The 72,089-nt window shown below is 33.0% G+C and overlaps 4 protein-coding genes across 4 annotated transcripts in view; 2 read left to right on the top strand and 2 right to left on the bottom strand.

Moving 5' to 3' along the window:
• LOC132721087 (katanin p80 WD40 repeat-containing subunit B1-like) overlaps positions 1 to 13,399 on the bottom strand; it is a 19,570-nt gene extending 6,171 nt beyond the window's left edge. The window contains exons 1-5 of the mRNA XM_060705336.1: positions 13,238 to 13,399; positions 9,916 to 10,046; positions 7,925 to 7,963; positions 5,569 to 5,686; positions 540 to 640 (exon numbers count right to left, since the gene is read on the bottom strand). Coding sequence (XP_060561319.1) covers positions 540 to 640; positions 5,569 to 5,686; positions 7,925 to 7,963; positions 9,916 to 10,046; positions 13,238 to 13,268 — 420 coding nt within the window. The 5' untranslated portion in view covers positions 13,269 to 13,399. The remainder of the gene's footprint in view (positions 1 to 539; positions 641 to 5,568; positions 5,687 to 7,924; positions 7,964 to 9,915; positions 10,047 to 13,237) is intronic.
• A 94-nt stretch (positions 13,400 to 13,493) lies between these two features.
• On the top strand, positions 13,494 to 18,113 carry LOC132721082 (UPF0598 protein CG30010-like). The gene is made up of 3 exons (XM_060705330.1): positions 13,494 to 13,687; positions 16,457 to 16,505; positions 16,808 to 18,113. The coding sequence occupies exons 1-3, from the start codon at positions 13,562 to 13,564 to the stop codon at positions 17,290 to 17,292; spliced, it is 660 nt and encodes a 219-aa protein (XP_060561313.1). The 5' UTR covers positions 13,494 to 13,561; the 3' UTR covers positions 17,293 to 18,113.
• A 14,452-nt stretch (positions 18,114 to 32,565) lies between these two features.
• Positions 32,566 to 35,747, top strand: LOC132721084 (E3 ubiquitin-protein ligase TRIM71-like). Its single transcript, XM_060705333.1, has one exon. The coding sequence runs from the start codon at positions 33,166 to 33,168 to the stop codon at positions 35,473 to 35,475; it is 2,310 nt and encodes a 769-aa protein (XP_060561316.1). The 5' UTR covers positions 32,566 to 33,165; the 3' UTR covers positions 35,476 to 35,747.
• Positions 35,748 to 52,283: 16,536 nt separating this feature from the next.
• LOC132721086 (CCR4-NOT transcription complex subunit 10-like) lies at positions 52,284 to 67,851 on the bottom strand (the record flags this gene model as incomplete). Its single annotated transcript, XM_060705335.1, has 15 exons — positions 52,284 to 52,971; positions 53,381 to 53,453; positions 54,413 to 54,534; positions 57,235 to 57,291; positions 59,980 to 60,110; positions 60,588 to 60,701; positions 61,250 to 61,327; positions 62,107 to 62,238; positions 62,864 to 62,979; positions 63,547 to 63,752; positions 64,580 to 64,744; positions 65,121 to 65,226; positions 65,797 to 65,880; positions 67,354 to 67,515; positions 67,780 to 67,851. Coding segments are annotated over 15 exons (1,755 nt in total), but the record flags the coding sequence as incomplete, so codon positions are not given.
• Positions 67,852 to 72,089: the final 4,238 nt, after the last annotated feature.

Here is a 72,089-nt window from a genome sequence, read left to right as displayed (position 1 = left end):
CATGATAGTAAAATAAGAGCCTGGATAATCATAAATGTAGACTTTTGTAAGTTCAAACAGTTCCAAAAGGGGCATAACTTTGTCAAGTTAGAGTTATGGGCAGTTCCAACAAATTCCCTTCAATAGTTTTGAAGATATCAATTTGCTTGCTAAAACATTATCAAATTGTAATGCAATGCCTCGGTGAGTACTATGCTCCTACTATTCTTTGAATAGTCAACCTAAAAATATAATTTTCCTAGAATCATCTTTCGATTGAATTTCAAATATAGTACACTGGTATCGTCATAAGGCATTTTGTAGTCCAGCTCCTGGCCCCTTGTTTATGTAACAAACAACATTATACAGATCCATTGATCCCGTTTTTTCTTCATCGTTCTCCTCTTTTTTTTACAAAGCCGACTCGATGATTATAAATATTGAAATTATAAACTTTAACAGCCAGCAGTGTAAATTTTGGTCAGTTTGAACATATCTGCAAGCTGGTCTGACTAAGGTTATCAAAATGGCAACTAATGTTACTATGGATTAATGAATACCTTGATAGTACTGTCTTGTGATCCAGATGCAGCATAATCACCATATGGATGAAAATCTAAACTTTTTATACTTGATTTATGCCCTGTTAATGTCCGCAATACTGAAATATTCAAAAGTTGATCGTTGACACATAAAATAATTACTTACACAAAAAAATGAACCCTAAAATTTATGAAAATTTTTACCATACCCTGCTGACTTTTGAGATATGGACTCATTTAGCTTTTAACCGGTTTGTTGTCATTTGCAGGTCTATAAATTGTAACATAATAAAACTGAGCAGCTGATGGTATAGATTCAGGTATGTGCTATATGGAACAGAATTAGTGCATTTATTCCATCTTGCTTTATGATATCGGGAATTACATTTTGCTTGCTTCTATACTTCTTTATGACAATGAAAACCTGCGTTTTGCTGAATTCAATCATGCTTTGTGATTACTGAATGCACTTTCATGTAATTGCAACCTTATGTGTTCCCTACTAAACCATCAAACTCACATATTTTAATATGCTATATGTTTAATTGCATCTTTTATTAAGGAAACAACGTATTATGTTTGGTGTTTAAGATAACATTCTTTGCTTGTTCTTGATATAACTATATGTAACATGGTAATTAAGTTTCTGTCAGTATCTTTAATTTGCTATAAATCTGCCACTTATATTGTCGACATTATGTCACAATAAATTATTAATTTTGATCAATAATTGGCGAATTTGATGTGTCTTAGCATTCATATGCTTCAATATATTCACTGATTACAAATAATGCAATACGTGATCACTGCGCATCGACAACGAAGATGACAACGATAGCGATATTATAGTCGCATGTGACAGTACGCACTAAGCAGTTGGCAGTAAGCATAATGCGAGTTGCAATAATTTGTGTTCATATTATGACAGCAGGTGTCGCTTTGTCGGTACATCCCGTTATTTTTCCGGATGATCCCGTATTTCGGCACGTGGAGAACAAAGTTACGTCCCCTTTATACAGGGGCGTATACAGAACAGTGTTATTTGGGGACTGACATGTAAAGGGAAAATTTACTGAAAAACAAGAGAACACGATGCGACGACGAAAAGTGCGTGTTTTTGAAGATTCCGCCAGCATGTGGAAATAAAATGTTATAGATGTCTCTAATAACTCATCCTACAAGTGGCAACTCACCTCTATACAATTGTTTACACTTCTTTTTGAGCGTGTGTGAAAGTCGTATGAGCAATAGTGAAATTGAATTTTAAGATATACTATGCTCAAACTTACGGTGGCACATAGGTGACATGTGTGTGTTTTTATTTATCTCGTGCGCACGAGATACTGTGTCGTGGCCACGGGTTACTAAGTCGTGGCCACGAGATAGTTAAGTCATGGGAACAAGATATACTATGTTGTGGCCACGAGTTACTAAGTCGTGGCCACGAGATAATCAAGTCGTGGGAACGAGATGACTAAGTCGTGGCCACGAGAAAGTTTAGTCGTGGCCAAGAGAAAGTTTAGTCGTGCGAACGAGATAAATAACCAATCAAATTACACTATTTATATGAATTTTCCTAACAAGGATGCCCCTACTTCTCCTGTCCGTAAAAGTGCCATTTATAAAAGTTATTGATTGGTCAAAGATTTAGCGTCATTGTGACCCTGATTTCTGACCAAATTGCCTAAAATTTATTAGGTGTCATCTACTGATCTTTTTGAGGCTATATAAACCACGGCTTATTCTTTCTAAATCATTCATCAGACAAGGAATTTACATGAAGTGTCATGTTTATCTGACCCGTGACCTCAAACATCGTTATAGGATATCTACTGTCCGTGGGCAATATCCCTACCCAATAAAATAAACCAGGACTAAGTCCCTCTCAAGTTATGGTATAAACAATGTTGTATCATAGTTTGGGGACCTTTCTGTTGAAAAAGTGTCAGTGTTAAATCGTATACATATACATGCACAGTGCGGTAACTGGAGTGCAGGTATCAGTTACCCGCACTCCAAATAATGCCCGTTGATTGGTTCATTTTTGCTGGGGTTTACTTATTGTGACGGCAGAGAAAGGGAAACGGGCAGAAATATCATATTCAAATGCTCGTTCATTGGTTCATTTTTTCTGGGGTTTCGTATTATGACAACAGGGAACGTGCTGTCATGTTTGACTATGATACAAAAGAGAAAGAACACCAAAACACTCGGCAATCTGATTTATACTCGGGGGCTACGCCCCCTCGTACAAATCAGATAGCCTCGTGTTTCGATGCTCTTTCTATTACTTGACAGGCCGTTGTACGTACAAAATGACCAATTCTATCATAGAATTGTCCCAACAAAGGGCTATAACTTAGTCAAAATTAATGTCTGATTTATGGGCCTTATGATCCTAAAGACATGTATCAAGTTCAAAGTGAACACTTTAGTATTTTCAAAGATTAATGTTGCACGTAAATCTTTAAACAGTAATTTTTTAAGTTTAAAAAATCATGGTGTAATCTGATTTAATTATCTAGTCTACACGACTTAGTTATCTCGTTCCCACGACTTAAACGGCTTAGTAGCTCGTGGCCGTGACATAGTATCTCGTGGCTACGATATAGTATCTCGTTCCCACGACTTAACTATCTCGTGGCCACGAATAAGTAACTCGTGGCCACGACTTAGTACAGTACAAATTTGATTTTTTTTCTGTAAAATAAAATAAATATAATTTGGCTTCACAAAAATATGTGTGCTTTAAATCCTTTACACTGTAAGTGGGCAGTATGAATATACATGTATAGTAATTATTACAAAAAAAAAATATGGAAGTTTCTTTTAAAGACAGGCACAACTTTACTTGACCCGTAATAAGAAAAAGCAGACTCCTATACATTATGTGTATGTGTTTTTTATTTAAAAAAAATATATTTTAGTAAGAATGTTATAGATTTTCAATAAATTTCTGTGATAAAAATATCTTACTGAAAGATGTGCATAGTATATCATTAAGCCCAAAATGTATGCGAATGTGGTGGTGTGTGCGGGATGTTCTGATCTATAATCAGACACACATATGCCCAACATTTGAGCCGCGTCACGACAAAACCAACATAATGGGTTTGCGACCAGCATGGATCCAGACCAGCCTGCGCGTCGTCGCGCAGTCTGATCAGGATCCATGCTGTTCGCTTTCCAACTCTTTTACAAGTAGAGAACCTGATAGCGAACAGCATGAATCCTGATCAGACCGCGCGGACGCGCAGGCTGGTCTGGATTCATGCTGGTCGCAAACCCATTATGTTGGTTTTGTCGTGACGCGGCTCATTTGTAATTGACTATGCACATGTTACAAAAAAAAACAACTTCCTTCTTTCCTTATTTATACATGTTTATTTTAATGTGTTACATACCTATTCGACTTAAGTTAAAAGGCCAATAATTTTTGCTTTTTAATGTCCAAGTCATTAGATAAAGACCTTCGCAGTACCTAGGCCGGTGCTTAACAACTGGATGACAGCATAATATGTTTTGGTAAGGGAGTACACTAAGAAGACTATTGCATGAAACTGACACGTATATATTCCATCCCAGCTCATGAACGTATATTTGGGGGTAGGTGCAGCCCTTAAACCAGGGCCTGAATCCGCCACTGTACGTATAACTGCACCCCATTGAATAACAGTTTACGAGCATATTTTTTCTATTAGACTGTATACATAATTATATAAAATTATATTGCATAATCCTTTACTACTTGTATTTAATTTCTTTCAACTGCAATTTATGTATTAAGCGCTTACTACGTATTTTATTTAAATATACATGTACGCAGTATCTATACGGAAAATTCCGATGATAGGCGAATCGTGGAAAAATTCCGTTGATATCGATAACAGAGTTCTCGCCCCTTAACAGTTCACAAATCGCGACATAGTTTTTTTGTTTATCATAATGTAAGGTGATCAAACATAATCCACAAAGCCTCGGACACCGAGCTTTATTAAGCATAAACACTGAATAATGGATATAAGCGAATCCATCAGGGAACAAAAAATAGTCAATTTTAAATTACTTTTACATTTAAAAGTAATACAAAAAAACTAAACCGTAAATGGTTTGTATAGAGCATGAAGAAAGGTAACTTATACATAAAGGTATATGACGTTAACATTTTAGTATTCCAAATGGCTTCTTCCAGTTTCATAGTTATCACTCAATGAAAGAATTGGTCACTACGAAATGTTTGAATGCAATAATGAAAAATGGAATCCAGCATAATGCAAAGTTTAAATATCATAAAGCAAGATGGACTTAAGCATAATGCAAGTTCTAATATCATGTAGCAAGATAGAATTAAGCATAATGCAAGTTCCAATGTCATCAAGCAAGATGGAATCAAGCATAATGCAAGTTCCAATGTCATCAAGCAAGATGGAATTAAGCATAATGCAAGTTCCAATGTCATTAAGCAAGATATAATAAATGCATTAATTCTGTTCCATAGTGCTACACTGTTTGTAAAGTCCCATCAACAGGTAAGGGACAATAAATTGTTAATATTGCAAAGATGGTTTTACAGCCTTTATAGAAAAGTGATTTTTTTCAAGAATTTTCTTTAAGATATCATCCCAGTGAGTAATAGTCGGGGAAAAAACAGCAGCATGACTGTCATAGTGTGATACTCAAAACTGAATGCAAAGGAACATGTTTCAAGTGAGCAAATCTCATACTCTTGTCAAAGATGTCAATTATTCAACAAGATAACTAATTCCGAAATTGTGAGGGGAATATTACCAAACTATATAGCACAATTTGGTCAAACTTTATCACTAATTCAGAATGTGGGGAAAGAAAGTTACTAAAACGTACAAATATGTATAGCAAAAATGGTCAAACTATATCATTCAAATTCTATTCATTTTTTGTGTGGTTATTCACAAATGTTAGATATATTTGTTAGTCATGTTCCATGCCCTTTTTGTTCCTTATTAAATGTAAATAACAAGAAACAAAATGCTTTCAAAGGTACACTTTAAAGGTTTAATTAACTTACTTTTGGCCTCCTCTAGATTCCATATTTTTAATGCCCCTGACATTGACCCTGCAACAACCATTTCCTCATTCTGTCCGAACCTCACAGAATCCACTGGTGTTGTATGACCTGCCAGACTCTGTAATATACAAATTTACATCATGATTTACAGTTTTCTACTATCCCTATGAACAGAACAAGAAATACTGTAACAAACTATTGCTTAACCAGGGCACATGCTGTCAGTTGCCATGGTTGCCATTTATGATTATTTTATAAAGTTGGCAAGTATTTTTTATTTTATTTTTTTTTAAATTTTGTCTTTGTTTTTCATTATTTTATAATCACCCGCTATAAACCAACTGTGTTTGTTGTCAATCATGGAACCATGAAAAGACTGATGAAGTTTTGGCTATCAAAATTTTCTAAATTTCTAATTTCTAAATTTTTTATTTTTTAAAATGTTGGCTATCAATTATTGTAACAAAGTCAGTGTGAGCCCTGCTTAACTCAAGCATGCGTATATAGTGATACATATGTACAATGACTACATAATATTACACTTTTTTTTTTACATAATTTTTATTACCTTTGCTTGGCATATATCAGATAACATTTCACAGTGAAGTACAAATCAATCAAATTTTGTAATTACATTAACAATCTGTATGAGTAATATAAGCACTGTTATATGTAGTATGTCCACTGACCAGATGCTGTTAAAATTACATATTGGTATATCTCATGATAAGTTATGTCCCCTAACCAATAAAGAGAGAAATTATTCATCACAAATGATGCAGAATAAAAGGAAAAGTAAGCACATTAAAAAGTAATATTTACAACCAGTACAACTGGCTCAATTCCTGCTCACGCAGCTGAGCCTAGTTAGATGTACAGGCTGGCCTGGCTCGACATATGTAGTAAAGGCATTTCATGAGTGATGCTTGTATTTTTACCATGTTGAATATCTTACATGGAAATGTCAAATATTTCAATGGGGACAAAAACATTCATCATTTTAGGGACAATTTTAAATGAATAGCGAACAATGCAGACCCTGATCAGACAGCACATACATGCCAACTGCCCACAGTCAGCACTTGTTTTCATGGGTTGATTCTAAAACCATAAGCAGACCAAGGCTGCAATTTCATATAATTTTGCTGTTCTTAATGCTTCCAAGGGATCACTTTTTCCCAGATATTAATATAAGATTCCATCACATTACATGCATTATAGAAGCATTGTTCATTAATAATCCTTAAAGTTTACATAACTTAATTAAATTTAAAGCTGTGCAACTGTATATCATTATTATTACTAAAGCCTGTGTGTGGCCTATGAATTTATATATTAAATATTATTATAAGCATAAAATATTATCATTCCATCAAACTTTATATCAACTTAATTATCTACATTGGGTAATAAAACTGTTAGATATAAACCTATGGTAAATGATATAATTACGATAAATTCAGTTCATATAAACTATCCATTGAAAGATTAATTGTGAAGAAAGTTATGAGCTTTTTTTTAAAAACCCACTGAAAACATGACAATGAATTATGGCCCCTGAAATAACAATGAAACACAACAATGATCCTTAAAATGACATGTTTATATGGCAATAAAAACAACTAAATGGCCATAACCCCTAAAAGAGCAAGGAAATATGGCCATGACCCATCAATGAGCAAGGAAATATGTTCATGACACCTAAAAGAGCAAGAAAATATGCCCATGACACCTAAACTGGCAATGTTATAACCTCTAAAATGACAAGGAAACACAGCAATGACTCCTAGAAACTAAAGAAGCTCACTCCAGCCATTCTAAATTGCACTTTCATGTTTAACTCAATGAACTGTATTTTCCTGAGAGTATATCATAATGAATGACTTACCAAGTTTATCAAAGCCAGGATACTTTTTATGGACAATAACCTATCAATTTTGGAATGTGACCCAATATATCAGCTATCAAATTGCCAATTTTCTGAGCCAATATTTTTAATCATATTCCAAAGAGAAACTAGAATCTTTTTTCCAAAATGTTGGCAAAAAATTCTTATTAATCCATATAATTGTACCATGTTATGATTATTTTGTATGTGTGAGCAGTTTCACGGCATGTACAGAGAGACATTTGTTTTCAAACTTCTTACTAACCTAGGCTTAAACATTTTATCAACCTAACCTAGCAACACATCAGAGCAAGCAAAACAAAGATCCCAGAAGTAACTGAATCGCTCCTTGAAAGTTATTGACACCCATGCAATTAGTATGATTTTAGCTAAATGATCATTATACATGTATTTGAATCAAAAAATGTTTAAAAGATGAGAGATACATAAGCGTGTTCCCAATCTTACCACAATCAAGGTAAATTCCCCAACACTTTCTTCCAGTTGCTACAATGGATTTGTATGTTGTTCATTATATGGTATTTTGCCTTCAGAACAAAAATGATGATATAAAATTAATTTACAAGTAAAAATATATGCTGGCTGATCTTGGTCTGCACTGGTTGCATGGGTAGATTTTGTAGCAGTTCCAGGGGTTAACATGTTTTGAATGGGACCCAAGTTAATTAAAACAAGAAACATGGCAATGCCATGAAACCAGGTTTTCAATTATCACCATTGTAGATAAATATGTTGTAGTTGAAATACAAATACAAGCAACAAACAATGTTACTATGTGCAATGTAAATCATGAATAATGTAGGAGGTAATTTGGGCACAGAAGAAATTGTTCACTATATATTCTGTATAAGAAAAAAAAACAAAGAGCCATAATTAGGTCAAATATTGTACAATCACAAAACCCCGACAATGTGAGCCGGGGCACTTGATGACAAAGCTTCTGTGAAAGTTTGGTCAAAATCCGTTGAGAAATGTAGGAGAAGTTGAGCACAGAAGAAATTGTTCACTATTTATTCTGTATAAGGAAAAAAAACAAAGGGCCATAATTAAGTCAAATATTATCCAATCACAAAACTCTGACAATATGCGCCAGGGCACTTGATGACAAAGCTTCTGTGAAAGTTTGGTCAAAATCCGTTGAGAAATGTAGGAGGAGTTGCGCACAGAAGGAGCTGTTCACTATATATTCTATATAAAGGAAAAAAACAAAGGGCCATAATTAAGTCAAAAATTATCCAATCACAAAAGCCCCACAATATGTGCCAGGGCACTTAATGACACAGCTTCTGTGAAAGTTTGGTCAAAATCTGTTGAGAAATGTAGGAGGAGTTGCGCACAGAAGAAATTGTTCACTATATATTCTATATAAGGAAAAAAAAACAAAGGGCCATAATTAGGTCAAATTTTATCCAATCACAAAACCCCGACAATATGCGCCAGGGCACTTGATGACAAACATTCTGTGAAAGTTTGGTCAAAATCCGTTGAGAAATGTAGGAGGAGTTGCGCACAGAAGAAATTGTTTACGCCTGCCCGCCCGCCGACATACCTCAATCTAATAACCAGTTTTTTCCTTTGGAAAACCTGGTTAAAAATATTAAAATGTCTGTAATGAAGTTTTGATTGTTAAATACATAAAAGAAATTTTATTTGGGTTCTATGAAACTTGAATTCATTACCTAAAATTTTCCCTTAGGAAATAACTGCTGCAATGAAACTCACGGACCTTTCAAGTATCTACTAAATGAAAAAGCAGGCTTTACCAAGCCATAAGGTTTCAGAACTGCTATATAAAGTACTCTATCAAGATTGAAAGGCTTAACAATGCATTTTTTTTTCAATATTTACCTTTATTTTTTGTGAGTAAATCAGAACTGTGCACCAATTAAACATTGAAACATGTTATGCATTATTATTTATGCTATTATCTGCTTTAACCACTAACAACTATCATTAGCTTTTTCTACTGGATAATACATTGGATATAAAAAACATTTAGTAATGTGAATTTTATTATGTACATGGCAAAATTATATTTCAAACATGTACTTAAATTGGCACCATGCCCAACACCACTTGTTTTATATCACTTTACTATAACCTGTACTTTTTTGTATTTATTTTAAGTCACATCTACACTCTTAAGATCATTTGGAGATTTCCAGCTTTACTGGTGGAGGAAGATTTGTGCATTATTTCAGACACAAGCTGGCACCTGAATAGAACTACTGACATTCTGTAAGCTAGCCAGAGTAGCTTACCCGCACGAAAGTATCCGAAGTCTTTTGTGGGATTTGCACACACAGTGATGAGGAGGCAATGGTTCGAAGTAAATGACTGTGACCACTTGGCCACAGACGTACCTTAAAGCTTTTTCAGTTCAGCTAACCTATTATAATATATCAAATAAAAATTCAGCCAAAAGGATATTTTCTTACCATTATACAATTTGGTTTTCCAGCTGTCCATAGGTTGACTTTCCTGTCCTCCCCACCAGTCACCATTACTCTGCCAGTCTTGTGACCCATTGCTAAACAATTCACATTGGCCCCATGAGCTACAAACTCCTCTGAAAAAAACATTAAACAATCCTTTTTATCACTAACAAGGTTAAGGTAAAACTTTCCTACTGCATTACCCTGTTTAAAAAGCGTCTCTTTAGTAAATGCATGTCTCCCTGACCATTTTTCATAATGAAAGGCAAGGCTAGGGTCAAACTATCCTACTGTATATTAAACCTGTTCACATACTTCTCTAACAAATTCAAGTTTCCTTGACTTTTTTTTTGTTAAGAATTAATCAAGGGGTTCCAGTTTTCAATACTTAAAATGCTTAGATTTAGTTTGACCATATTTGGTAACACCAGTAGGTAGTAATGATACATCACATACATACAATGATACATATATGACAGTTACTCACTGTGATTCCTTTTTAAAATATAGAGGCAGTCATAACTAGTTGTTTTTTTATTAATTTGGAAAGTCAGCAGTTTAAAAGAGTACTGTAAAATATTCAGACTTAATCTTTGGCAAAGGGCAAAAGTAAAATACATTGTAAAACCAACAAAGAAATAAATTTGTTATGCTGGCAAGGCAAAATTTCTCTGCAACATGGAGTCAACTGATCATTCTTCTCTCAAAAATCATGTTGGACTGGAAGTTGGTCACTTGCAGAGAAATTGGCAATTACTGGTTTGTTATACATTACAAGAAAGCAGGTTAAGTGGATTGCCTGCCGAGATATATTAAACAAAAATATAATGTGTTTATTGGTATAAAAACCAAACAAACTATATCCACCTGGTGGCTTTTTTTTAGTTTTGCAGCTTTCTTTAGGTTTTGTAAAGTGCCATATGTGGGTACAAATGACAAATATCTGAGTGATGTTACAAACCAGTGCCAGAAGTTTAACCTATTACCGCATGAGCATTTTGTGAAAAATGGCTGTTTTCATTGAAAAGTCTCCCGTTACAAGTTCAAGTTGCTATAAAACTATAAAAACTGCTTCAATACTAATCAAACTTGGTGCAAATGTTGACTGGACCATTGCCTTTGTAACAAAATGCTCAGTCTTAAATTTCCTGTTACCATGGCAACTAGGGGATATCTCAAAATTGCCAAAAATCACTATTTTCCGTTGATTTTTTCCATCAAAATTGATTTCAAAGTGCTGCCACTTCTCAATGGATTGAGATAGAGTCAAAGGCTTTTCAGCGTTGGTTACATGTTACCTTATGAACGACTTGGGGTCATTTTTAGCCTCTTACAAGTCCAAAAATTTTTGCGATGAGGGGGACTGCCGCCCCCCTTCAAACACCCCAAACAGAAGGGGGCACATCACCCTTCTGGCAACCCCCTGATGTACCTTTTAGATGGGGGACGGCGTCGAAAAAGTGGTCACTTTTTTAATCAATATTTCTCAAACAAAAACAAGTGTTGGGGGCCTAAATTAGACATTTTTTCACCATTTGAGAAAGCAAAAAGTAGGGGGGGGGGGGGGGGGTGAAAAAGGCGAAGGCGTATATATATCTGGTAATGGGTTAATAAGAATTATGATAATTGACAATGTAATGATAACTTTTATAGAATTTGTGTTGAAGGTTATTATTGTTCATGTGCCATTTGTTTTTTTAAAACTTCAAAAATTTGACAAATTAACAATGCTGTGCAAAGGCATAATTATGTAATGCTTGAATAATCACTATTGGCCTCAGAGTCATCTCGACCCTAAACCAACTCAGCACGGGTCAACTTGTCCCATAATTACATATTACTGGTATTAATTAATTTACGTTCAAAACTTTTTACATATTTTCATTTTTACTTTCATAGGTTTATACTAATATGATACTTAGTTTACAAGTTTTATTGGTGAAAGAATTTAAATTTGTTTAGAAAGGAAGAATTTACAATTTAGATGTATCAGGGTGTTCATTAGCCATGAAATCCTGAGGGTCATTTTAACTAAGTTTTACTGACTACAAGGTCAAATCCCCATGATTTTAACAAAATTTGACCCTCCAGTTAAAATCCTGAGGGTCAAATCAGGCTTTTTGGAAATTTGAAGGGTCAAAGTCATTTCAAGGGTCAAACGGACACCCTGTATGTTTGCCTACTTCCGATATCTTTGAAGAAATGTTGTTCAATCAGCATTTGGTGTTATAAAGAACAAAAAGTGTTGAATATAATTACATTAATTGTTACAAATTTCAATCAAAAATTCCTATTTATGGATCAATCATTAAAATATATTGTCTTCATACAGTACAGATTAAGCGATTTTTGCACATTCAGCTTTGCGGACACTTTTAATGGTTAGGGAAAAATAACAGGGGACATACCATGGTCAGTCACAGTAACAAATCACCGCAGACTGGTAAAAAATCCTCACAATCCAAGGTGAAAAGTCACAGAGATTCGTGGTGATCAATATTGCATATACATGTTCACATACATGTTTACTGTAGTCTTGGTAGAAAAAATCAATTTTACACTTAACAATAACACTATCCAGTAATTAAAACTTTTTCCTGAAACAACCAAACACTAATCAATCCCATATGATTTATAAATCAACAGTGAGACTGACAGCTTAAGGTGTGTGTGATGTATATGAGTTTATTTAAACTCGCCACCGGTTGCCCATATGGGCGAGTCCTCCAGAAGAGTATTAGTCATTTCATATTTTTGGAGGATAGTGCAAGAGTCAGATACAGAAAGATACCCCAATTCCAGAAGCTTCCTCTGGTTCTTTAAAGTGCCAAGTGTTTCAGCACTCATACACAGGACCTCGATTTAAAGTCTCATCGGCAAGACTGATTAGTAATTTTGGTTGGCCAGCCCGGGAATCGAACCCACAATGTCGAGATTACAAGTCTCGCACTCTAACCGATTGAGCTATGGTGACTGGTTACAGCTTAAGGTCTTCAGCATACCCGTTTTTATACTGTGACAGGACGAACGCTGTCTCTGACAAAAAAATGTTTAAAAAGCTGCTTATAAAGGTTTGGAAGCAAGAACCAGGGGACTGACAGACAAATGAACCTTCCAGATTCAATAGAAATAAATTCTACTGGTGACAACAATAAAGCGTACATAAGTTCCTAAAAAGTGAACACTTCATTCTTGACTTTAACAGTTATAATCAACTTTTTCTCTAAGTGGTCCTGGGAACTCAGTGAAAATCAAAGAGATTGAAAACGAGTGTATAAAAAAATGAAAAATGAAATGACGACAAGGCCTTAAACGAGCTACTTACGCAGCTTCCATGCTCTTTTGGTCTGTGACATTTTAACTGTGGATATATGCTTTAAATCATACGATAGAAAGTAGTATATAACTAAATAAATGGCCTTTTAGAAGATATTTGAGTCCATGACTTCAGCTTCGACCATTTTATTGTTCACTTGCAATAGTTTGTTTCATTGGACAATGATTTAGAGAATTTTCCAAGTGACCAATCAAAAGGGCCGTTTTAACAGTGTAATCTGGGTGTTGCGCAAGCTCCAGAGTTTTACTTTTTACTACTTCCTGTTTACAATTTCAGAAGCCTTCGCAATTGAAGGTTTCAATTGTTAAAATTATGTTTTCTCTTCGAATATCAAATGTTTTTACTAAGCATTTAAGCAGAAATGTACATTACATACAGGGCCAGTCGCCAGAACCGAAAATACGAGAATATTTCTATTTTATAGATCATCAAGGCCAGGTAAAACATCTTACATAAATGGGTGTAGTCGATCAAACGTACCAAAATCAAAATGTACCCACTAGTTCATTGAATGACTGTAATTTATATTGCTGTGACTGACTGTAGTTAATATTGCACTGGCTGACTGTTATTTATATTGCTGTAGTATATATGCAATATAAACTAATGTCTGTCAGTCACAGGAATATAAATTACAGTCAGTCACATTAATATAAATTACAGTCAGCCACAGCAATATAAATTACAGTCAGCCACAGCAATATAAACTACAGTCTGTTACAGAAATATAAATAACAGTCAGTCAGTGCAATATAAATAACAGTCATTTACAGCAATATAAATAACATTCAGTCACAGAAATATATATACTACAGTCAGTCACATTAATATAAATTACAGTCAGCCAGTGCAATATAAACTACTGTCAGTTACAGCAATATAAATAACAGTCACCAGTGCAATATAAACTACAGTCATTCACAGCAATATAAACTACAGTCATTCACAGCCATTTAAATAACAGTCAGCCAGTGCAATATAAATAACAGTCAGTCACAGCAATATAAATAACAGTCATTCACAGCGATATAAACTACAGTCATTCACAGAAATTGAAATTACTGTCATTTACAGCAACATGAATTAAGTCTGTCAAAGAAATATTAATTATAGTTGTTCACAGCAATATTAATTACAGTCAGTCACAGCAATAAATGTTACAATCATTCAATACAATATATCGATTACAGTCAGTCACAGCAATATAAACTACAATCAGACACAACCGTATAAATTACAGTCAATCACAGTAATATAAACTACAGTCAGTCACTGCAATATAAATTACAGTAACTGACACCAATATAAATTACAGCCAGTCACAGCAATATAAATTACATTCAGTCACAGAAATATAAACTACAGTCAGGCACAGCAATATAAATTACAGTCAATCACAGCAATATAAATTACAGTCAATCACAGCAATATAAATTACAGTCAGGCACAGCAATATAAATTACATTCAGTCACAGCAATATAAATTACATTCAGTCACAGAAATATAAATTACAGTCAGGCACAGCAATATAAATTACAGTCAATCACAGCAATATAAATTACAGTCAATCACAGCAATATAAATTACAGCCAGTCACAGCAATATAAATTACATCCAGTCACAGAAATATAAATTACAGTCAGGCACAGCAATATAAATTACAGTCAATCACAGCAATATAAATTACAGTCAATCACAGCAATATAAATTACATTCAGTCACAGCAATATAAATTACATTCAGTCACAGCAATATAAATTACATTCAGTCACAGAAATATAAACTACAGTCAGGCACAGCAATATAAATTACAGTCAATCACAGCAATATAAATTACAGTCAATCACAGCAATATAAATTACAGCCAGTCACAGCAATATAAATTACATTCAGTCACAGAAATATAAACTACAGTCAGTCACAGCAATATAAATTACAGTCAGTCACAGCAATATAAATTACAGTCAGTCACAGCAATATAAATTACAGTCAGTCACAGCAATATAAATTACAGTCAGTCACAGCAATATAAATTACAGTCAGTCACAGCAATATAAAGTACAGTCAGTCACAGCAATATAAACTACAGTCAGTCACAGCAATATAAATTACAGTCAGTCACAGCAATATAAATTACAGTCAGTCACAGCAATATAAACTACAGTCAGTCACAGCAATATAAATTACAGTCAGTCACAGCAATATAAATTACAGTCAGTCACAGCAATATAAATTACAGTCCGTCACTGCAATATAAACTACAGTCAGTCACTGCAATATAAATTACAGTCCGTCACTGCAATATAAATTACAGTCCGTCACTGCAATTTAAGTTACAGTCAGGCACAGCAATATAAATTACAGTCAACCACAGCAATATAAACTACAATCAGACACAGCCGTATAAATTACAGTCAATCACAGTAATATAAACTACAGCCAGTCACAGCAATATAAATTTAGTCAACCACAGCAATATTAATTACAGTCAGGCACAGCAATATAAATTACAGTCAATCACAGCAATATAAATTACAGTCATTTACTGCAATTTAATTTACAGTCAGTCACAGCAATATAAATTACAGTCCGTCACTGCAATATAAACTACAGTCCGTCACTGCAATTTAAGTTACAGTCAGGCACTGCAATATAAATTACAGTCAACCACAGCAATATAAATTACATTCAGGCACAGCAATATAAACTACAGTCAATCACAGCAATATAAATTACAGTGAGTCAGTCACTGCAATATAAATTACAGTCCGTCACTGCAATATAAGTTACAGTCATTCACAGCAATATAAATAACAGTCATTCACAGCAATATATATTACAGTCGTTCACAGCAATATAAATTACAGTTGGTCACAGCAATAAAAAGTACAGTCAGTCACAGCAATATAATTTATAGTCATTCACAGCAATATTAATTACAGTTAGCCACAGCATAAGAAATTACAATCAGTCACAGCTATATAAATAACAGTCATTCACAAAAATATAAATTACAGTCTTTCACAAAAATATAAATTACTGTCATTCAAAGCAATATTAATTACAGTCAGTTATAACAATATAAATTACAGTCTGTCACAGAAATATAAATTAAAGTCACGCAATCTACTATTTGTTAAGTGGGTTATTATTAGTTACAGCCAATCAATATACTACTATTCATTCCTGATATTTTCTCTTTTCAGTTATTCTTAGATGATTCAAAGATGAAGAATTTCACGTCATGTTTTAAAGGTAATATAACTTTAACTTTAAAGTTGGTATGTGATTTAAGTATGAGGCTGTAGTCGCATGTGGCAATGCCAAACTGGATATTTTTATTATAAGTGACCAATTTTTCAATTTTGCAAAATACATACTTGAAACCTTTCTTTTTTAGTGGTGAAGAAATGTTGACCATGACCTGCATTAAAAGGTTTTTTGAGCTACACTGGGATCGGGTGGGTTTAATTGTTTCTTTCTACACATTAATTTTCTTATCTGTATTTGATGGACTTAAAATGGTTTCTTATTCATAAGTTATTGTTTTATTTCAGAAAAGAAATTCTTGGACTTCTTCTTCAAGAGACTTCGATTGAATGAAACTGGGAGATATGTGGAAGACTTCCCTTTTTTATCACCATGTGGGCGTGAACGGAACTTTATACGTTGTGATGACCGACCAATAGTTTACGTGCATTTGACAGATAATAAAGAAAAGGGTTTGAAGGATATTTTGTCATATGGATATTCAGGGAGTCAAACATTGAATGTTAAGTTCGAGCCTAGTAAAATATGCATGTTACCGGAAACCGGTCGTATATATCATCCTGCCGATCCGGATTTAGGCGGAGTTGGACTGATTAAATCGAGTATAGCTATTTCAATAAGTAAATATTTCGACTTTGAAAATGGCGAGGAGAATCCACCTACACATTTTACGTGGAACGGAGAGAAACATACTCTTAATAATGATTTGTTGTCAGTTATTAATCTAGATCCTAAAGAGGCGTGCAAAGTTTTATTTGAAAAAGAAGCATAAAATTTATATATACCTTTAAAGAAGACAAGACAAAAGTTGAATTAGAGAATCATATTCATGAATAATCATTAAAGATAATTAAATTTTGATTAAAAAATGATCTTCATTTTGAGAATAAAAATGTTCTATAAAAGTTTTTATTAAAGTGAGCATTAATAATATAAAAATTTAAGACAAAGCATTCTACCAGTTTTGAAATGAATGTCTGCATCAGAAATGAGCAGAATAATGATAAAAGTGAAAGATATGTGTTAAATTATGGTTACTATAAAAAATGTATACATTGACTTTGTCAATTTAATGAGTGCTTGAAAGCTTACTATGATAACCTAATTTTTGATAATATTTTTTGGTGCAATTTGTTATCATTTTCTCAGAGATGAATAGCATCGCATGTGTGACTAGAATTATGTACACTATGTAACCACAGCCCAGCCACTCCCTGGAAGTAGCAGGGACTTAAACTTTGGATGGTAATTAAAGGTCTTGTCTAGCAGAGACATTAAGATGTTCAAATCTCTGCTAAAATGGATATGATAATATGGACATATCACAAACCATTTTGCTGCCAAAACGCAGTCATTGCCCAGCTGAAGAAAATAGGAAACTCGGCTCATATTACACACTATCTTCCACACATCATCAGGGAATGGTGGACTGTGAATTCATTTGACTACAATGTAGTGTTGTGCCTAATCTGATTAACAAGTCATAGTTGCTGATATGAAAATGTTTTTCACTTTCACTGTGATAATTTATTTTATAAAATGATTCGGAACAATTTATTAATTTTCTTTGAAAATAAAATACCAATAAAAGTAGTCATGTGATCTTATCTTTTTAAGTAAACTTTAAAAATTCTGTTGCCATGGCAACCAGAAGAAAACTTCCCTGAAAACATTATAGCTCTACATTTCAAAGAAAAAGTAGAGCTGTTGCTATGACCAACTTGCCATCATAGGTGTTTTTTTTAATACATGTATTTTGGTAAGGTCAATTATTTCAATGCTTGAAAAGCTATTGCATTGAAACTTCATATGAAGATGCCCATTCAAGTCTTGATGAATGGTATCTGCCATACCCTTCTTCTGCTCAAATGTAAATAGGTCATGAAATAACAAAGTAGAAAACTGACCTATAAACATTGAAATTATTATAAGTGCATTCACCATGGAACTTCAAACTTTGTATGTTCACAAAAACTTTTCTCATAATTTTTAAACGCCCGTTTAAAAAACAGGTCTTATTATAGTTACCCCCTGGCTGGCAGTGAGGCAATGTCCAATACTTTGTCCGGAACATATCTGCTACACGCAAGGAGGAATTTTAATGAAACTTTATAAAAATGTACACAACTATGAAAAGCTGTGTCGCACAAGAACCAGGTCTCTAGGTCAAAGGTCAAGGTCACATTATAAAGGTCATTGAAAAACACTTGTCAGGAGCAAACTTCTACATGCATTGAGGGATTTCAATGTTACTTGGCACAAATATTCACCAAAGTGTCATGTGTGAAATTAAGGTCTCTGCAGCCAAGTTCAAGGTCAAACATTGGGGTCGAAGTACAGATAAAAATATGAAAATGTGAATTCGGACCATTTAGTTATCATTTATTAAAGGATTGAAACACAGGGTCATTAGCATAACTTTTGGTGTGAAATATTTTATTTAGGTTAATTAAATGCAAGGTCAAGGTCACTAAAGATGATAAAATATAGAAATTTTGTCCAGAGCATCATTCTCCTTCATGCATGGTGGGATTCTAATGAAACTTCATAGAAATGTTCACCAATATGAGAAGCAGTGTCACATGCTTGAACCAGTCTCTAGTTTAAATTAAAATCACACTTAGAGGTCATTGACTACAAGTGTGACACGTGTAATTTAAGTTTATATTTGCAAGGTCAAGTTCACTAGAGAATATCCAGATATTGCTCACAGAATATCTTCTATATGCATATCTATAATGCCCACACCTCTGTCAAAAGCTTTTGTGATGGGCGTTTCTTGCAACAATGTTGCCCTTGTTTCAGTTCTCAAGGATTTTCTTCAAACCTGGACACAGCAACCCTTTGCACAAGACCTTCAAGAAGATTAGACAAAACTTTACATTGAATGATAAACGACCTTGACCTTCCAGGTCAAATTTTTTATTTTTGCTACAACTGGCTACATCTTGATTGGATTGTCTTCATACTTGGAAATAACAATCATTTAAACAAGACCATCAAGTAGACCAAATAGACTTTGACCTATATTCATAGATAACCTTGACCTTTAAGTCAAGCTATTGAATTTTGCTTGAATTTTGCTGTTATTGGCTATTACTTTGTTATTTATGATTGTTTTGTCCCCATACTTGGAAGCAACAATCAATGACAATGACCTTTATTCATCAATAACCTTGACCTTGAAGGTCAAACTATTAAAATTTGCTTGATTTTTAGCTAAACTATACGAAGTTTATGGAGAGCTGACCTACTTGCCCCGGCGATGGCTTCGGCGTCCGCATCTGCGTCCAGATTTCAGATTAAAGTTTTGGTGCAGTAAAATATTTTTCACTATAACTTTGTCATTTCTTAAGGTATTAACTTCAAACTTCAAATATATGTTCCTTATTATCAACCACATCTTATGTGACAAGGTTCATAACTCTAGCACAAATATTTTCAGATTTATCTCCCCTTGAACTTAAAATTTTCGTGAAAAAATATTATTTTTTACTGTTACTTCTTTATTTCTTAGGGGATAAACTTCATACTTCAAATATATGTTCCTTATCATCATTCACATCTTATGTTACAAGGTTCATAACACTAGCACCAATATTTTCAGATTTATCTCCCCTTGAACTTAGAATTTTCCTTAAAAAATACTATTTTTTACTGTTACTTCTTTATTTCTTAAGGGATCAACTTTATACTTCAAATACATGTACCTTATCATCATCCACATCTATGTGACAAGGTTCATAACTCTAGCACCAATATTTTCAGATTTATCTCCCCTTCAACTTAGAAATTTCCTGAAAAAACATTATTTTTTACTGTTACTTATTTATTTCTTAAGGGATCAACTTCAAACTTCAAATATTATTATTAATCACATATTATGTGTTAAGGTTCACAACTCTAGCACCAATATTGCAAGAATTATCTCCCCATAAACTTAATTTTTTTTACTAAAAAAATGTTATTTTTTACTATAACTTTTTAGTTTTAAAGGTATCTACCTCAAACTTCAAATACTTATTCCTTATCATCAATTACATTTTATGTGATAACTTAAGGTTCAAAACTCTTGAACCAATATTTACAGATTTATTTCTCTTTGAACTTAGGATTTTCTTTAAGAAATATTATAACTCTACTTTTTAAGGTATCTACTTCAAATATATATTTCTTATGATTACACACATGTTGTTTGACAAGGTTCATAACTCTAGCGTGACTATTTCCAGAATTATTCCCCTTGATCTTGGAATTTATGTTAACAATGTTATTTTTTTACCATAACTTAATACATAATTATACATAATTGATTTTTCTTTCATAGTTTTTTCTTTCTTACTGCGTCCAGTATTTTATTAGTCGAGCTTTGCTGTCTCCTGTGACAGCTCTTGTTGCTGTTATTGGATATTAATTTGTTATTTATAAACAGCAACCTTTAGAACAATGATGAAACTGGTGGTGGTATTGGTAGTTTTCACTCTGGATAATGGCAGTAAGCCACATTAATTCACCTGAGCACAGTTCAGCTACCGCACCGTTCCTGGGCAAGCTTTTAAACAGTTTACCAGTACTAGTTGCCTTCACTTTCATAAGGAACTGATAACTTTGTACATGCCAGTGCAGAGGTACAGTGCGAATGAACATAGAATGGATTTCATGATCAATCACAACAAAAGTGACCTGCACCGTCCGAGAATCGAACTAGGGTCGCCCAATTTACAGTCCAACGCTCTACCTATTGAGCTCACTGGACAGCTCAATAATCAAACTTAATTTGACTTGGACTGGTCTATGACCTTAACCTTGAAGGCCAAATAGTTTCACTGTTATTTAGCTCACCTGAGCACCAAATGCTCAAGAGTGAACTTATGGGATCACTCTGTTGTATGTCAATAATGGCGCCAAACTTTTTCTTAAAACATGCCATGGCAACTGAGAGAAAAAAAAACTTAAAAAGTATTCTTCTAAAAACCCCATAGAGCTATCTCTAGAGCTTAGATATTTAGCATGAAACACCATCTGGTGGGTATCTTCAAAGTTTCTTTATATAAAAGCCCAGCCACACAAAGATGTGACTTCTCATAGCAACCAAAAATTTCCCAAAGTAAGTATTGTCTCCCATAGCACAAACAACAAGCACAAACTTTCCATAGCAACCAGTGACTTTCCATAGCAACCAAAGACTTCTATATCAACTATTGTTTTCCATAGCAACATATAGACTTTCCATAGCAACCATAAATTGCCATAGTGACTCCCAAGCAACCAGTGACTTTGCATAGCAACAATTGACTTACATAGCAACCATTGGCTTTTCATAGCAACCATGAATTTCAATAGCTACCAGTGACTTTCAATAGCAACCACTGATTATTTCCATAGCAACCAGTGACTTTCCATACCAACAATTGACTTCCATAGCAACCAGTGACTTTCCATACCAACAATTGACTTCCATAGCAACCAGTGACTTTCCGTAGCAACAAGTGACCTCTTTAGTAACCATTGACTTTCCATAACCACATATGCCTTTCCATGGCAACTAGTGACCAATATTGCAACCATTGACTTCCATAGCGAACATTAATCTTTCATAGCACCTAATGACTTCCATATCAACCAGTGACTTTCCAACACAACCAGTGACTTTCCAGAGCAACCAGTGATTTACAAAGCAACCATAGACATCTTTAACAAATATTGATGTTCTATGGCAACCATAGACCTCTTTAGCAACCAGTGATTTTCCATAACAACATATGCCTTTCAATGTCAACCAGTGACCAATATTGCAACCATCGACTTCAATAGCGAACATTAAATTTCCTTAGCAACAACTTACTTCCATAGAAACCAGTAACTTCCCAATCCAACCAGTGACTTTCCATAACAACATATGCCTTTCCATGGCAACCATTGACCAATATTACAACTATTGACTTCCATAGCGAACATTTACTTGCCATAGCAACCAATGACTTCCATGGTAACCAGTGACTTTCCTAAGCAACAATAGACCTCTTGAGTAACCATTGACTTTCCATAACCACATATGCCTTTCCATGGCAACCAGTGACCAATATTGCAACCATTGACTTCCATAGCGAACGTTAATCTTCCATAGCAACCAGTGACTTTCCATAGCAACCAAAGACTTCCATATCAACTATTGTTTTCCATAGCAACCAGTGACTTTCCATAGCAACCAGTGATCTATATTGCTCCATGGCAAGCATTGACTTCGATAGCAATCAGTGAATTTCCATAGATTCCATAGCAAGGGATGACTTTCTGCAGCAACCATTGACTTTCATAGCAAACAGTGACTTCAAATAGCAATTACTGACTCTCACAGCAACCAGCAACCATTGACTTTCCATAGCAACTGATGACTTCCAAATATTTGCTTTCCACAGCAACCATTGACTTCTATAGTAACCAGTGGCTTTATAGCAGCCATTGAGTTTTCATAGCAAACATAAACTTCCATAGTAACGTGTGAATCTACCATTGAATTTCGTAGCAGGCATTCACTTCCAAGGAAACCATTTATTTTGTACAGCAACCAGTGACGTCTTTATAAACTATTGTTTTCCCTTAGCAATAGCAACCAGTTATGTTTTTACACTGCGCTATTTCTGATACAAAATGTGAACTTTGTAATATTAGTTTAAGATTTGTATTATACATCTACCTTTGTTTGTAGTTTTCAATATAACTTGTTACGAGTCACGAAGAGTGTTTATAATCAGGTGGGCGATATTAGGGCCATCATGGCCCTCTTCTTTATATATATAGAGGATATTTGTTTGTTTTGCATGTAAGATTGAAATATAATTTCACTGAGTGAACACCAGATGCAATATTTTCACGAGTGGCGTAGCCACGAGTGAAAATATAATAGCTGGTGTTCACGAATGAAATATATTTCAATCTTATATGACAAACAAATAAATTTTCTGTTTATTTCATGCTTTTTAAGTGATTTTAAGTATCTGATTACTGATTTTGCCGCATAACGTCGCGCATTCTCCTTTGTGACGTCATCTCATCATGACGTCACGTCATCAATTTTGAAATATAGTTCTGTTTAATTTCTCAAATTTTGTTACATTTTTTAACATGATGTATGATGACATCGACTTTCTTTTCCTAAAGAAACAAAATTTACGTATGACGGCATTTATTTCTGTCTGTTATTCCATTTAGTTATGATTTTCTTTTCATCCGCATTCAGATATAGTCCGGCTACAGTGAAAATTATATTTTATAAATTTCACTAGTGGTTTATCGGAATATAATCATCTGATATATTACAATAAAACACCGGAAAGCATGAAATAATTGGCTATAACTTTGTATGTAACGAATGGGTTGTTTTTATATTTAGAAACAACAATCCTAGGGAAAAGAGATTAAGGAAAATTGAATTGAACTTGACCTTTATTTGACCTTGGCATTAAAGCCCAAATTAGTGAATTTTACTTAAATTGTTTAAGTATGTTATTTAGTAATGGATTTTAAAAAGAAACTGACTGAATCTATATCTGATCTTGATTTAAATTACCTTGACTGTCAAGGTCAAATTATTGAATTAAACTTAAATTGTTTTTATTTATTTACAGATTTAATTCAACAATGAAATTCTTTGACAGACGCAACATTAAAAAAAGACTTTTTAAGTGACTGTCAATGTCATACTATTGTTTTTTTGGTTGAATTGTCATAACTGTCATTTATTTACGGATTAGATTCATACGAATACTTTAACTTACAACAGACATTGAGTGAATTAAGTTTGACCTCGATCTGTAAATGACCTTGATTGTCAATGACAAATATGAAATTTCGAATGAATTTTGTTCAAGAAACTGATGTTTTACAAGAATTTTTTGCTACAATATTCTTCCTTCTATGTTTTGATTGGTTTAAGAAATAAGAAAAAGCTGAGCATGGAACTCGTTATAGGTGGTGGCTCTTCTTGTAATTGAAGGTTTCTGTTGCCCTGCATGGTCCAAAATTACCTATTATTCCGTCAGAAAACGTTGCCATAATGACAATAATGGTTGTCATAGCAAAAAAGCATTTTTTTCTACATTTTCTAAAATTATATAAAAGATTTCAAGAACAGTCTTTGCATGATCCATAAGAATTTTGGTTTCCATGGCATATATATTGTGTTCTTGGGGGAAAGCGTGAAATTTTCATGCTTAAACATTCTTGAAAAAAAAATATTACAAGTTGATCTACCTTTCAAGGTTTTGCAGAATTCCCAAGTGTTTGTTATTAAAATTATCCAATTTGTTGCCATGGTAACCACGTGTGTTGACGTGCTAACATATTTACAGATCATATTGTGCCAACAGCCATCAGCCCTATTTCATGGTGTTTTAAAGGATACTTTTTTAAATAATGGATATGATCCACAGAATATATGTTTTGATTAATTTTCAACCAAAAGGAAGCTTGCCCGAAAGGTTTCAACAGTACGTTTAAAGAGTCAGTTTTATTTCCACGGGTTGAACTCTATTATATATGGATCTCCATATTGATCATCGGTTAAAAAGAATATGTGAATTTCCGATATACACATATGTGAAAGTGAAAGAAAATCATTCAAAATGTATTTTTCTCTATTTATCTATTTTAAAGAATATCGTCTATAATTTCATTTTGTATCGGATTTCCATGCATTTGTGGGGATATTCTTTCCGGTGTTTGTTTTGGCGTTTAAAAAACATGCCAAAAATAAGGAGAGAATATCACTGAACGGCCTCAGAATACAAAAAAAAATTCACAAAATCTGACCACAAAACAACGCTAATCATTAAAACAAATCCATTTTGGAATATTGATTGAGATTTGGTTCGAAACGAAGGAAAATGCGCAAAATAGTCCCGTTCAAATATCCATATGTGGCCTAGAAAACTTTCTTCAAAACTCAGGATCATATGAATATTATAATGGCCAGCCTCAAGCAACAAAGCATGATTAGTCCAACGCGTTTAAATAAACTGAAAATTATATATTGAATGGGCAGTATCTCCCCTCTAAAAGCGAGATTCTGACCTGGGACATACGATATTGTATGTTCCAATTCTGACCCAGAACAAAATGTCCCAGAATCTAGCTTTAGCATCGGTCACCATTTGTTGACGCTTAGCAAAGAATCTAGCTATGGCATCGGTCACCAATGGTGACGTTTAGCAAAGAATCTAGCTTTGGCAACAGTCACCAAATGTTGACGCTTAGAGGAGAATCTAGCTATGGCGTCGGTCACCAATGTTGACGCTTAGCAAAGAATCTAGCTTTGGCAACGGTCACCAAATGTTGACGCTTAGAGGAGAATCTAGCTTTGGCATCGGTCACCAATGTTGACGCTTAGCAAAGAATCTAGCTTTGGCAACGGTCACCAAATGTTGACGCTTAGAGGCAAATCTAGCTTTGGCAACGGTCACCAAATGTTGACGCTTAGAGGAGAATCTAGCTTTGGCAACGGTCACCAAATGTTGACGCTCGTAAAAATCGGCTCTTTCCGTGCGAAGTTGAGATCAGATTGGGAATATGTCTCATGTATTTTTCTTCCATAAAAGTATATAAATTCATTTAAAACCTTATCACTTCAAGATTCCACAAGTGTAATTCATGGAATGTTTTTCTAACAGGTTCACATATTTTCTGATTGATTATCATGCAGTGAAATTTTATAAGAAATGGTCCGCGAAAGAAATATTCTAGTCTGACTCTTACTTTCTTTCAGACAGACACTAGCGTCATAACAGAATTAAGACCACTCAAACGTTTTGAGTGTAAAACAATCAAGACATAAGAGAGGTTAATCACATGCATTTAATTATTTTAAAACTTAACTTGGCAAATTTGTAGTGTCAAGTGCATAGTGTCCGTACAATACTTGATGTAGCTTAATTTACATTTCAAACAATATCCTCGTATAATGTCTACTTACAAGACACAATTAAAATAATTTCCGCTTATTCCTATTCTTAATATTAGACATATTAATATAAACTTATATGTCTGCTTATGTCTCAACTCAAAAGCACGCTTTTTTATTTCCTAAAGAACTTAAAGGGACCCCATTGAGGTTTATTGGCAAGGTGGGAAAGGAAATAAATCTTCTAATAAGCGTGTGTACAAAATTGCATATCATTCGCTCAAAAATAATTACATGTACTGTATTCTGGTAGTGAAAAGCGGAATTCCTTTAACTCTACGTCGGCTAAGTAACGATTTACAAAGTCACAAGCTTAGATGGACATAAACTTACGTATCACCATCAATATGCCAATGGACACACATATGTCTCAGAAAAAAAGAGTTCCTCTTTAGAAAGAGCAAACATGAGTTTTGTAATGTTCAAATAATGGTTTTTGAGCATGTTAGATGCTTATTACCAGAAGGAAATAGTAGTGAAAGTGAACTTATTTGTCACAATAGTATTATAATGTAAACAAAGTAGTATTTTGACTTCGACACGAATTACTAAATGACTATAATTATTTTAATTTCCAGAAAACAATATATGGAAAATATGGTTCATGTTATTAGCCAATGAGTAACTCTTCGGAAACTTTAACAAAACGCCAACAAGATAAAGCTTTTAAGAAATAAGAATAAAGCTATTTCTGAGGTATATTGGACCTTTTATAATAACAGAATGAATTAAATATCGAATGTTTTATGTAAGTGATCCGTAACTATGATGATGATTTTTGATATCATGCACATATGGATATCTTCAGCACATGTGAAGCTCAGGTGGATTTTTTTTTTTCAATTAGTATTTAGTTGTAAGTGATGACACGCATCATTGAACCCTGGGCGAATAATAGCGTGGAAGGGAGACCACTGCGTAGAGCTTATTGCCAATAAAATTTCAAAGGGAGGTAACCATCTAGAGATAAACATATGTTACGTTCTACTACTTACTCGTGTTTAAATGTCACATCTGTGACAAGAATTATCAATTGCCATAATTATGTTACTGGAGTTCATGCAGGAGGTGATAAATATAGTTATTAACTCAAATAAGTATAGTTATTAATTTACTTCATGTCGTACATAACTACTTTAAAGCAAGCCGAGCATGTTACTATATTTTTTTTCCGGAATGGTCCGTAGACACTTTGATACCTACAGCAAAAAATATGACCAAAAACACAAGTTCCAACCCTGTATTTTGCGATTTGAGTTGTTTTTGTGTGTTTATTTATTTATTTCATTTTATTTTTCTATATAGCTCAAATGAATTTAATGATATGTATTAATATTTGGAAATAAAAGTTGTTTAATATTCATCAGTCGGGCATACTTCCTGATCGGGAAACAAGGGGATTCCCCTTCAAAGCTTCCCGATCAGGCAACAAACGTTAAAATCCTTCCCGATCGGGAAGTTTTTTTGGCCTTTTTTACGTAGTTCAAGAAAAATGATCGGTGCATAACAGTTTTCAATCCACTTCAATATGAATATCACACTTTTGTTCAGAAAAGATACATCTAAAATCCTACCGAGTCATTTTCTTTTAAAATGTCTACAATTAAAATAATCTGAAAGTGAACTTAAGTAAAGTTTTTAGATTTTACCAAAAACTCGCCACTTCCCGTTTTGGGAACGTTGCTTCCTGATCAGGCATCTAGCAAAATATTCATCATTAAAAGTTTAAGATACACTGCTTCCCAATCTGGAAGTACCTTATATTTGTAGTAGTACCTGGCCTTGATGATTAGAAATTGCTAAGCCTGGTCAGTTTTTAAAGTCATGTGGCAATAATTCAATCACGAGTGGAATATATCTGGCGAAGCTTATGTCCTTGTTAGGCGTAATAATATATATATACACATTAGCTATACTTGACGGACAGTACAAAAATCATCATTATATTACAAAAGTTTCATATTGTTAAGATTGTATAGCACATGTTGAACAACATTGCACTGAGGGAGTAATTTTTCAAAAAAATTATGCAGCTCAAATAATTAAGTTAAATTAAATGTTGACTAGAGCTCAATAAAATATTATTTTTTGGCTATAGCTCAAGACGTGTTTGCATACTACATGTGTTTGTAGTGACTGTGTCATATTTCTGTTTTCTGAAACTTAAAGTGTATAAAGCTATATATCTGATGATAAAATTATTGTTTGAATTTTAAAAAAGTATACTTCCAAAATGATTGTATGAAATAAATATGGTAATTTATTGCCTTAAACGCGAATGGCGCAAGAACAAAATCATTGCTAAACGGATAAAACCCTACTTAAAATAGCAAAACAATATTGTGTTCTTGCACAGGATTCATGTGCATTAAATAACAGAGACATTCTATGTTACATTACTTTTTTCGGGAATCAACCATATAATAATGGAACCAGCATAATTTTGCTGTGGATAAATCTTATTAAAATATTAAGATATAGAACATACCCTTTAAACCACTCTAATTTTAAAAAAATGAATAAAATATAAGATAAATAAATAAATAAAACAAGAAATATCATAATGACATATATGCCCCCTTTCTAGCTGAAATTGAATGAAATCTATCATTAGTAAGTGAAACAAAATGGAGAGTAGCTGGAATAAAATATATATTATCATATAAATGTAAATATGAGCATCTACTTCGAACATTCAAGGTTATTGTGACCTTGTCCTCTGAGACCTAGTGATCTCAAAATCAATAGGGGCCATCTACTAGTTATGAACAATTAAAATGTGAAACATAAAAACTTGATAACTTGAAAATAATGCGTAGAAACCATTCTGACATTTAACGCCTTGTGACCTTTGACCTAAAGACTTCAAAATCGATAGGGTCATCTACTAATTATAACCTATCATTAAGTGAAATATAAAAGATTTAGTAATAAATAGTTTTCAAACTAATGAACGGAAACCATTCTGACATTTAAGGACACTGTAACCTTTAAAATGGTGACCCCAAAATCAATAAGGGTCATCTACTACATATGACTAATCAACACATGAAATAGGAAAACTTTGTGATAAATACTTTTCAATATATAGTGCGGAAACCATTTAGACATTAAAGCAACGTGACCTTGACCTTTGACCTAGTGACTCCAAAATCAAAAAGGGTCATCTTCTAGTTATGACCAATCAATATGTGAAATATGAAAACTTCAAATAAAAAAAATAATGTTAAATACCAGTCAAAAATGATAATGAGCGGAAACCATTCCGAAATTTAAAACACCTGTAACTTTGACCTTTAAGCTAGTTTCAAGATAATGAGCTTAAACCATTCTGACATTTCAGGTCCCTGTGACCTTGACTTTTGACATAGTGACCACAAAATCATAGGAGTCATCTACTACATATGACTAATTAATTTGAAAATATGAAGACTTTGTGAGAGATGATGAGCGGAAACTATTCTGACATTTAGGGTCCCTGTGACCTTGACCTTTGACATAGTGACCCTGAAATCAATAGGTGTCTTCTACTATAGTTATGACCAATTAATATGTAAAATATGAAGACTCTGTGTTAAATATTTTTAAGATAATAAAAATGATGTCTACCGATGGACTGACGGACCAACATTAACATAACATAACATAACATATATTTTATTCAACATAAAATTGTATACAATTTATAGTCATACAGATATTGTGTGGACATTAGCAAGTCAATATACCCACTCTTCTTCGAAGTAGGGCATAATAAAAATAACTAGGACCGGGTGTGAATAAGAAAGTTGATGTTTGAATATTCGTTTTTCCATATTCGAATATATTCGAATATTCGTTTTTACAAAATTTAAGAAGACACCACCTATGATGCTATCATTTGTATCTGAACTGCTAGACACACCAGACTTCAAAACATGCACGACATGACTCACATGTTGATTTGTTGAACATACAACTTTATTTGTTGGTGTTGTCCCAAGCAATCTCAATCAGCAGGAAAGAATTCCAGAATAGAACGCGCTAACTTAAAGAATAAAACTTTCCAAACGGGAAACATTTAATGGTGAATATTATGCTAGATGCCTGATCAGGAAACAGTGTTTCCAAAACGGGAAACAGCTACTTCTTAGTAAAATCGTAAAACTTCACTCAAATTCACTTTCAGATTATTTTAAGTGCAGACATTTTTAAAGAAAATGACTCGGTAGGATTTTAGATGTATCTTTTCTGCACTTAAATGTGATATTCATATTAAAGTGGGTTGAAAACTATTCTGCACCGGCCATTTTTCCTGAACTACGTAAAAAAAGGCCAATAAACTTCCCGATCGGGAAGGATTTTGACGTTTGTTGCCTGATCGGGAAGCCTTGAAGGGGAATCCCCTTGTTTCCCGATCAGGAAGTATGCCCGACTGTTCATGATATTGTTTATCTGTCTTACAAAGTGTAGTTGGCTGCGGAAGGAGTGTCAGTTAAATTAAATGGTTATAAATTAAAAATGATTGCCGTCTGGGTCTGCGAGCATTCTATCTATATATCTATCTCTGAGTACTGCCAACCCCTCTCCAGGATAGTGCGCGTCGGGTGTGTTAGTGAAAGGTGTGAGAGAAAGTGAAAACATGAAAATGAACATGATCAGGACAGTGAGAGACATTGAAAACTTATATAGTCATTGTTAAAATGTTTGTATTAGTAAGGGTGAAAGAAATATTTAAAAGTAAAAACACAACAAGTCAGCTAATACTGTATCTTAACCACTGCCTGTTTGTATTGATCTAGATCAGGCAGGGTGACAATGTTCTTTGGGAGCTGGTTCCAAAGTGTGATACAGTGGGGGAAAAACGAGAACTTATGGTAGTCTGATGTAACCTGTATTTTCCTAAGAGAGATGGGATGCATGTGTCTAGTAAGCCTAGATGGAGTTTTAATAAAGGTGGAAAGGCTAATTGCTACTAGATTATGGTAAATTTTAAAAATTCTTACATATATGCCCTTAAGTATAGCCATATAAGTTTTAAGGGGAAATATTTTTCTAGCTCAACGGTCCGATTGTCCATAAATTGCTGCAGGTCCGGTTCCCCGATCAGGCACGTTAAATTTTGTTGACACAGTACTTCATACTTTGACGTTTGTTTTATATATAAATTATATTATGTAATTAAAAAATCGTTTGCTGATCGTTGGTTTTTTGGTTAAAGGTTTATGTCTCTCATCCCAAGGAACTTGGGGCCAGAGCCCTACTTTACGACCATGTTTTCACACTGACAGGTCTCAAGGTTTTAAAACTTTTTACTGAGTTCTGTCTTAAACCTCATGATATTAATTGGTCATTCTTTGGCAATTTCTGACCAATGAAATGCCTGAGATCTGAGTTTGAGCCATGAGAATTTCTTTATAACCTCGGACACTGCACATGCATCGACTCTAAAGTTGTCGAAATATGATAACGGTCAATAACAATAATGATAACAAAGATACATGTTTATGTACTAGATAGTGATAATCTATGATAACGATTTCAGATCATTGTCCCGCCACGTAATTGAATATGAATAAACAGAAGCTGAGACGTTATTTACTAATATATAGAAATATAAAATTATGTCCCAGAAGTATGAATACAAGTAGCATCTTTTTCACTAGGAAATAAGTAAACATATTAATTTCTTTATCGGCTCTTAATTAGAACTCGTGAGTCATTTGAGTAGGTCGAATTTTCTATTTATGTATATAATCTGGGTTCCAGATATAATGTATGTGAAGCATTTATCGCAATGTACAATTTTGAATTATCTTCGGTGTCTAAGTCATTTTTAGTTGCATATAAAAGGTCTACATTGAGTAATTAAAAATCCCTGCCAAAGGAATTGTATTCTGAATACAATGAATACATTCCGTCGAGAGGTTGGTGTCTGTTCTAAACATGTACACAAAAACTAACAAAAATGACAGCTATGGCGTTCCATAAAGTCGTGTAATCCAGCAATTACGAACATGATTGCGTAACAAGGTCAGCGTGTCAATTATGTATGTACGTCACGTGACATCAATGAATGAATTATATACACACGGCAAAGTATAAGGGTTTGCAGCTGGTGCGCCGCTTTAGAATATAGATGTGTTGTAGGTAGAAGAATTTAAAGTTGACTTTGTCGTTTGATGAATTTTAAGACAATACTATAAATTATGATCAGGTAAAGTACATGGTTGTAAAGTTGGTCAACTGCAAATGTTTACGTTTGTTTACTTGGCGATGGGCCAAATATTTGCTGTTGTAAAATTTGATTGGTCAGATGTTTGACTGACAGGTACGTCGATAATTGGGTTACTCCGCCTATTTACATTGAAGCTGAAAGATGGCGACGAATATTCCACATCGTGTGAATTTATCCGTGCTATTCTACGGAGGTTTAGATAAATCTACATGTGCAAAATTATTGATGGATTATTTATTGAAGAAAATGTGACAGGTGATGTGCATATGTGTTGGGACTCAGGGAAGTGGAATATTTAACTGCGTATTTGGGGCGTGTAAAGATATCCAAGGGCAGACTTGTGTGAAAACTTGTGTAATATATCGGTGTAATGTCATCTTGACTGGTCAGTGCGTACACACACCAAAATGTAATCTAAAGGAACGTATTTCGTTGTTGTAACCGCTCTACCTCATGAGTTTTATGTGTCAATGGCCAGTATATCAGATCAGATAGGGGACTTGGGTGAGCTTGGGGCATGTCCAATATGTCGTAGAATATATCAGGATCCCAGAGTTCTTCCATGTTTACATTCTTTTTGTAAAAGATGTTTAGAAAGGTACCATCAGGAAAATGGGTCATCAGAAACGTTAAAATGTCCGTCATGCCACCAAGAAGCGTCATTAAATTCCGGTGGGATAGAAGGTATCCCGTCAAGCATATTCATTTCAAACATTTTGGATGTGATGGTATCACAGGACGACTATGAGAATGGTGAACTAGAAAATGACCATCAGAACCACTGGTGTAATTCATGTGATGAAGGAAGCCGTGCAACGTCTGTTTGTAAAAATTGCCATGAGTACCTCTGTGAAAGTTGTGTGAAAGCACATCAGCGTGTAAGATTAACCAAGGACCACTACATTGAAAGATTTGGAAATCACAGATACAGACCTCAGAATATTACGCCATGTATGCCCTCTCCAATAATTTCTGCTGCCCAAGGTGATCGTCAGCAAACTCCTTGTTCAAAACATGAGCAAGAGATCCTTCGTCTTTATTGCGATACTTGTCTATCCCCTATCTGTCGAGAATGCACCATGACTGAGCATGTAGGTCATAGTTTTATCTACCTCCAAGATGCCATCGATGATTCTCGCACTGTGACAGTCAAACTGCTTGCAGATGCGAAAGCTGGCATGAAAGCTATTGAAGAAAGTCTACAAGTCACTCAGGGTATGGCTGAACGTGTCGAAGTTAGATCTCAGTCTGTTGCCACAGAGATCCGCAACATAACAAGGCGTCACATGCTAGCTTTAGAAGAGAGAGAAAGAGACTTGTTAAGAAGAGTTGAGAAAATACGACAGGTCAAAGGGAAATCTCTTCATATGCAAATGGACGACTTAAAACAAGGTTTAATGTCATTGAGCAGAACTGTAGAAAATGTTGAAACTGTGTTAAACACAGGACGTGAAATTGATGTCCTGAAAACCAAAGAAAGTATGGTCAGTGAAATACAAAAGCTTCGTTCCTTACGTGGACATTTACAACCTCATGAAGACGACAATATTTTGTTCACACCACCAGATGCAGCCCTTCATGTTGCCATCACAAAGCTTGGCTTTATTAGCAGTAGTGCTTATGCATCAAATTGTATTGCTGTTGGAGATGGTCTTAAAAGAGCCCTGAAAGGGAAAGTAGCCATATTTGTCATACAAGCAAAAGATCATTTAGGAGAACAAAGAGTTGTTGGAGGTGACCCAGTTGAGTGTGTCATACAAAGTCCAGAAGGTGCTCTATACCGTACAGAGGTCATTGACAGACAGAATGGGACATACAGTGTAACATACCGACCCCAGATTGAAGGACAGCATGCTATTTCTGTGATGATCAATGGAAAACATATACATGACAGCCCTTTCTCTGTCTCGGTTAGAAGCGGAAGAAATTACGCTGCTGTTGGGACAATGATAACACAGTTTGGTGGAGAAGGTGAAGAAGAGGGGAAGTTGTGTAGGCCATGGGGAATCTGTTATCATAAAGAAGGGTTTATTCTTGTTGCTGATCGTAGCAACAATAGGGTCCAGGCTTTCAACCCGGACGGTACATATCATCATCATTTTGGATCAGCGGGGACGCGTAACGGACAGTTTGATCGGCCTGCTGGAGTAGCCACGGATAGTCAAGGGCGTGTGATAGTAGCTGATAAAGATAATCATCGTATCCAGGTATTTACAGTCGAGGGAAATTTCATATTGAAATTTGGTGAAAAAGGGAATAAAAATGGTCAGTTTAATTATCCATGGGATGTAGCTGTTAATTCAGAAGGCAAAATTCTTGTGTCAGATACACGTAATCATCGTGTACAGTTATTTACATGTGATGGTTTGTTCATTAACAAATATGGATTTGACGGTGCTTTGTGGAAGCATTTTGATTCACCTCGTGGAGTGTGTTTCAACAATGAAGGTCAGATGGTTGTAACAGACTTCAACAACCATAGGCTTCTTGTAATTCACCCAGATTTCCACAATGCTAGATTTCTGGGTACAGAGGGAAGTGCGAACGGCCAGTTTTTGCGACCACAGGGCGTCGTAGTTGATCAAGAAGGCAATATTATAGTTGCCGATTCACGCAACCATAGAATTCAGGTTTTTCAACCAAACGGGAACTTCCTGTGCAAGTTTGGCGCGCCAGGTTCGGGTCCTGGTCAGCTTGATCGACCTTCAGGTATATGTGTAACACCTGAAGGTCATGTTCTTGTTGTTGATTTTGGTAATAATCGTGTACAAGTATTTTAAATGCTTACGCCCTTATAAAGGGCCAGCTTACTGCCTTGCTCAGGTTCAAACTCAGGTTTACCCTGCGTTAACTCTTGTGAAGCAAATTGACATCTGTTCGCCAAAGGCATATTTGTTAAAGTCTGCTCAGGGAAAATAACTTAAAAGTGCACCAGGTTAATTCCTTTCACCACTTTGGAGAAAAAAAAATATATGACTGTTTATGCGTGTGTTCTTATATATGTTAAACATGTTTAGTATATTACTATAATAAGATTTTGTATGTGTCAGTTATAATTATAAAAAATTTGTTAGATGTTTGGTTCTTGTATGTATCATGAAAGGAATTAATTTGGTTCACTGTAAACAATAATTATTGTGAATATAGATTTTATATATGTATAATATCACTTTTTTTCTGTTTTTTTTTATGCCTAGATTTTTTTTCCTTCATAAAAGTGTACTATTTCTGTAGATATATTACATAGTAATAATAATTATATATATTACTAAACTAAACATCACTTTTAAAAAAGTGTAATTAATTCATCATTTTCGCTGGTATATTATTATATATCTATGAATAGTTCGAAAAATATAATTTGAAATAGTCAAAATATGCCTTCCCACTGCCTAATTTAGTGATAAGTTGAAGTGTAATACAATTCATATATATATAATATATATCAACATTATCTTAAAATATAACCTTTTGCCTGTTTTTAGAAATGATAACTTAAGAAAATCCTTAAAACTTGAAAATATTACAAAATAATGTTAAAAATAGGTACTTGGTCTTCTAAGCTTCGGGAAGAAGAAAAATTTTTTTTTAAATAACTTATTATGAAGAGACTATTTTTGGACAATTGATGGAGTTTGGTTTTGCTTGTGATATTTGATGGAATGATATTTGTACTTTTATTGTGTATTGATTGCTACATGTTGAAATACTGATTTTAAATCAACCATTTTTCAATTGAATGTTATACATCGGGAATTTATTTTAGTTGAGAAGAACACAAAAATCAGGAGAATTCCCTCTGTTTATTAAGGACATAAAAATATGGGGCATAACAGTTAAGTTGAAAATTTTGTAGTGAAAATTTAAAAAAAAAAGAGGAGTTTTAAAGAGACTTGTCTCTAGTCAACATTTATAGATCAAAAGATTATGAATAGTAACTTTTCAATGAGTTTTCTGTGGATTTTTCATTAAGGCATTTAGTGCTTTCTTTATGTTTTTCACTTAAAAGTTTTATATATTCCTGTTTTTTGGCACAAGAAATAGATGTTTATTGAAACACAATCTACCTTTTTTTAACATGATCAAAAATCAAATTTCCAACAGTTCATGACCTAGGAGCACATGTTTAATTGAACAGCTCTTTGTAAGATGATACCAGTTTCATTCACATGTTGAAGGGGGGAAACCAAAACTTATGTGGGTCCGTTTTGACCTTTAACTGGTTCCTGTTGACCTACCTCAAGGTTCATGTTAGTAAATCAGTCACATGTGTGTGTGAAATAAATGTATTAACTGATTTTTGTTCTGCATTTAGGGTTTTTGTTTTGTTAGGGAAGGTAATAATACTAGTACCTGAATATTAGGAAAAGAGTATGGCTTAATTTTTGTGTGTATCTTTTAACCAATATCCTTAAAGGCTTTGATTTTTTTGTTGTTAAAAAAAAGGAAACAAAATTCATTAAGGGTGGTATTGTAAGCTCAAATATATATGATCAATTAATTCTGACTGCAAAATATTTTGGATGGTGAATTTCCCTTGACAGCATTTCATTCAATATAAAGCAGTAAAAACTATCTATTTTTTTGCAGAAACACAAGACAAATTCAAAAACCAATGTTAAGTTGTAAGTAATTGGATAACTCCTTAGGGTAATGATTGCACTTATCTAAAAGTCAATTTATATCTAATATATTGTATTTCAGTAATGGGACTATAAAAGCTGGCAAATTTGTGTTCTTTACTTTGCAAAATTCTAGTTTTACGTATTTATTTGGTAAAGAAAATTTGAAATTCATGATTGATTTTTATGCTGATCAGATCTTCAGTTCATGCTTTATCTCCTTTCCTGTAGCTGAACTAGATCTGTCCAAATGGTCAGTTTGTTTGCTTGGCTGGTTGCCAAATATTTGCTGGTTAATGTATAGTTGTGTGGTCAGTTATGTAACTAACAGTACTTGACCAGTGGTGTAAACATGATACAGATCAATGGTCAGTTGTTAAGCTACACTATTTGCATAGGTCAGTACACTTTGTGGGAGTGGACAGGTTGTAATGTGTATTGGCTGTAGGATAAACAGTCATGAAGTATAGATGTAGCATGATAATTTGGCAGTTATAGTAAACTACTTTTTCCAATGATCCATAGATTATATTAAGAAAAGAGTGAGCTAGACAGATTTTCTTGTGGGGCTTATCTTATCTTCGAATTACATGTAGGGGCTTAACTATAGATAACTGATTTAAGTTTTTGTTTAAATAATACATTGCCCATGTAAATACCTTGATATTCTGTATTTAATAAAAATAAAACTATTTTTTCAGTATTACTTTATAACATAGTTTAGATTTGATTTAACAGCTTGAAGAAATACTTGATTATCTTTTCCAGTTTCTTAATTGCTTATAGTTTGGAATTTGATATATTTTATCTGATATACATGTCTGCATTTTACTATTTGTTGATGGGCCAGACTGTATATTCAAAATTATTGGTTCAGTTATTTGCTCAATTTTAAATTCCTATATAAACTTTGATTGTTTTAAATCAATTAAGATCAATATTTTTGTTAAGGTTCAGTGAGTTGTACAATTTTTTATTAATATATGAACAATTATTTTCCTGCATCTATACTGGTCAAAATTTGTTGGCAAGCATGCTGGTAAACAAGTTGGCCTTGATAGGTTATTGAGATGAAAGGCATAGTATAGTGGTGATTTCCTTTGGTCAGTTAGCTGCTCTTCCTTGTACATTTATCTATACCATACTGTTTCAATATTATGAATGAATTTACTAACCAATACCATACTGTACAGTAGTTATATCTTATATAACCTATTCCATACTATAGTATCTTAATACATATTGAAAAGAATGAAAACATTATTATGAAAATAATATGGAAATGAGAAGAAAAGTCAGAAACAATATATGGCTGACATTTTGTCCCATGAAAAAAATCAATTCAAACATATTGGAGATAGTTTTATGAAAAGTGACCTTGTCACTGCTGAAAATTTTTCTTAAATGATATGGGAGTTGAAAAGCATAAAGAAAGCACGTTCATGTTTAAGTAAGGGAATAAAAACTAGGTTATAAATCCATTGAATTTATTGGCTCTTGTTATTCTGTTAAATGTTTGATCATGTATTTGAGAATATATGTGACAAGAATTATCTTTGCTTTGTTTAGATGTATCAACAAAATATAAATCAAGATGACTTCAGGCCACTATGTACATATGTCATTGAACTATTGTTTAAAAGAGTAACAAACATGCTAGTGTAGTCTTGAATTTAAAAGTGCTTGCTTTACTCTGTTAACCCTTAGCCAGATGCTGGCGACAACAGGTTCTACACATACAGCCAGTGCAGACCAAGATCAGCTTACATATCCGTGCCATCTGATCATGGTCTGCACTGTTTATTATTCAGTTAGTTCATTTTTTTATAATTTCCAAAGAAATGATAAATGGTTTTGTTAAGATTGAAAGATGGACAAATTCATTTAAGATATTTAATTAGAGGGGTAAGGGTAAATTTATGCTAAGGGGGAAAATGAATTGACTTTTGCTTTGAAAATTTGAGAAACACCAGCATTTCATTTTTCTTACCCCCCCTCCCCCCACAGACACACAGTCCCCTCTTTATTTGTTGTAATGTTACTGGAAACATACTGGAAATATTTTTTTGTTGTTATTAAATTGAAAATAATATTGAAAATACTAAGTATAATTAGGTCAGATGGATAATAAATTGGGATCTCTGTTTGAATGGTTATTTTGGGATTTGTTTGTTGTTTTTTTTGCTGTCGTAATAAAAGAGCTTCTTTTGCCTGATTGTCTGGTCATGGTCAGCAATGTTTGTTATTTAGTCTTTATATATTTTTGAAATTTTCCCCTAAAAATGATGAATGGTTTAGGCCAGATTGAATGATTGACAAGTCCATTTAAGATTTGAAGAGTGGGAAGGGTTAATCAGATTATTTGTGATTTCTCACTATATGTTAACAATGGTAATTGATGGTTTGGTGCGAAATGGTCGTAACTCCTTTGAATTTTAATTTACTCGATGTACGATTCTTTCACACAAAGTCCGTCAAAATGTACATGTAAATATTTCGATTATCAGAGTAGCTTTTTAGCCAGTAAAAGTGTTTTGCTTTGTTTATTTTCATTCATTCATTGTTTGTTCATGACTTGATAATGTTTAGAACTTATTTTCGAAAAAGTAAAAGAATTTGTGACGTTCATTATTACATGTTTTTCTGTATGTATGTATTTCTTGTAAGGCTTAAAAAGTCTCGTAATCACTCGTAACCACTCGCTACCTCAAAATGTTAGATTTTCTGTGAGCTTTATTCATTCACGTAACCACGGCAAGCTATGTATATAATATTATTTGTTTGTTTGTTACACGATATTTGTTTTTGCTTATGAGTGACGATGAGTTGTTTGTATTGTTCTAACCAATGTTTTTTTCAATGTTTTGTGTGATAATTATCTAATAAGATATGCAAGTTTGTGAGGGCACGATTTATAAGACAGGATCATTATGACTACAGAATTGTTTCTTTTTTCAACTTTTAAATAATTCTTCCTACTCCAAGTTAAGCTTTTGGAAGTGTTATGGATTTGATTGCAAGTTAACATAAAAGTACAGGAAAATAAGATTTAGCATTGTGGAATTACTATGGGCTGTACAATGTAAATTTTTTTTTTATTACAATATCATAAATTTGAGATGTTTAATTTTTCTTTGGGTTTAAAGCACTACCTTTATGGCATTTAAGTTGCTTTGGGTTGAAAAACATTACTGAGATGCTTAATAATAATGTAGACAATTCTTTAGCTGGCATACAGTCCATATGTCAGTCATTTAGTAATTTGTCATTGAAATAACCTGTTATGAAGATCATGACTGTGTTACTTGTGTACTAGTAGAACCTTGTAAGGCATTGAACTCAGTGTTTGCTCATGGAAAGGAATCGGGTTATATCTAATTACACTTAAATGAAAAATTTCATCAGCTAGTTATGTAACTAATTGTCTCACATGAGAATTGGGATCTTTTCATCTCTCCAGCAGTATTGGTGTAGAGATAATTACCCCCCCCCTGACCTTTATCTTTCTTTTATTCTTTTATTAAGCCTGTTTCAAATACAATCAAGTTTGTTTTTTTCTGTTTTTTTTTTAAGGTTTAACTCAATTACCCTGTATTGACTAGTGACTTTACTCACAATTCACCATTATGGAAATGGTATGAATTTTTCAAGGCTGATGTAGTTTGCAGATATCTCAAAATTTTCAGCCTGAAATTCACCATGGACATTTTCCAAGCTCCAATCTGGGTGGGTCCATCAGATAAATGGTTTTACTGAATAGAAGAGCCATTCTGCTGCATGGTAATTTGGTTATACAATTCTCTCAAAATTTATTGCCTCCAAGGTTTAGAGGCTATTCAACATTGTTAGAAACTTGTGTAATACTCTCTAAACACTCTGTAATTAAATTGTCATACTCCTGTATCTGATTTCAAATTATGTCATCATTTCAAACAGGTTAGTTATTTTGACTGTGGTTATTGCCAGCTTTTTGTATCTATATTGTGTTTCTGTCTCTTAAAAAAGAAAGCTTGCTTTGAGGTATGATTATATATAAGCTTGACCTTTGCTTTTTGATATTTAAGGAAATGGCTTCTTATGTTATTTGCTTGGCCTTTAATCTGAATATACTATGTTTAATAATGAAGGGTCATTAATTGGCTATAATTGTGAAGGTAAAGATTTGGTAATTGAATTGAAAAAAGTGTTTTATAATAGGTCTGTATGTATTAAGCAGTCAAATTATTTCTTATATATTTTAAAAATGTTTTGCAGACAAATTGCTAGAAAAGTCTTGGTTTCTTAATTGCTTGATTTTCTGAGAATAATAAATCTGCTTCCTTAAGTGCTTTGTTACCTCAGACACAAATCAGTTTCCTTAAATGTTTGATTTGCTTGATTGTGTCATATTTTAATGCTCAGGAATGAAGAAATCCTAGAAATCTTCCTATTTCACCTTTATGGATACCTTTATATAGTTTTGAGTGGCATGGCTCTGACAACTGTACTAATTGAGAAGGATGATGAATTATTAATTAAACATTTCACAACAGTAAACTTATTGACTTGTGTGATGGTCTTTTACACAATATGATTTTGCAAATAGTTTCCTGAAGGAGAAAAGTAAATATCTTCATTTGCAAAACAAAAATTCAGAATTCATTGTCAATATTAATCTAGAAAGAATGTTTTCAAATTTATAACTGAAGCATCATTTTTGCTAATATAGGTAGGCATGATTACTTGTGTTTCTAACTTGTTTGGCATTAACCAGAGAAAGCAGAATATGGCAGGCCTTTGTTTTTCCACCAACTTCAAGCTAGTTATCTCATGACTTTACTTTACTGTTGGGGACTTAGTTATTTGGTTTTTGACATTGACATCCAAATTTTAAGCCCCTTTTATACCACAATTTTTTTTATTGTTTATTAACCATCAACATGCTGGAATGGAAAGTGATAAGCCTTTGCCACCAGTATAGAGCCAGGCCAGACTGCACATCTTTGTAGTCTGACAAGGTTCTATACAGTCCGTAGCTCAAGTTTTCTTATTTTGATACTGAACTCCCTTAAACTTTGAATAGACTGTTCCATTTTCAAAGCAGGGCAAATCCAATACACAAATTTCAGGTGGGTAAGGGTTAACACACTTGACTCCATATTTTACTCATATATAGGACTGACCGCTCATAAGTTGGGGATCCAAGCACGAAAAAAGTCATTTCATGATATAAGCAATATAGAGTTATATTTGTTGTGCGTCATATACTATTTTCATATATATGGTAACACATACTGTGTTTAAAACACGTTTCTTTTTCATTATCAGAGATATATAATTATTTCAAAGTTGGGCTTATTTTTTTATATATATAAATTTGAGCTTTTTATTCAATAAAAGAGCTTTTAAGCTTGTACCTCATCATCATTGCTACCTCAGCCTGTTTGTACCTCAATCTGATGTTTAACAAATACTTTAAAATAGTCCATCTGTTAATGGACACACCTCCAGAAAGTATAACCTGCTTTTAAAGGGGCATGCCTCAATTTGGATGTGAAATTTTTCTTAATTTTTTTCTATTCTTCTTTTCAAATATTTATTGGCACAAATAAGATAGGTAACTGTGAAATATGATTTGTGTATATAAACTTATACTCTATTGCACGGATTAAAATTGTATTTAATTTAATTTTCATACAAAAACAATGTTTAATGATGTGACAAAAGTAGTTGTTATGTTGTTTTTGATTTGTTTAAATTTTAACAACCATGTAAGTGTTTCTTATAAACACATACTACCTCAAATGCTCTAAAACACTATTTCTTTTTCATACTAGTGGTGAACAGGGCTGACCAAGACCAGCTTGCAAATCTGTAGCATTTGATCATTATCTGCACTGTCCAATCAATACTTCTTTAAAATTGAATTAAAAAAAACAAGATGATGAAATTTTTTCTTATATTGAAAGATGGTCAAGTATGTTTAAGTTACTATGTGTTACAAGGGTGGGTTAACTATATTATAGACATTTCTGCTATGTATAATGAGAAATTTAGACTCATTTATAAAGGCATGCCCCTTTAAAGCTGTAATGATACAGTACAAATGTACTATTGCATATTTAAATCATATTTAAATATATATATAAAAAAGCTTTAAGGTTCTGTGTTTCTGTCTTGCTTTTTTAGAAGTCTTCAGCAAATCAGAATTTAGTGCTTTGCTTGAAACATATGTAAGAAAATTAATCTAAGATTACTTCGAATTCATTTTGAGTATCAGTCTGGATTTTCAAGCATTTGATTGGATAATTGATGTCAACATTTTCTTAAATTGACCAATGGCATGCTTGCATTAGGAGACTGGTTTGTAATTTGAATTTAGCGTAATTCTTGAGATGCTACATAGAGATTTAAAAAAAAAAAATGTGTTGAGGGTTTTTCATGAATGATAAAAACTGAAATATGTGATTGAAAAAGTATGTTATTGTTTATTTTTTCTGCAATAATTATGAAGAGACATTTTTGACACAGGAACCTTATTTGTTATCTATATAAAATCAGGTCATTATATTCTACCTTCAATTATGATTGGCCAAACTTGTTGACCAATGACATGTTTGCAATTCCAGTACCATCAGACACTGATTCAGTCATTAAAAAGTCAGTTTACAAAAAGAAAATTATTTTCCTCCCCTCAAAGACAATACCTCGTTTTATTTACATTTTATTTTCAAAATCATAGGGCTGAATATGTAATGTTTACCTCTCTGTTTTCAGATATTTTTTATTGTAAGATACTTCCAATTTTATTTTAGTTTTGAAGATGTCTTATTATCGTATTAGATTCCCAGTTGTGAATCTTCACTGAAAGGCCAGTCTTAAAATTTATTTGCATCTGATTGGTTAATTTTAAATATTGCAGTTTAAAATAAACCAATGGGAAAGGGGTGCTATTTTTAGAATGGTCTTTGTGAAATGTTTGATATGTTGATATGATCAGGAATGAAAATATTTAGTATTTCATTTTAAAAAAATGTTTTCTGTTTACCTCAAAAATAGATTTTTTTCATTGAACTGTCACAATATATAAAAGTAAACAGTAAATGTTATCTATATTTTATTTTTCTGCTTGTGGGGAGAATATTATAAATGTAAATTATAGTGCTTTTTGTCCTGTTTGGCATTGAGAAATAAATTGACATATGGAATACTTATTGTAGAATTTACATATGGATTACTTATTGTAGATAAGTTAAGATACATTTTATGAATAAATCTTGTTAAGTAAGTTTGTCTCTTACTAATTGCCTAATTTTTGTTTAACAGATTGTTATATGGCTTGTTCTACACATGTCATATGTTACACATGTGATGTGTTATTATATGTGTTATGCTTTATATGTGTGTGTGTGTGTGTGTAATACTGCCTAAATCTTTAATATGCCTCATTGTAAAAATATGCATAGAGTGAAAAACTTGAACATGTGAAAAGTATTTTGAAGATTATTTGAAAAATATGTAAAATTTATCAGACAAATTATTGAAAAATTTGTGAAAGTTTTTGAAAACTGTTAACAAAATTTGAGAAATCTTGTTAATTTGTATAAATTAGATTCAAATAATTGATATAGTGTGGTATGATTAAACATTGTGTTAGAATTATTTAGTATATGTCATGTGTAATGCTTTGAGCATTTTTCACGGGTATTATTTTAAGATTATGCACATTTTCATTCTGTAGTTATAACAATGGCTTTTTTACCTCAGTACCCATTATGTACTTAATATATATTCATGTATTGTCTTTATGTGTAAACTGGTTAAAAGTAATTGAAAACTGGTTATACATAATTATTAACTGGTTATTTAAAATCCAAGTTAAGAATTGTAAACTGGTTATACATAGATGTCAACTGATTATTCATGGTTAAAACAGATTATTTGTAATTGTAAACTGTTATACTTGTTAACTGGTTAATTTAAATCCTAGTTAAGCATTGTAAACTGGTTATACATAGATGACAACTGGTTATTCATGGTTAAAAACAGATTATTTGTAATTGTAAACTGTTTATACATACTTGTTAACTGGTAATTTTAAATCCTAGTTAAGAACTGTTAACTGGTTATACATTGATGTAAACTGGTTATTTGTGGTTAAAAACAGATTATTTGTAATTGTAAACTGTTTATACATACTTGTTAACTGGTAATTTTAAATCCTAGTTAAGAACTGTTAACTGGTTATACATTGATGTAAACTGGTTATTTGTGGTTAAAAACAGATTATTTGTAATTGTAAACTGTCTATAGATACTTGTTAACTGGTAATTTTAAATCCTAGTTAAGAACTGTTAACTGGTTATACATTGATGTAAACTGGTTATTTGTGGTTAAAAACAGATTATTTGTAATTGTAAACTGTCTATAGATACTTGTTAACTGGTAATTTTAAATCCTAGTTAAGAACTGTTAACTGGTTATACATTGATGTAAACTGGTTATTTGTGGTTAAAAACAGATTATTTGTAATTGTAAACTGTCTATACATACTTGTTAACTGGTAATTTTTAAATCCTAGTTAAGAACTGTTAACTGGTTATACATTGATGTAAACTGGTTATTTGTGGTTAAAAAACAGATTATTTGTAATTGTAAACTGTCTATAGATACTTGTTAACTGGTAATTTTAAATCCTAGTTAAGAACTGTTAACTGGTTATACATTGATGTAAACTGGTTATTTGTGGTTAAAAACAGATTATTTGTAATTGTAAACTGTCTATACATACTTGTTAACTGGTAATTTTAAATCCTAGTTAAGAACTGTTAACTGGTTATACATTGATGTAAACTGGTTATTTGTGGTTAAAAACAGATTATTTGTAATTGTAAACTGTCTATAGATACTTGTTAACTGGTAATTTTAAATCCTAGTTAAGAACTGTTAACTGGTTATACATTGATGTAAACTGGTTATTTGTGGTTAAAAACAGATTATTTGTAATTGTAAACTGTCTATACATACTTGTTAACTGGTAATTTTAAATCCTAGTTAAGAACTGTTCACTGGTTATACATCGATGTAAACTGGTTATTTGTGGTTAAAAACAGATTATTTGTAATTGTAAACGGAAAATTATAAGGAATTTGAGCGGAGATTGCTTATTTGTCATTTTTTATTTTGATTGACTTGCATACTGAACTACTATTTGTTAAAATAATTATGTCGTGATTAGTTTCATGATTGTATTTGGAAGGTTAAGTCGATTTTTGTTTTGCTATGCTGTTTTAGAAAAAAAGTCCTTAAAAATAGTTGTGTCAATTAACTTGTAATTGAAATCTTAAAGTCAGTCTTATTTTGGATTTGAATGCAACAAAAAACCAACAGATGTTACACCATTGAAACTGTAGTTTATGTAACAAAATACTAGTTTGAAGTTGATGTAAAACCGTGAAAAAGATTGTAAATAAAACAGTACATAAAATGAATAAATAAATGTTAAATAAGTTGTCACAAACTTAAAGATATGGTTGATAGCTGCCTCAAATAATGTTGGTCCGTCATTTGTAGCGTGTTATAAATTTAAATCATCCTCAGATTTGTTAATAATAGGTTGCTTAAATGAATTAAAAAGAATTTTTACCTGTATTTTTAAAATTTATGAACAATTTTTGAGTGGATTTATGAGTGAAGTACAATTTTCATTGTGTTATATTTTCATGAAGATGTAACATTACTACATTTTATTTTTGTATCATAATTATGTATATGTTACAACTTCCTGAAACTTGTAACATATTGTTTTTCATGTTACAATTTTAACCCCGCCCTTTAATTCTTAACCTTCCAATAAACCTGCCTCCTAACCACACCTTTAAACCCGCCCCTAAATCCCCATATTGACTAGGTGGTTAGGCTTGCTGTTGATTTTTGTTTTTTTTTGCTGAGAATGTTAAATCGTGTAAATATTATGCATGTTTATCATAGATAGAAAGGTTTTGTTGGCTGCTGTTATGATTATCTCCCTTTAGAGACGGGAAAAAAACTTTATTTTTAGCAACTTGTTGATGTTAATTTGGTCAAAGACCAAATTCTCAAGATTTTGTTTTTACATGTGCGCTGTAAGCGATGGTGGCTCTGGGAAAATCTTCAAGCATTTTGCCAGACTTCTTATACGGGTATTATGCAATTGTCCTGTGACCATTTTGTTTTTTCAATTTTGTTTTTTTTTTACGGAAAAAGTTTATGCCGTTATTTTTCTAAACCATTTGATTAACGTTGCTATGTCTTTGAAAGAATGAATAAAGAAAAAATAGAGCAAATATAATTATCTGTACTACTCTTCTTATTGTTCATAAAGATAAATAATTTGAAAAATTATTGTTGTATAATATGTAAGTGCATAGGGACTCTCAATTTTCAGGGGTTATTTATTGTTTTGTTTGGTGCGTACAAAAATAAAATCTTAACTGAAAAATGTTATAAAGTAATGCCTCTTTTCAAACAAGGAGATGCACAATTGGTTGCTAATGTCAACTGATTCTAAGAACATTTCTTGTCCATAGGTCAAAGGTCAAGGAAGCCTTGAAAGAATCTTCACCATTTTTGTGAAAGGTCAAGGTCATTGACCTTGAGATAAAAAAAACAAAACAAAGTCATATTACTGATCTTATTCTTGCAATGGAGAAATGAAGAGCATTAAAAATGCTTATAACCTAGTTTGCTTAAAAGGTCATTAGGTCAATGGCAAATGTCGAAACAGTCCATTTTAAAACTGTTTTCTTTCAAAGGCAATCATTGGCATATACTTGCTTGGCAAGCGTTTTTTCAGTTTATTTCATGAAAACTGCATATTTTATGTTATTAATGTATATATTTATAGTGTTTTGAATTTATCAGAAGTTGTCGGTCATAGTAATTGGCTGTCTGTAGAATAACAATCTTTGCTTAGTTTAAAACATTTGGGACTTTTGTTTGGTTCAAAATGTTGTTTTTTTCCAACCTTAATTATAAAGGTGTATGCATGGGTTACATTTAGACATATAGCAATATAAAAACTACATAAAAGAAAATATTACATGATTATAATAGCTCTACATAGAGACCAAACTTGGTCAGTGTATATATCCTTTAGTCAGTTTCCAAAGACCAACTCTGGTCAGTAAAGTTTGACTTTCTTAGGCCATAACTCAAGCTATTCATTAGATAGTAAATGTTGATATCTGAAGCTTTTAAGGTCAAGGTCACTCACAGGTTCAAGGTTAAGTTGAATTTCAAAGGTCAAAGAAAGGTTATAGAATTTAAAAAAAAGTATTTTCAAGCCGAAATAGAATTGAATTGTTTACCGTATAAATTCAGATGGCTTCTTTGTTATATTTTTGTTATACTTTAAATCATTGCAAATAGTATTGAAGTATATTGTTGACAGAAGTTTAAGATGTTGTTTATTCTTTAAAGTGCAAGTATGCTATGCTTCATTTATATCAGGAAATTGTTTCTCAGTTTTGTTCTTAGAACTTAATAAAAGATGGAAAAAGATAGTGCTGTTAAAAAATCCTTCGAAAGGTTTTTTAAGTGTTTGTTATTGATTGACAAAATAAAAATAAGAAATTGTCAGGAACAAAAAACATCAACCATTTCATTCAGTATGTTAAACATTAAACTGGCGGTGATAAAGATTATATGCCATAATATTTCACATATGTGTCAAACACTTAAAAAAAAAGGATTTGCATTTTTTATGGTTTTTATTTTTTCGGCCTAGCCAAAACTTGTTTACATGTTTTTGATATTGTTTTCCAAGAAAAAATGTGTATTTTTTGTCATTAACATATTGCTGATAAGCCATCTGGCTTCTTTTAAAACAGTTTTTTTCAGGCTGTTGCTATTTCTGTAATCCCGGTTAACTTGCTTACTACTGCTAAAAATTCTGCCATTGTTTGCACTTGTGTTTAATTTTTTAATGATTTTCAAAGCTGAACTTTAACTTCTTGATACATAATACAGAAATTTGAATTCCTTTTATTCAGAAAAGTTATGTTCTGAAATTATACATAGAAAGTTTAAAGAAAAAAAAGGAAAAATAAAGATTTTATCTGTAATCTGCACCTGGTCTCTTGAACTTATTTTTGAAAATAAATTTATATGCCAAAAGACTGCTAAATCTCAGGCATTTTTGTAACTCTTTTGTTTTTTGGTTTTGTTGTTCTAAACACTAAACTAGAAAAAGAATTTAGATGCGCGTTTTTTTAAAAAACAGTACAATAAGTTAAAGACAGTCTATGAAAATCATTTTAAAGATTACTGTTATGTATGTAAAGGTGTATAATTTTTTTCTTGTCTTTTCTTACATTTTTTCTGTGTTTATTGATTAGTTTAGATACTCTTGTCTTGGTAGATTTTTTTCCTCCTCTGAATTTTTCCTTTTTCCAGTATTTGAAAATACGAATGAAAATGAAATATTTACGATCTATAAAACATTATTGTTCTTGTTTTTTTGCTTTTTTGACAATTTTCTGTTTGATTGATTTTTTTCCCAAAGGAATTGCACTTCTTTACTGAAATAATGAAAAAAATGTGATAAAATCCTACCCTGCTGGAACCAAATTTGATAAGTTTCTGCAGCCAGTATTGGACCAGGCCAGTTTGCATGTGCCTGCACTGCAGTATGACAAGGTTCCGTACTGTAAGCTGACTAAAATTTTCGTCTTAATATCCCTTTAAATGTTAATGGACTGTACCTTAAACAAAAGTTGGACAAGTCCATGTTAGAAATTCAGCAGGGCAAGTTCTGTCAATTAAAAAGTGGTTAATTATTATAATTCTTTTTCATGTTTTGACTTAATATTCCCATTATATTATTCTTTAAAAGCAATTCTCTTGACCAAAACAAGTTTAGGAGATCAACTATAAAAATCATTATTTTGATTGAATTTTATTAATAAGTTTTCTTTTGTTTATTTGAATAAAAAAAACCCTGGTCAATCCATGTAATTGAAAAGAACAATGTGTTTTCATTTTTTTTTTTCTAAAAAAAAAAAAATAAATTGTAACTTTTTTTTGTTGAAAATGGTGACTATTGTATGTAATGATTTACGTATGGTAGCATCTACCACTGGTTTATGGGTGAATGTTGAAAACAACGTGTATACTATCATTTTACGTTTTGCTTGTGTACTGTCAGGTTTTGCTATAAGCTTTGGAAATAAATAAATTTCTTTCCCTTACCAATGAGTTGTTTTTCTTTGGCTGCATCAGGGACCTTGGCTGCATTGAATAGGTCATTGTTTCCTTCAAGTAACCCACTTGTTAATTGCCAAGTGGTGATGAGTGGTGAAGGTAGTTGATTTCAAATCACTTGCCCCTCACTAAAAAGGGAAAAATTTGGATTCTTGCATGTGAGGAAGCTACTCAGCTAACTTGCAAAACATGGGTGGTTCTACTATTTGGGGGTGGAGGGTTGTGCCTGAAATAATCCACGGAGGTCTACTTCAACCAGTAAAGTTGCTAAATGATCTTTACTGTGTTAGTTTGACTTAAACAGAGCAACAAACAAAACTCCAAATTGATTTGTTTTTGCTGGAGTAAATACAGATTAGTGCCCACTCGATTTTATCTTTTTTACTTTATACCAGAGACAATTTAAATAATTGTCCACTCGGAATTGTCTTTGATATAACTTACACCAATACTCAGCAGAAAATACAGCCAACTTAAATGTGAAGTTTATACCACATAAAGTCTGTTGGTGTGTAGGCTACAGTATAATGTACTTTAGGGTAATAGTTTCTTGTTGCCTACTCACTTTTGAGGTATGTACGTATTGTATGGAAGATCACATGATTAACCTTTATCAGTGAAATTAGAAAGTTCTACTGCGGGAACTAAGAAGATTTAATTACTAGAAAGACCTTAAAGAGAATAAATTCCCAAGCAAACAAAAAGTAACAGAGTATTGATCTTTTAAGTTTTAGCCTGCCTCAGAAAAAGAAATATTGTTAATCAACAATATGGTTCAACATCAAAAGTTGGGACAATTCTACATAAATCAGGGAGACTTGATTTAGATATTTATATGTTCTTTTCAGTAATTTTCTCACTCTTGGATTTTTTATTTCTTTAAAGATTCTTTAACTGACTCTTATGCTTGTCACAGAGTTTTGTATACAAGAACTGCAACATTATGTAGAGTTCAAGGATATTTCTGTGCTATCAATCAACTTTCCAAGATATCTAAAGTTATTCTTTATTTTTATAATATCATCTTTTGCATATCTTTCTGTTTTAAATGCTCCAGTCAATTTTAAGTTTAATTTGATGTCACCCAGTCCATAAACCGTATACAAACCATATTTCTTATACAGACTGTTTAAATGCGACTTTCACGACATGCAAATTTCATGACAACACAAACGATAAACAAAAAAAGGAATATTAAACAGAGCATGATGTTTTGTTTAATCACTTGAAAATAATCAAACTAAGGTTTGAGATATTTCACACACTGAATAAATAAAAAAGTTATTTGAAAGCAACTTATAGTAAGAAATGACAGCAACAAAAGGGATGAAAGGATTTAGATTCCGTATAATAAAACAAGTAAAACGTGCTTTCGGGCAAAATGCATGTTTACAAACTGATTGGTCAGCCTCGGAGAGTATATGGCCCAAGGCCCACCTTCCTCAGTCTAACCAACTGGTCCATAAACTTCATATAGCCCTCATGGCCATGTTTTATTTGTTAGTTATAAACTTTAATTAAAATAGAGCTAATAATCGTACAAAAATATGATTGTCAATTTAATTCTGAGGATATTTCTTTATCATTTTTTGTATATCTTTCTGTTTTAAATGCTCCAGTCAATCTATGTAAGAAATTCAAATTTCATGTTTTTAGGCTTTTGGACCTGGGTGGAGTCCCTTTAAAAATCAATCTAAGTGGAGTCCCTTTAAAGATCAATCTTATAAAAAGAACTCAAGAAACTGTACCATGATCAATTTATTCTTTATCTTCTGTCTATCATTTTAACATAATAATGGTCAATGCACAGCCATAGATATCACAAAATTTCAACAAAACCTAAAAACAAAAGGATGTCCACAATGATTTTACATTTCTACATAGAATGTAATACTACAGTAATTTTAATAACTGTAATCCTATGGAAATAGGTGTTCAGACCTTTTTAAATAGAAAATACTGTTAAATGTATGTTGCAATATCAGATTATTGCAATTTTTGTTAGTTCATTATTCACTAAGCAACCTCTTAAACTGAAAATGCATCAACAAAGATGTTTTTGAACACAATTATTTCTTCATGTTTGTACTTTAAAACATGATAGGTGTAATTAAAACATCAGAGTAAAAAATTTATTCCATCATTATTTCAATCATTCGTGTTTCACGAATGTGTTTCATGATTTTTCTGTTCTTTTCTCATATCTTGCAACCAAAAAAATCCAAAGAATAGATCCATATTCAGACAAATTTGTTATCATGCATTACACACAATTTTGTTACAACCGTTATTCTGATTACTCTGTGGTCCAAGAACTGTTATTATTACTTCCTGGTTTGGAAGCCATTTTCATTTCCATTTTATAATCAAATCTATTCGGGGTCACATGACCAAAATGTTCTTTAATAACAAATTGAGCCACCTTCCTTCTCCCTGGAAAATACAAAAAATAAAATTTGTATGTAAAGCCACTTAAAGTAAAACAACCCATAACATGCTGAATTTTCCTAAATGGACTTGTTCAGCTTTTAGTTAGTTCTGGAAGTGTCCATTATTAAATTAAAGGAAATCTCTTCATTTTTTTTTTTTTAAATCTTAAAACACTGCCATAAAACATTTCTCAAAATTCTTTGATATATGAAATTCCCTTATATTGCCCTGACCGGGTCTATTAATTAAGGTTATCTAAAATTTCACCATTGTCTGTTTACTAATTTTAAAGAATTTAGTATTGAACTATTTACAAATTATACCAGCTGATGATTTTATCATGAGTGCCTTCCTCTGAAGAAATTTGTTGAAATGAAGATATGTTTGCTATATAATAAAAGATAAAACATACCTTCTATCAGATCTAGGTAGAGTTTAAGGAAATACATCTGGGCTGGCAAAGGTGCTCCTATAAACTTGGAACTCTGAAACAACAAAAATATAAATGCTGTTAAAGTCACAACATAATTAAATACTTAACAAGACTTGCAGTTAAAATGAGAGATTACTATCTAAGTAAGCTTAATAGTCAAGCTAGTCTGCAGATCTGCTTTATTAAAACAGATTTTATACTGTAGTCTGTAGGTTGCTTTGAAAAATGAAATCCCTTTAACACACAACAGAAAATTCAGAATTCTGAACGAGATGAGTTCATAATACAAACTTGCAGAGTGAGGACTTATGTTATAAATATCTTTTGTTCTACATACTAGAAGGTTTAGAGTCTGCTCTTAACAGCATTCAGATATATGTGTCAAAATACGAAAACAGTCTAACTTACATAATAAAGTTATAATCGTAAAGGTTTAAGTTATACCTACAATATGCATCCCCTAACTTAATGATTGGTAGTAAACAGATGGTCCTGCCTAGTCCATATATAACTAGTCTGACTGGTCTAGTCAATTATTCATATCACTTACCTTTTATTTCGCATAATTGGGCCTTAAAATTTGTAAGATTAACATGTACTTTGATAAACACATCTTTGCATACAAGATTGGATATCAAAATCTATAACTAGCAATTATTAATCACTTTAATACTTCTACTTGTATCTGATTGGTTGTTTCTACAGCACAAAAACCAAGTATTCATATTAAATAAACATGCAGCTTCAACATTCTAATTGAGCCGCGCCATGACAAAACCAACATAATGTGTTTGTGACCAGCATGGTTCCAGACCAGCCTGCACATCCCCACAGTCTGATCAGGATCCACCTTGTTCGCTATCAGTTACTCTACTTGTAATAGGGTTTGTAAGCGAACAGCATGGATCAAGACCAGACTGCGCAGTGTGGTCTGGAGCCATGCTGGTCGCAAGCGCATTATGTTGGTCTTGTCATGGCGCGGCTCAAATATGTTAAAACTATTATAATTACCTCCCCTAGATTAGCACCAGCTTTGTCATACTCTCCCCTTACTGCATGTGCTGCCGCCAAGTTATACTGTATTATTGCTTTGGCTGTGCGTGGATCTCTAGGTGTCCATGGATAGAATGCCCCTACAGAAATAAAGTTTAAATACATGTAAATTTACAAACACATTATCATTTAAAAATATTGTTACATTTTTGGATTTGGATTATTAAAGTGACATTATGCTCATATTTTCATAGTCAAGTTGAGCTGAATTGACTTTTTATTTCAAAAGATTGACTGTAAAATCGGTGTTTTGACCAACAGTTTATTTTGGAAAATGTTAAGGATAAAATTTAAAATTTACCTAAACTATAAAAAGACTGCCCCACTTTTTTTACAAACTATACGTTTCAGGTAAGTTCTAGTTGATATTTACAGATATTCCATTTTGATCCCAGGGTTATTTATTGTTTATTTGAAGTGAATTATCAGGGCTGCAGATAACATGCGTATTTGCGTAATTACCAAATTAAAATGTCAAAAAAGCGGGTGCGACAATTGGCACTGTGAGCCAACCGTAGGTCCGATTCGCTTGCAACTGGCACCGTTGGACTCGCTGGAGGACTGACTACACGGCCACCAAGTCTCATGGCCGTAGCCCAAATACCAGGCCGGCACCAAGTCGGAATTGAATTAGACCTATTTCGCTTCGTTTTTGTTTTTTTATATACGTTTGCGCTGGAAGTTTCTAAACGAAACCGGGTGCGACAATTGCCACTGTGTTCGAACCGTAGGTCCGATTCGCTTGCAACTGGCACCGTTGGACTCGCTGGAGGACTGACTACACAGCCTGCAAGTCTCATGGCCGTAGCCCAAATACCAGGCCGGCACCAAGTCGGAATTGAATTAGACCTATTTCGCTTCGTTTTTTTTATATACGTTTGCGCGCTCAAAGTTTCTAAAAAAAGCGGGTGCGACAATTGGCACTGTGTTCGAACCGTAGGTCCGATTCGCTTGCAATTGGCACCGTTGGAATCGCTATTGGATTCACTACAAAGCCACCAAGTCTCATGGCCGTAGCCCAAATACAGGGCCGGCACCAAGTCGTAATGCAATTAGACCTATTTCGCTTCGTTTTTTTCTTATATACATGTGCGCTCAAAGTTTCTAAAAAAAGCGGGTGCGACAATTGGCACTGTGAGCCAACCGTAGGTCCGATTCGCTTGCAATTTGCACTGTTGGACTCTTTGGAGGAAGCACTAGACGGCCTGCAAGTCTCATGGCCGTAGCCCAAATACCAGGCCGGCACCAAGTCGGAATTGAATTAGACCGATTTCGCTTCGTTTTTTTTATATACGTTTGCGCTCAAAGTTTCTAACAAAAAGCGGGTGCGACAATTGCCACTGTGTTCGAACCGTAGGTCCGATTCGCTTGCAACTGGCACCGTTGGACTCGCTGGAGGACTGACTACACAGCCTGCAAGTCTCATGGCCGTAGCCCAAATACCAGGCCGGCACCAAGTCGGAATTGAATTAGACCTATTTCGCTTCGTTTTTTTTTTTTTTTATACGTTTGCGCTCAAAGTTTCTAACAAAAAGCGGGTGCGACAATTGCCACTGTGTTCGAACCGTAGGTCCGATTCGCTTGCAACTGGCACCGTTGGACTCGCTGGAGGACTGACTACACAGCCTGCAAGTCTCATGGCCGTAGCCCAAATACCAGGCCGGCACCAAGTCGGAATTGAATTAGACCTATTTCGCTTCGTTTTTTTTTATATACGTTTGCGCTCAAAGTTTCTAACAAAAAGCGGGTGCGACAATTGCCACTGTGTTCGAACCGTAGGTCCGATTCGCTTGCAACTGGCACCGTTGGACTCGCTGGAGGACTGACTACACAGCCACCAAGTCTCATGGTGCGTAATGATGAAAATTATTACTTAACGCCTACATCAGGCAGATCATACTGTTTCAGACTGTTTTAACCTTTAAATCATATCAGGCAGCTTGGAAATCTCCTAGGCCAATAAACCATAAAGCATAGTAGTAAGCAGCTTTTTATTACCATACAAAACCTACAACAGTCTACAATGAAGGTCAGAAATTTTGAGTAATATACATGAACATTTGCTTTAAAACCCAAATTGGTTAGAGAGGGTAAGGTAAAAAATACAGAAATAACTCTTAAGAAAATAGAAAAAACCAAATAGATCACAAAACAAGGGGTAATCACCCAATATATACAAAATGTTATCTGTAGCCCTGAATTACAAAATTAAAAGGAATTATGGCATTAAAGACTTTCACCTGTTTACTCACTGTATTCCCTTGAATGGGCATAATGTCACTTTAATGGATAGTATTGTTACAACCAAATAACTTGAACATGTGTGTTGTGTAGCTGAGAGGTGAATGCATCAGACACGCAATCTATGTATTTCTATCATACTTAGAAATAAATAATATCAAATTTACCCAAAAAATCTAATGATTTAACTATTGTTTGTGTGTTTTCTTCAACCACAAATCTTTACAGATGTTAACATATCATTTTTTGTACAAGTTTACACATTAAAATAACCAGCACATTTCTTTAATGTTTATATAAATTTTAACACATTTATTGGTTATATCTCAGTGTTGGGCCGACCTAATCTGCTTTCCTGGATAACTAATCAGTAATTACCAATCTCACTGCAAGTAATCAAATATAATAACTACTCCTACATAATTACTGGATCAGCAGAGTAAATTAACTTGAGATTTGAGTTTGTATATGTTTGATAGACCTATTCTATGACACTGAAATGATAAAACTATAGACTATATGTTATTCTGTAATATTACCTTTAATTTCTGGTGTTTCCAGATCTTTGTCACCTTTATCTAGTTTGTCTGTTTTGTCTGAAATACAAAAATAAAGCATGTTATCAAACAAATGTACTGGGATTTATAGAAATCTACATTCCCAATAAAATCTTGTTATCTCTTTGTAACAGTTTCAAACACTAACGTAAGTAAAAACTAGTTGAGAAAGAATTTTTAGGGCTTTCAAAAATTGCAGCTTACGGTTTTGTGATGGCCATGAAAACTCTATAGCATATGGTTAAATACAGACAGTGCAGTGCTTTGATATTAGAGAATATAACACATGCTTATTTTTTCTAACACCAACAATGCATACTTTTCTTTTAATTCTTTGTTAGAATCATGAAATTGTCACACAATAAATCCTGCCTAAGACCAATGAATCATGATGTAAGTGTAGTCAATCCTTCTATATAAGTAACACTCTAATAAGCTTAAGAAAGTAAGCCACCACATAAACTGCTAGGGATTTCATACTTTTAACTGGCAGTCAACTTATCTTTGATCTTTCGAAAGAATGAAAATGGGAAACAAAGTAGAAAATTTGGCCAGACTCTATCTGGTGAGCCCTGTGCAGTATTTTTGTATTTTTAATGGTATTGAAAAAGATAGAAAGTAATCAAATTGGCAACTCAAATACAAGGTATCTATAAAGACTGTTTAAACAGCATTCAGTGTCACTTGTTTTAGCAATCATGTAAATATTACAACAAGAGGGCCATGATGGCCCTAGATCGCTCACCTGACTTATCAAACTCATCCAAACAATTACCTAGACAAGCATTCTGACCAAGTCTCATGACAGGTGAGTCAAAAATGTGACCACTACAGTGTTAACAAGGATTATACATATTTGAGCACTGCGACCTAGTTTTTACCCAGGTAATAAATATTCAAACTTGACCTAGAAATCATCAAAACAAACTTTCAGACCAATTTCCAGGATACTTGGATCAAAACAGTAGCAACTAGAGTATTAACAAGATTTTTCTATTTTTAGCTCCGGTGACCTAGTTTCACATGTGATTTCGAACTCATCCAAGCAATTACCTAGACAAGCATCCTGACCAAAATTGATGATAATTGAGTCGAAAATGTGACCACTAGAATGTTAACAAGGTTTTTCCATATTTGGGCGGTGTGACCTAGTTTTTCATCCAAGATGACCCATGTTCGATCTTGACTTAGAAATCATCAAAACAAACTTTCAGACCAATAAACAGAATATTTGGATCACAACAGTAGCCACTAGAGTGTTAACAAGATTTTTCTATTTTTAGCTCCTGTGACCTAGTTTTTCATCCGAGATGACCCATGTTCGATTTACTCCCAGCAATGACCTAGACAAGTTTCCTGACCAAGTTTGATAACAATTGAGTCAAAATTGTGACCACTAGAGTGTTATCAAAGTATTTCTATTTTTAGCTCCGGTGACCTACTTTTTCATCCGAGATGACCCATGTTCAAACTCATCTGAGCTTTCACCTAGGCAAGCATCTTGACCAAGTTTGATGATGACTGATGCAAAAATGTGACTGCTAGAGTGGTAACAAGGTTTTTGTATTTTAAGCTCCATTGACCCACTTTTTAGTCACAGATGACCCATGTTCAAACTCATCCGAGCTATCACCTAGACAAACATCTTGACCAAGTTTGATGATGATTGATGCAAAAATGTGACCGCTAGAGTGTTAACAAGGTTTTTTTATTATTAGCTCTGGTGACCTACTTTTTCATCCGAGATGACCCATGTTCAAACTCCTCTGAGCTATCAACTAGATAGGCATCCTGACCAAGTTTGATGAGGCAAAAATGTGACCGCTAGAGTGTTAACAAGGTTTTTCTATTTTTAGCTCCGGTGACCTACTTTTTCATCCATGATGTCATCTGAGCTATCACCTAGACAAGCATCTTGACCAAGTTTGATGATGATGATTGATGCAAAAATGTGACCCCAGAGTGTTAACAAGGTTTTTCTATTTTTAGCTCTGGTAACCTATTTTTTCATCCGAGATGACCCATGTTCAAACTCATTTGAGCTATCAACTAGATAAGCATCCTGACCAAGTTTGATGATGATTGATGCAAAAATATGACCGCTAGAGTGTTAACAAGGTTTTTCTATTTTAAGCTCCGGTGACCTACTTTTTCATCCGAGATGACCCATGTTCAAACTCATCCGAGCTATCAACTAGACACACATCCTGACCAAGTTTGATGATGATTGAGGTAAAAATGTGACCTCTAGAGTGTTAACAAGGTTTTTCTATTTTTAGCTCTTGTGACCTAGTTTCTCATCCGAGATGACCCATGTTCAAACTCTTCCGAGCTATCAACTAGATAAGCATCCTGACCAAGTTTGATGATGATTGAGGCAAAAATGTGACAACTAAATGTGAACGGACGACGGACAATCATCGATCCTAAAAGCTCACCCTGAGCATGCTCAGGTGAGCTAAAAAGGTGTTCTACTAGTTATGGCCAATAAATATGTGAAATATGAAGACTGTGATCAATAGTTTTCAAGATACTGAGCAGAAACCATTGTGACATTTAAGACCCAGTGACCTTGACCTTTGGCCTCAAAATCAAAAGGGGTCATCTACTAATAATGTTAATATAGAGGCAGGCCAGTCTGCATGTTCCGTGCAGTGCTGACCAAGGTCTACACACCTGACTGACTTAATTTTTATCTCAATAAAAAGCAATATATAAACAAAATACCTTGTTCTGTTTTAGTATCTGGCAGTGTAGTTGATATATCAGTGACTAGTTCCGGGTTGAGATGTTGTATACCATCAGCTATACGATCTAATGCTACCAGGGCCTCTCCCATATACATGTGGGCCAGGTAACTGAAATATGCATAAATAAAACATAATAGGCAATACATAACTTACATGCTAAATAAGTGCCACCAGGGTACAAAATTAGTTAAAATTTAAAGTGTAAAATACATACAGACCGGAATATAGGGTGAAACCATTTCTATAAAATACATTTTGATATCGGAAAAGACAAGAAATATATAAACAGATTATTCATTGACATAATTCATAAAAAGGCTAAAAATTACAACTGATTATTTCATTTTCACAGTTCAATCAAAATATTGTGTAAAGTACATTATAAATGAATCCCCAGCAGACTAGCGGTAACTGAATATACCCAAGCAACCAGTGCATAGCAAGATCAGTGCCGTCTGATGAAGGTGTGCACTGTTCACTATTCAGTCAATATTTACTTTCAATTTTCCCTAAAAATGATAAATGATTTAATAACAAGTCCATTTAAGATATTTAGGAGGCTAAGGGTTAAACAATCTAACTTACCTTTGAGCACCAGATAACTTTGGTTGTTTAAGAAGGGTTTCAGCATATTGCAGCGCCATTGTATAATCGTTCAAACATAGGGCAACATAGGAACTAGCACATAGCACGGAACATCTGAAATATAGAATTATTTTACAACCTCTGTGGAGTGCAGAGCTTAAGATAGCATGTGTATCAGTGTGAAATACGCATAGAAAATCTTAAATATGCATCATTTTCAGAAGTTTCCTATGTTTTGTCCCTTCAATAACACAGCATATTGTGATAGCTAGAATCAACTTAATAAATATTTGTCAGTGTATTAGTCATATTTGTACCTTGCATCAGTGATTAAAATATGGACTATTTGCAAACACGATAAAAAAAAACAACTCAATTTTGAGTTTAAATACATTTCTGATCTTATATACAAACATATCTATTTCACTTCAAAGCTACATATATTGCTAAATGGCCCCTGTGTTTGAGTGGTTAGGGATGCTGACTTTGATTCATTTCCTTATCACCACTGTGGGTTCAGATCCTGACCATATAGATTCATAATGGTTCATTTTCTAGCTTGCACAAGTTAGTTAGTTCCACCCATGTGTACTATAATATCTTTTATATTGAAAAATCAGACTGAAAGCAAAATAAAGACAAACAATATAGAAACTACTAACCTGAGATTGTGTACCTCTTGTGTCCTCATAGGGTTTCCAGGTGGTGCTTGTACTAAAATTGGCTCAGTGCCAAGTTTTCTGTAAATTATAAGACAGTTACGTGTAGAACATTTTACTCAATACCAGGTAATGATTCATATGAAATTTGTACTGACAATTCTAAATGATAAGAAGTTTGCAAACCTCACATTTAGACAGAAGTTAAATAATATCATAAAACAGATGTTTGGACACATTTTTGGTCATATCTCTGCAGTTGTATGAAATCATTAGTCATGGAAAAGTTTCCCTCGCCTTAGTCATGGAAAAGGCGTTGTACCAAATGAAGTAAAGCCTCACAGTTTGATGATCCTACTAGGGTCGTGACTATTTTTGCTTAAATGAAACCAGCTCTGGTTAGTTCCAGGAAAAGATCTCAAGAATGAATCAGTTAAGCTCTTAGCTTTCTATACATCCAAGCTAAAACAAAAATATCTAAAACTTTAAAATTTCATTGACTCAAGGATTAAGTACAGTTGTAAAAGTCGTGGCCAACAATCAAAAGATGGGGATAAGTCTGCTATTAAAGCATTCATGTTTACTTCAAGAACCATGCATCCATATTGGAAATATACTCAGGCCTTTGCTTGAAGGGCACAGCCATCTCCACTACAAAGACCTAATCTAGATATGTGTCCATAGCACACAGATGCCCCACATTCCACTATTTTGTCAATCTACTTACAGACAACATGATGGATGGCGAAGAAGAGAAAAACGTGATGCACAGCCCCCTAACCCCCTAGTTAGTGGGAGCATCAATAACTTGCCCAACAAATCAATCCAATATCTTATTCCAAAGCCAAAATATATTATACCCATCTTCTTTATCTTCATTTTGTTCTGCAGCCGTTGTTTCAGCAGTCACCTCTGGTAGCAACAGTAACGCGTTCCTCAAACACAGCGAGGCAAACTCTAGAGTAGCTGCCGGTATAGCTGGTGTACCAACACTGTAAAAATTAATCAGATATAAAACTGTCAAAACCAGATGTTAAGACCGTCCTTGTGCCCTACAGTACAAATATAAACATTTTGAGTTTCTTCCACGATCAATGTATAAGCAAACTCATATATCTGCCACATTTTTTCAAGTGAAATTACTAAAATATACCTCTGACCATTAACATGGGGGTTTAGAATGTATAATACAAGACTCTCCAACCTTCAATCTGAGTTATTCTATTTCAAAATAACTCATTCAAGTGACAAAGAAAACAATTCCTTTGCAAATCTTTTAAAGACAAAGTTTACATAATAATTATTTTAAAGTCAGACCTTTTTTCTGTTAATACCTCTGAAACATACAAATATCTACAAATTTTATTCATATAGCAGCATGAATTTTAGTTCTTAGATCGGATATTTTAAAACCACTGTCCTTCAACAATCTACCAGCACAATGGATGCTAACTCGGGACAAAACCATCCAAATTGAGCTTTCTAGATAGGTACATGTACATTCAAATTCTCATTTATAAACACAGAGTTGCATTTGTGAGCTAAATTTAGATACAGCTCTTTTGACTACCAGTATTTTAATATGTGTATACTGAGAAAATGCCAGAACACACCAACCTGTTTTTATCCTGGTTGACCCCGGGTCCAAGGATAAGCTTTCTATGTACACCACTTCCAACAGATCCCTGTATAACCTCCTGTCTTTTCTGTAACTTTCTATCATCTTCATTGTTCTATAATTAGAAATGTTCTATTTTTAACTCGAATAAATATACAATTTTAGTTGTAAGCAATTCTATTTTAAGTGCATAAACAAATATTTCAAGAATAAATAAATTTGGAAAACTTAATTGACACTCAAAAATAGTCTAAAGTATGCAAAATCTATTTGCCTTATTTGAACAATTAAAATTGGTTTAAATTTCAATATTAATAAATATTTGAAGTTCAATCAGAATATCTTTGCTGGTTTTTGAGAAACACAAACACACTTCAAGACAAAAACTTGACAAAGTCAAATCCAAAAAGGGGCAGAACTATGTGAAAATAATTTAACACTTACCTCCCTTTTGAGAAAATATCTTAAATTTGCTAAAGAACAAGCATTTCAAGTAAAAAACTTTTCAACCCTTTCCCTTCAGTAGTTTTTTAGATACCACACACAAAAATTTAACTACTACACTGATGCTTGGGTGAATACAATGGCTCTCCCTATTCTGGTAATAATCGAGCACAAAAATGGATAGCTGACCAATTTTCAACAGTTAAAACAGAATGCATAAAAAGTTTCCTTCACTTACCTCTCTATACGCCATGATACAACACTCGGCAAGGCGGAGCCACAAATGTGGGTTGATCTGATAAATTTGTACCGCCTCTATCAAACATTCAAATGCTGGCAGGGCCTTCCCACAATGCAACAGCTGAATACCCATATTGTACATGAGTTCAAAATGGCGGCTCATTCCTAGACAGTGCAATGGTCGTCCAGACAACGACTTGGTACCTGTTTTGTCATATTTGACTTTTGGATTAGAAGAATGAACTATCAAAAAATAAGCATCTCACAATAGCAAAACCACCTTCTGATGTTCCTGCCATACAACTGACTGTCAATAGAGATATTCCGGAAGTATGCAAATGAGAGTTTCTCCCTAATTAATCCAGGTGGTAAAAACAAACTTTTACAATTACACTTTGTAAATAAAATGTATAATACATTAAAAATCTGTTTTTTTACTCCGGGATTAGATAGGGAAAACTCACATTTGCCAAGTTACGGGTAATACCTATTTTAATAGTGTTAAAACAATTTAGTTTGTATGTACTTGTGCAACTGTTGTCACTTCTTTATATCACACAAGTTAAAACCATTTTGCAATCAGTAATTTGTATTCAATCTAAGTAAAAAAATGATTTATAAGTAAAATCAATCTAACACTATACAGATAATTTAAGTGTGAACACATTTTTCATTCAATCAGAAAAATTGCAAGTTATATATATATGTACTAAGCACTAGCGTTGTAAAATAAACTGATTCTTTTCAAATCTTGCTCATATATTTAGTGTTGAGGATTAAAAACTGTTTAAGCTAGTGCTTTGGGGTGAGAGAGATATAACCCTTTTGAATATCTCTCATGACTCAATCAAACCGAGTGCGTGTTTTTCAACTAATTGTCTTAATTTCACTATTCTCAAGGGACCACTCTGACCTTTCTTTCTTTTAGTCAAAAATTTATGTCCAATAACTTAATCTTGCAAGAATTATCTATAACAACAGACTAAAATTAGATTTATTGTCTCGATCAAGTAAATAAATGATACCATCACCTCCATGTTGTCTATTCTGTTGATCGGTACTTCGCCTCATTTCTCGTACAACATTCTCGTTTTCCTGAATCGCCTTGCGGAAATAAAACGCACCTAGGTTGTGTTTACGCAGGTGAAAATGTATACATCCTAAATTATTATAATGCATCACCGTCAGACATTCTCCTGTAATAGAGAATATAATTACAGACGCTGAAATAATTTTTATTCAAACCCAACAATAATTCGTTATTCTATCTTTGTTTAGTGTCTTTTTTTATCAGAAATTGGCCAAGCCTTCTCTAGTGAATGATAAGTTAAGTTTTTTTTCAGGTCAAGGTCATGGTGACATTTGACCTACTGATCTCAAAAAAAAAACAATGCAGGTTGTGATTTAAAAGTAAAACAACCCTGAAGACTGTAAACCAAAGCATTTTCTGGTGATTAATCACACGTCTTATCCAGAAACAGACATGTGCAAAGAAATATATCCCAATTATTTTCTAAAGGGACATAATCATTGCACTACAATTTTGTCATCATGCAATCAAGAGTTACCTACCTTTATCTGTATACATTTGTGGACCAGATCCCAACATTTTCATTGCTTTCCTGTAGTTTCCTCTCAAATACTCAAAATTTGCTTTTAAGAACACTACTGATGTATTCTGTATCAAAATAAAACAAAACATGGTATCAACTATTAAGTAAAGTTCCCTGATTTTCCCTTGTCTGAATTAAGATTTCTTAAACTTACATTATTGTATTTTGTTTATAAATATCTGACAACTGCTGGCCTCCTCTCATACAGCCAAACCATTCTGTTTCTTACTTTACCAAATGTATTTCTTCCTAATTTTAATGTTTAAAAAAAATGAAAAATTAATTTCAAATTTTTTCTACTTTGCATATGCATATTAATACAAACTGTTAACACATGTCAATACATTCAGATTTATATATATTTTGACATGTACAAATATGGGTACCTTCTATAGTGACCACCATGTCTATTTATAAAATTAATCATAAGTTATGTTGAAAAAAAATTGTTCAATTAAAAAGCAGCTACTTTGTGTGCTCCCTTCTGTGAGTATAAAACTGCTACAAGTAGTACCAATTTTACAGTTAATATATGTGAGTACCAGCGACTAGCTGAGATTGCTATACAGGAGAGCACTTTAAATGCATTTCCTTGAATTAAAAATGAAAATCTCTAAAATAGGAATCAAACTTACTGAAGATTGAACATTCATTAACACTTTGATTTCTCTTTTCACTGATTTCATGGACTTCATCATGATAAAACATCTGGTCTTAAACTGAAACACAGCAACAACAAAAAAATCAATAAAAAACCTAACATTTTATTGGGTTAACAGATCATAATTCATTTAACTTTTTGAAGTGATCATGTGCCATCAATGCTCTGTATTTTAGTTTAGGCGACTCAATAATACAATTTCAATGAAAGTTCATAAAGCTATATATTTTCTGCAAAAATTATTGTTTGAATTCTAAAAAGTACTACTTCCAAAATGCTTATACAAAATAAATATGGTAGTAAATTGCCTAAGAAGTAAAATTGCACATGCATGAAATCATCGCTAAATGCATATAACTCTACATACATAGCAAAATAATACTTGTTCCAGCACATTATATTCTGTTTTACACTATTCATGTGTGTAACGTCTCTTTTGAGAATTGACCAAAAGATTATGGAACCAATAGAATTCAACTGTGAGTAAATTTTTTTAAAAATATTTCTAGAGACGTAACTTTATACCCTTTAAAGGGACTTTTACTGGTCGGGGACCATCAACCGGACATGTTTTGAACATTTTTCCATACAGATTTCATACTTTCCAACTCAGAGACGTAAAAATTTGACACAGTACAGCTAGGTTCTTCTCTTAACTAACAAACTAGTTTGTTTATTTCTGATTGTATATATCTGAGGCTCCTCAAGGAGGGTATCCAAATTAGTATGATCCAAATTACCTAAATTGTCTACACTACAGTACCATGTGTCCGGACAAATATGTACATGGCGTGATTTAATTCATATAAAAGCTTGGATGTTTTAATTTTTAAGTTTAAACATGATATACAATATATCAGCAACAAATGCTGAAGTTTTGGAAATTCTATTGTTTACTTTGCAAATGATTGTAGCTGGTATATGAGATCAGGCATTTCTTTCTTTATGCCCAAACTTCAACGGCAACATTCTTAAAATAGACATTAAAATATTAATATTTATGTAGGTAGAAATAAATTTATTTACTAAATTATAGAAGAAACGTGCATTTATTGTTAAAACAAAAAGTGACTGACAACCACTGAACAAGGAAAATACTAAATTAAGCATTTTCGGGGCCGTCCGGGTTTGGTGGTTGTCTGGTTTTGGTTGTCCCCAACCAGTACAGAGAATTCTTTTTACATGATGAGGCTGGAAATTTTGCAAAATCAACATTTTACACAACATGTAATTGGGATTGTGTATTATTTGCAAATTTCTACTTTCAGTTCTGTTATATTTATATAATACTTAGTGAACAATTACTTTTAGGGAAATCTTCAACTTATGAAAATGGGAAATTTAACTGCTCATGAAATTTCTGACTTTATTCTATTCTACTACAGAGATAAGATTACCAATATTTCATGAATTAACCGAACATAAACAAGTTCATAAATCAAGAAGTTTCTTAAATCTATTTTCAATTCAAGCATTACCTAACAATGCAGAGCATAAGTATTAACATAGTAATTAATTATAAACAAATTACCACACTAAGTATAGGTTTCCAGGTCTCCCAGGATGACTCACTAGTGGGCGAACCTTCCTTACTGTCTTCTTTGCTACTTGAACTTTCCTTTTCGGCAGACATATTTTTACCGTTGAACACATTTTTTTCAATATATGTTAACAAACCCATGGCTTTTTCAGGCTGAAAGAAATAAATACATTACATACATGTATTTACAGCCATGATTTTAATGATGATGATTTTTACTATGAGTTTTACATTTGTACTTAAAAAATATCATAAATGAAATTTCAAGAGTATCATAGAAGAAGCATTTTCAATTTCAATTTTCTACAAGAATTAATAAATTGTCAACAACATTTTTGGCATCCTTCAATCTTCAACAAGGTTTAACCAATTTTCAACAAGGAATGATAAATTTGACTACCAAATGTAAAATGTTACCTGATATGTACAGAGATACAACTCAACTTGAAGAAGTAGCACTTTTTTACAGAGGGACTCATCTGAAACATAACAAATGATTATATCATATGAAGGTTAATATAACAAGGAGAACAAAATAAATCAATGATAAAGGGAATCAAAACAATTCTTATTTTAATTTTATTGATAAATTTTTGTAAATTACATAATTCCTGTATGATTTTGTTGATAAATATCATGATCTGAAAAGTTAATGTCATAGAAAGCATGAACTTCAAAATTCTGAAATTATTTATTTATTTATGTAAACTACACGAGTCCATCATGTCAGACTGTGATGATAATTGTTATCATTTGAAAATTTAGTATTGTTCATTCCTCAAGTCACAATAACTCTTTCTAATCATAAGGTTATTATCAAGCTTTTTAACACTAAGTATAAATATACCCATGCAACCAGTGCAGACCATAATTATCATTCTGTGCTGTCTAATCATAGTCTTTCTGTTCATTATTACAAGAACAAAAGTTCACCAAGTAAGACAACTGACCTTCTATAAACTAGAAGTAGATAGTTGTACATGTAAAATAGCTTTCTCATGTCAATTATTGTCTTAAATATGCTTGCGTGTGACCGAAGAGTATAAATGAAAACAGGATTTGATTGTGAGGTAAAATATGTTTTGGGGTAAGATTATATGCAATGACCAAAAGCATTGTATCACAGAGAATATTTATATTTACCTCTTCAGAGAGAGATGTGGGGGTATAGGGTCGAGAATGAAGGAAAAAAAGTTTATCTAAGAATAGAAAGTGCGAGCTTTGTTTCTGACGTAGAATGATACAATGTAGTTGGATTGCGGCTTGAGGTTGGTAAAACAATACGCTTGTCCCGATGCTGTCGGCGAAGCTTTCTGCCAGTTGCTCTAAATGGGGAGAGGGATAACATCTGCCTAAAATAGAATACGAAAAATGTAATCATTGTAGTGTACTGCTACTTTGCTAACGAGGTGACAAGAAAGTCTTAAAATAGAAATTCATTCTTTTTTTAAGCTAAAACAAGGGCATGCTTTTGTAAAATATAAGTAACAATTTTTTAATTAAGTGTCAGTGACCTGGACAATGGGTGTGTCGAGTTTCAGTACATGAAGTAAGCTAGATTTTGTGATGAGGTTTTTCTTATAGGATGGGTAGGTTCTTTTTGAAATTTTATATTAGGGAGGAGTGTTGTAAACGTAATTGTTTACATTTGACAAACAGTTGCTAAAACTTTGTCCTAAACTGCGATCAGTGCTTTGTGATCCAGACAGACAGAAGTCTGCTACAGCTTTGTTATGAACCACCCTTGGATCAGTGCCTCGCAGTGCCATCAATTTATTCATTATATTACAGCAGGATGTAAATTGTTTCCGATCAAACTCCTGCATTGCTTGAGCAGCCAGCTCTTTCTGCTGCTCTGTAACTGGTGGTGTGTCACCCATTGTGTATACTTGAAATAAACTTCAACTGAAATAAAGTAAAAACATACCTATAGTAAAATTAGTATCAGCATACATGAACCATAAGAACACAGCCATGAAGGCCAATATACAGAGCTCCAGATAGTATGCATATCAGTGTAAAATACACAGAAAAAATCTAAAATACACATCAGCAATTAGTTTCGGCACAATTTAATAAAAATACACTTGATTATCAAATTTCGTACATAAGGAAATTCCATTAAAGTAGTGTATATTTGAATATCAAAAGGCAACATTTTGATTTCAAAAAATTACAATTATCCTTCTGCTTTCTTGGATGGAAAAAATATCCTAGGAGTTAAATTGTTTAAAACATTTTAGGAATAGCTATGCATACTGACAAGGTACAACTAGCATATATGTTGAGGTTAGCTGTATGGCATTTTTAAAATAAACTACCTAACACAAGTGCAAAATACAAACTTGTGATTCTAAAAGAATATCATTAAAACCTATCAATTACAGTAGATCTATGAATTTTAAGCGGTTATTGATCAGAATTTTTTTCTTAGAAAATAACGAAAATGAGGCAAGCATTGAGAATTTCAAGCTGGTTGTTTGCTCACCATAAGGATTTCTTGTTTGGTGGATGCAATGCACTTGTTTTTTTATGATTGCATAAGAACACTAAAGAGTCAATTTACAGCAGTAGATAGATAATGACAAAGTATTTTTAATAATTATAACCCGTTAATATAACCTCGGAATTTACATTGGCTCCTGAAACTCTTGATTTCTGATTTATAAAATTATACACACATACGGCTAAAACTTTTGGCTAGTAGTATATGTTATGTATGCAACATATTACATGTATATAATTTATATCTGACCGGTTGGTATTTCCAATATTATCATTGTTCTATTTTTAGAACATAAACTACATGTATGTACTAGAAGGTTCTTAACTGTTGTAGAAAACTCATGCATTATATTTAGATAGAAACTTCTGGAATGATCTTTATTGTTGAAGTTGCTAGATTATGATTACTTGAGAACATAATAGACCTTTCTGGAAACTTCTTAGTTAATATATATAAGGAGACATTTTTCATTAATCTTATCTTTAAGTCATCAGTTACCTTTTTAGTCATCAGTGATCTTTTAAGTCATCAATATATTTGGAGTATTATACAACTTGGAAATTAAGTGATTTATTGGAGCTTGGATTATTAATTATTCTTGTGGATTTTATTGTGGGAATTTATTCTAAAGTGTTCTTGGATTTAACTTGGATTTAACTTTGCTATTCAAAAAGGATCATTCCAGGATCAGACTAGACATTAGATTTTACATTTATATTTGGACTTCAGGTATTTGTAATCATAATTTGTTATTTTATTTTTCTTTAATAATTTTTCTGTAATAAATTTGTTATTGTTACAAGTTTGTTGCTGGCTTTTCTTTCTCGTTACGCCTGGCTCGTAACAGAAATTGGGGGCTCATCCGGGAATTGAATATTTCCATTTGGGCTACATTATTGGAAATTATTACCGTTTATTTTACATTTTATTATTACCGTATTTACTCATCTGAGTTGATATCATAGTTGTTCTATTAAGTGTACCTTTCATTTTGAAATTTTTTGAAACACCACTTTTAAGTTTTAAACCAGCAGCAAGCAGTCATGTCTTTTAATTTAGAAAAGTTTGTAGCTGAACCTTCCCAGGAGATATTAGATTTGGCTAAAAAAACTGATTTGCTTGATCTTGCAAAAAAGTATAATTTATCAGAAATTAAATCTTCAATGCGTAAACAAGAAATTAAAAATCTTCTGATTCATTATTTTTGTGGATGAAGATATTTTTGGACAAGATGCACTTTCTCTGATTGTTGAAACAAACCCAGAAATTAAGATAAAAGAGCTTGAACTTCAATTTAAATTTGAACTAGAAAAAATGCAATTAGAAAAAGAAAGGGAAGAAAGGCAGTTACAGTTAGAAAAAGAAAGGGAAGAAAGACAGTTAGAAAAAGAAAGGGAAGAAAGACTGTTAGAAAAAGAAAGGGAAGAAAAAGAAAGGGAAAGGCAGTTTGAAAAAGAAAGAGAAGAGAGAGAATTTCAGTTGAAAATGAGAGAATTAGAAATCAAAGAGAGAGCAAATCAGTTTGAACATAGAATAAATTCAAAATTTGATGTCACTAAAAATATTAGGCTTGTTCCACCTTTCCAAGAAAAAGAAGTTGATAAGTATTTTCTTCATTTTGAAAAGGTTGCTGAAAATTTAAAATGGCCAAGAGAGCACTGGACATTACTTTTACAGAGCGTCTTAACTGGTAAAGCTCGTGAAATCTATATACAACTTACTGTCGAACAAAGCTCTAATTATGATAATGTAAAAGAATTAATTTCTGAAAGGTTATGAGTTAGTACCAGAGGCCTACAGGCAAAAATTCAGAAATTCTAAGAAAGAAGTGGGTCAAACCCATGTTGAATTAGCAAGAGAAAAAGAACAACTTTTTGATCGGTGGTGTCTATCTAAGAAAATAAATAAAAATCATGAAAAGCTCAGACAGCTCATGTTAGTTGAAGAGTTTAAACGTTGTATTCACTCAGATGTTAAATCTTTCTTAGATGAAAAACAGGTAGAAACTTTAGAAGAAGCTGCCCGTCTAGCTGATGATTATTCTTTAACCCACAAAGTCTCATTTATAAATAAAGGGAAGTCCACACCCTCACATTTTTAATTCCAAAAGTTCAGTTCTGGTAATTCATCTGGCTCATCTAGTCAGTCAAATACTCCCAAACCAAAGTCATCTGATGAACATAAAGGTCATAATCCCTTATCTCGTCCTACATGCAATTAT

The sequence above is a fragment of the Ruditapes philippinarum genome, unplaced genomic scaffold, assembly GCF_026571515.1.
Source record: "Ruditapes philippinarum isolate M1 unplaced genomic scaffold, ASM2657151v2 ctg6813_1_1_1_1, whole genome shotgun sequence".
NCBI lineage: Eukaryota > Metazoa > Mollusca > Bivalvia > Venerida > Veneridae > Ruditapes > Ruditapes philippinarum.
This window is presented reverse-complemented; position numbering and strand designations above follow the sequence as displayed.

What these genes read in the sequence shown, in the direction of transcription:
- LOC132721082 (XM_060705330.1), top strand. Translation starts at nt 13,562, where the DNA reads ATGTTTTCTCTTCGAATATCAAATGTTTTTACTAAGCATTTAAGCAGA. An exon ending in TTATAGATCATCAAGGCCAG is followed by an intron (nt 13,688 to 16,456) that starts GTAAAACATCTT and finishes TTCTCTTTTCAG; the next exon opens with TTATTCTTAGATGATTCAAA. An exon ending in TTTCACGTCATGTTTTAAAG is followed by an intron (nt 16,506 to 16,807) that starts GTAATATAACTT and finishes GTTTTATTTCAG; the next exon opens with AAAAGAAATTCTTGGACTTC.
- LOC132721084 (XM_060705333.1), top strand. Translation starts at nt 33,166, where the DNA reads ATGGCCAGTATATCAGATCAGATAGGGGACTTGGGTGAGCTTGGGGCA.